At 43.1% G+C, this 69035-nt stretch overlaps 1 long non-coding RNA gene across 1 annotated transcript; it reads right to left on the bottom strand.

The window, feature by feature from the left end:
• Positions 1 to 19512: 19512 nt before the first annotated feature.
• LOC138750734 (uncharacterized) lies at positions 19513 to 62941 on the bottom strand. Its single transcript, XR_011349481.1, has 3 exons — positions 62849 to 62941; positions 26834 to 26975; positions 19513 to 19794 (listed from the first exon to the last, which is right to left on the bottom strand). It is a non-coding gene; the product is annotated as an uncharacterized lncRNA (long non-coding RNA).
• Between the last annotated feature and the right edge of the window lie 6094 nt (positions 62942 to 69035).

Here is a 69035-nt window from a genome sequence, read left to right as displayed (position 1 = left end):
ACACGTTTCTTGTAGACACAAGTGCTGAGGTCCGTTTGCTCCCACCCAACCTATTTTGAAATATAAACCACATCAATAACAATACCTGGCTCTTCAAACAGCAAATGGGATGATAATTCCCTGCTTTGGCACATGACGGGTCATGTTTGGGATAGGAGGTGTGACATTCCATTGGAATTGCGTATTGGCTTCCATTGCACAACCCATTATGGGTGCAAATTTTTTAAAGTCCCATGACTTGCTAGTAGACGTGAATTGGAGGAAATTGGTTCATGCTACCACTTTTCAAACATACCCACTAGTCTGCAGCAAAGGGAGAGTTTCCCATCTCGGGGTCCAGACCCTGCACAAAGATGCCTACGCTGTCCTGCTCAATGAATTTCCCGGTATTATCTCTCCGAATTTCAATACCTCCAAAACAGTACATCGAGGGCCATTGCCAACATCTCACATTCTTTAGCCGACATTGATGGCCATTGGAGATGAAATATCGTGCATTGTATCAAGGCACACGGCACTTCTGATTTGTTTTGGAGAGTCGGCATTTCACTGTGTTCACAGACCACCAGCCACTCGTTTTTGCCTTCAGCAAAATAACGGATCCATGGTCAGCAAGACAGCGGGTTAGTTTCTGGTGACGGTTCTGGGGGGGGGGGGGGATGTAGCAGTTGTCTTGTGGGCCGAGTGGGCAAGGTTCTTTGGCAGGTGCGTGAATTCATAAGACAGACAGCTGGGAACTCATTCATTTAATTGACTGACCACGCGTGGTGCTGTGTGCTGAGGAATGGCACATTGATCTATGGATTCTCCTGCTGAAAGGCGTGGGACACTCTCAGGGCTTAATTTAAACCTGTGGTCCTGTGGATTGGCAGCAAACTCATAATGATGTTCCACCTTGACCCATGGAGCCCGGGACATGCAGTAAATTAAAGAAGCCTGTAAAGTCTGAATAAAGCAGTCTTGTGTTGACTAGCCTGGTGTGTGTGTGTGTGTGTGTGTGTGTGTGTGTTGCTTTAGTAGCTCTATCGAAGTAGCCGCTAAATACATAAATATTTGGGGTGATTATCGCACTTACAGGATACTTTTCATCCATCTCACAGCCTGTGGGAAGAAGCTATTCCCCAGCCTGGCAGTCCTGATTTTGATGATGGACGTGGTTAAAGATGTTGTACACTGCACGGAAATGGTCTTTTTACTGTTCCTTGAGCCCTATTTGAACAACACTCCCAGTAAATGTCATCTACAGAAGGAAGGGACACCCCAGTGATCCTCACAACTCTTTGCATCATTCCTGACTGATGCTTTACAGCTACTAGACCATCCAAAGGTGTAGCCAGACAGGAGACTCAACTGCGCTCCTGTAAAATCTCAGGATGAGAGGCGTTGGCCTTGACCTCCTCAGCCTCCTTGGGAAGTGTAGGCCCTTCCTGACCAATAAGGAGGAGTGATTGTTTGGTGTAGTAATACGTGTGCTGTGTGGATAAGAATTTTATGTGATTGTATTGACTATTCTTGCTCTTTAACAATCTTTAGTGGATAGAAGTAGTCATTGTACTTTAGGATGTACAATCATGTACAGATTGTCTTTAAATAGCCATTTGGCCCAGATGTCTATTCAGTCCAAGAATACGTTCGATCACAGGCAGATTTTGAACAATAACCTCATTCATTCTGCAACAACTGCCACTTAATTTTGCCAGTTGTTCAAAGGTAAACTATATGGAGAAAACACCACTGTCAAGTCTTCTGCCTTCAAGGAGTAAATATATTGAAATGGGCAATAGATCAAGAGATGGAAACAGTGAAATCAGACAGAGGTGAGTGGCGACTTAAATTAGAAACATTTGTGTTCACAGATCCACAGAGCCCAGGTGTTTAGCAGAGTGTTCACCCAGTCTGTATTTGATCTTGCAGATATCGAGGTCAACTGAGTCATCCAAATGTAGGAAATTAGGATGGATGGGGTTCATGTGAAACTCTGCCTCAACTGGAAGGTCTGATTGTGGCCTTGGATGGAGGTGAGAGGAGATGTAGGGACAAGTTTGGCAATTTCTGTAGTTCCAATGGGGAGTGCATCAGGTGGTGGTGGGTGGAGAGGGTAGTGCCGTCGAGGGAGTCACAGAAAGACGTGCACCTGTGAAAAGAGGATATGAGTGGAGCAGGTTAGATGTTGCAGGTTAGAGGATGGTGCTGAAGTTGGAAGTGTTAAAAGATAATGTGTCAGATGTGGCAGCTGTTGGGTAGTAAGTGAGAAACCTGTGAGATTCTGTCCTTGTAGTGCCGAAGAGGAGGTGGGGTAAGGGCAGAAAGAGAATTGGAGATATAGGTGCAGGCTTTTTCAATGACAGTAAGGGGGAATCTGCATTTATTGAAGAAACAAGACATTTTGGGTGTCCTGGAGTAGAAGACCTCATCTTGGGACTGTTACAGGCCCAGAGGACCCCAAAACCTCGCAGCAATAGAAAATCACCAAGACAAATGGATACTTAAACAAATGAAATTTTTATTTTTTTTAAACAAAAAAACAATCAACCTTAAACTTATCACTATTAATGTAACTCCTAATTCTAAATGCAGGTGTATTTAAAGTGTATAAAGTGCTTTGACACTCCTACAAATTCACTGGTGTCTATCAATTCTTATGCTATGCACAGAATTCAACATTTATGACTTTTCACCAAGATCTGGTGCTTAAAAGTAAATGTTTACCCTCCAGGAAGGCCCTTGTTGGTTTCAGAGAGGGATTTCTTGTTCATTGGACACACAAAACGGATTCCCTCTGATCAGTCACTTTGGTGACTTGCCAAAGAAACTTTCACTATCAGGGTTTTCCAAATAATAACCTCTTCTGCAGGACACCATTGAGTTCCTTTTGTTTCAGTTGAAACACCATTTCTAGCCAGCCATTTCCTCTTGTATGTAGAACAAGGTTTTTCAACAGGCTGAACTGAGAACTCACAACCCGTCTTCAAAATCGGGTTTCAACAAGATGCCAGTTTGCATCTTTATCTTTTAGAAAAAAGCCTATTTGGTGACTCTTCTCTGCTTGCAAAAGCACATGACCTTCTTAGAACAGAAAACTTCTGAGTCCATTTATTTGTTGCTTTAAAAACAATAATCCATTTACACCTGCTTTTGAAATTATTTAGCAAAACAGTCTCCTTGTTTTGTTTTTGCAAAGGCTCTCGGCGCCTGAATGACTCACTCTCAGCAAAGCTCTTGCATTTTAAGTAAGAGATGTTTTGCGAATTGTTAGTGTTTGTTTGTGACCTACATGACTCCTACAATCCGTCCATCAAAAACGTATTTACATACAATATAAAATATATAATCTGTCACAGGACAGATGCAGCAGAGGAGTTGTGATAAAATCAATGGTGTCCTTGCAAAAAAAAACATGGGAAGAGGTATAATCCAGTTGGCTCTGGTGAGTGGAGTTTGTAATAGTTTGAAACTTGAACCTCTCTCTCTATTTTAGGAGACAATTTACTGTCATGTAATTAAAAAGTATCATATGATACAAAATTGATTTGATTTCCTGCTGTAAGACAGACAGATTCGCCATTGACAGAAGTTGCCTGAAATGCCTCTTGCGGTCAGAGAAGGAAGCAAAAAAAATTCATACTCTCCTGCTCCCCCCCTCCACCATCCTGAATCCTGGGCCAAGTCACTGATGGTCTGTGGATTGTCTTTCAATGCTCACAGACCAATCCAAGTCATTGGCAATGTGAGCTCCACTTTTGAACCTCTGACATGATTAGGAACCCATTAGGACCCACTCTTATCCCAGGTCTGATACCTGACACCCTTTTAGCCAATTTCCAACCAGTATTTAGCAATCCACAGCGTGGTGTAAGTTCCTTGACTTCTTTGTCCAGAAGCCCACAGCCTGCGTAGATTCCTTTCCTCAATTTACCAACAGCCTGTCACCTATGTGGGTCCTTCAGCTGCAGAACCCCTCACTGGTCTGCTTCCATGGTCACTGTATTGAATCCTCTGCTTCTCAGATGTTGATGTTTTCTTGTGCCCTGTGCTAGTCCTCTATTTCCACAGAGTTCGCGGTGGCGAGGAAATCTAACACACCTAATTAAAAATTTTACATCTTAGAGGAGAATCTCACATGTCTGGAGGGATGGAAAGGGCATTATTACAAATTGAAGCCTAATATTTGAATATTCATGTGCCAAATTTGCAAAAGGATAGAGTATATATTTCTCAAGCTATATGTAATTTTTTCTAAAGGAAGACAATTTTGAAATTTTGCATGTCATCTTGGCATCCCTAAAAATTTATCTGATTTCCGAGTAAGTTCAATACATTTCCACATCCCTGCTAATGCTAATTTAACAAATTTCAATTGATATATTACTAGTTTTAATTTGGGCCTTATTCCTTCAATATTTCCTAATAAAAATAGAGTTGGATTTTGCGGATAAACAACTCTGTAACTTGTTCCAAAAAATTTGTAATTCTCCCCAAAAAGATCTCACATTAGGACAAAGCTAAGTTGAATGCAATAAAGTTGCTACATCTTCACCACACTTCAAACATCGATCTGATAATTCTGATTTTATTCTATTCAATTTCTCTGGTGGAAGAAGTAACTGTAGAAGAAAAACGAGTTGTGAATTCCTTCCTCACTGCTGCAATGTGGAACTCTGGTCAATAGTTCCAGACTGCTGAGTTGAAGTGAATTAATACAACTCCCCTGGATCAAATGATCTCTGTTGCCAAATCAGCTTCCTGTCGAGCTTTTCAAATCCAACTGCCTGAGTCACCTGACTCCAGGTGCAGCTTTCAGATAAAATCCTTGCTGACATCTGCTACATGACTGATGTAAAAACAATTATGCTGAACTAATTGGTATCATACATTGAGAAACTTGTATGGATCTGCCAATATTTGCCAATCAATTACAATATTCAGATACATTTCCCACGTTTGTCTCGACTTATGAACTCCTCATTTAAAAGTTCCTACTTGTAATCAAGAGGACATCACAGAAGTAAACTTTTTAACAATTCCTCTTTATAAGGAATTTCTATTTCAGTACAACATGGTTGGTTCTAACTTATCCTTCAAATATGCTATTAGTTGGAAATAGCAAAAAGATTGCAATGAGTTATACGATATTTATTTCTCAGTTGCTCAAATAACATGAATTGACCCCTTTCATAACAATCTTCAACATTTATAATCCTCTTACGAAACCAGCTATCCAGAAATTGATGATCCTTTGAAAAAGAGACGAGGATTTCGAATCAAAGCCATTCTGGGTGATGTACATCCACTTCCACCAATTTCATCAATTATTTTATTCCATATATTAATCAAATGTTTCAACAATGGTGTATCTTTATTACCAACCATTAATTTCAATTCCCACTTGTATAAAAATTCTTCTGCTTTTCTCTCTCCTATTTTATACATTTTAAAGGCAATTTTTCCCCTTTCACAAAAAGAAGCAAGAAATCTCATTTGAGCTGCTCGATAACAATTTTTAAAATGAGGAAGCTGCAATCCTCTGAATGCAGAATTTGTTTTGTGTCACATGTAATATGGGATTCAATCAGAAATGGGTTCACGTGACGTAAACTCATGATGCAGACTGTTTTCTGAAAATGGAATACAAGAGGAGGGTTGTCTAGGTCTTTCGCAGGATATAGATTACAAGATATAGGGGAAAAGTAGGCATATTGAGTCTGTTCCACCATTCTTCCACTCACCCCCACTGCCCAGCTCTCTCCCCATTACCCGTGATTCCTTGACTAATCAACTACCTGTCAATCTCTGCTTTAAATACACCCAATGACCTCAGTTCCACAGGTTCACGACCCACTGACAAAATCAATTTTTCCACATCCGTTTTAAATTGACACCCTTTTATTCTGAAATTATGTCCCTTGTTCTAGAATCTCCTACCATGGGAAACATCTTTGCCATATGTACTCTGTCCAAGCCTTCCAGCATTTGAAATGCCTCTGAGGTCTCCCTTATCCTTCTGTACTCCAACTAGTACAGTCAAAGAGTCGACAATTGTTCCTCATACACTCACCACAGTATAGGCCAGAATTTATTGTACATCACTGTTAAACTTTTTCACTGCACTGATTCCGGTGTCAGCAGTATCTGTCAAAGTTAACTGTACATCACCTTCAGCATTCTTCCCACACTGAACCCAGTTTCACAGTATCTGCCACAGTTTATCGTACATCACTTTTAAACCTTCTCAGTACTGTAAACCTGGTGTCACAGTACCTGCCACAGTTCATTGAACCTGACTGTTAAACCTTCTCACTAATGTTGGACCTTCTCCAACACCAGCACATCTTTTCTCAAATACAGCACCCAAAACTCTAATTCTGATCGAACGGAAAGGGAATTCTCCTACGATACAGACACAACAGTGAAATGATATTATGTCTTGTTGATATTTACAAAAATTATTGAAGAGTCAATTAATAACTTTGAAAAGATGCCGGGACCCATTAATGGAATATTATTATAACCTAAAGAATGGGGGTTGTTCTGAAGCTTGGTGCTGTGTTACAAGACCAGAGGATCCCAAAACCCAGCAGCAATAAATATTCACCAAGACAAATGGTTACTTAAACAAAAGCTGATTTTAATTATCTTTAAACATGAAAACAGATAAGACTTTAACTTATCACTATTTTACTACTTTAACTTACTTTATCTAACTTACCCCCCTTCTAATTCAAAGTGCACGTGTGTGTAATGTGTGTGTAAGTTCAGAAAAGTTCTTTGGTTCACAGTCCAATCTCACTTCTAATTCCTCCAAGTCCACTGTTTGCAGGCCATTCTTATACTGTGCACAGAATTTAACATATATCAAGTTCACCAGATTTTGGTGCTCAAAAGGTGAATGATTACCACTCGGGAAGGTTTTTGTTGGTTTTCAGAGAGAGGTGTGTTGTTCAGGGAAGCATTAGTGTTTTTGTGACTCAACGTACCAGCATCTGAAGTCCGCTATCTCTTCAGAAAAGCTCTGAGAGCTTTAGCATGCAGCAGAGCTGAACCAGGACTTTGCAGGTATTTAAGGGAGTGTGTGGGCAGGGTTTGTTCTAGACCAACAATCTAACCAAATGACACTGCTTGAAATCAAGATTCAAACCATTTTGAGGAATACAACAGAAATTGTTCAACAAGAGCCTGGTGTTCCCTGAGGAGTTTTCTTTCAATAGTGGAAATGATTTTTTTTTAAAAGCCCATTAATCTTCCTGATAGAGATCTTTGTATTTAACTTTCAGGTTGCTCTCTGTTGTTAACTTGGAGACCTTTAATGGGGTGGCTGGGTGGAATCTTTGCTTTAACCAAGTAGTTCTCTTGCAATTTTCCAGCTGTAGGATGCGATGCAGTTGCTTGCAAGTTTAGCAAGTGGACTTATGATGTGAAACTGCAAATCACAGCACCATTTTTGTTTTTGAAAATGCAAATGTGAAAATTTTATCTTTGATCTCCTTGGTTTGCTTAAGTTTACAGAGGAGATGTTGGGTCAAGCTGAGAAGACAGAGGTTGGATGCCTATTTGGCGAAACGGCTGGGCATAGCAGAAAACACAAAACGAGGGACTGAAACAATAATGAAGCAGACTGAAGTGCCGTTGAACTAAACCCAAGTAAAAATTTAATTTTGTGCAGTGTACTTAAGAGACCAAACGATTTGGGCTTTTTGTGGTGACCTATTTAAATGAACAAAATCTGTCTAGAATAGAAGTTTATGCAATGTTTGGAAGTTGCCACAAAAAAATGGAGATATAAATTAGATGTTGTAATTAAGATAAATGAACAATACAATGAGCCTGGTGTCACAGTATCTGCCTCCCTCTACCATATATCACCGTTAAACCTTCTCCCCAATATGAACCTGATGTCACAGTATAGGCCAGAATTTATTGTACATCACTTTTTCACTGCACTGATTCCGGTGTCAGCAGTATCTGTCAAAGTTAACTGTACATCACCTTCAGCATTCTTCCCACACTGAACCCGGTTTCACAGTATCTGCCACAGTTTAATGTACCTCACTTTTAAACCTTCTCAGTTCTGTAAACCTGGTGTCACAGTACCTGCCACAGTTCATTGAACCTGACTGTTAAACCTTCTCACGAATCTGAATCCTGTCTCATAGTTTCTGTCTCTGTCTATCGGACATCAACGTTAAACTTTCTCCCCCCTGTGAACCTGGTGTAATAGTATTTGCCTCAGTCTACCGTCCATCATCTTTTAACCTTCTCCCCACTGTAAACCTGGTGTTACAGCATCTACCTCAGTCTCCCATACATCACCCTTAAATCTCCTCCCTACTGTGAACCTGGTGTAAATGTATCTGCAATAGTGTTATATGCATCACTTTTTAACATTCTTCCCACTGTGAACCTGGTTTCACAATTTCTGCCACAGTTTATCGTACATCACTTATAAACCTTCTCAGTACTGTAAACCCGGTGTCACAGTACCTGCCACAGTTCATTGAACCTGACTGTTAAACCTTCTCACTAATGTAAAACGGTGTCACATTATCCTTGTCACACCTCCATACATCACCGTTCAAGCTTCAACCCACTGTGAACCTGGTGTCCACAGTATCTACCACAGTTTATCGTACATCACTGACACAACTCCCCACTGTGAACACAGTGTCACAGTATATGCCTCAGTCTACCGAACATCACCATTAAACCTTCTCTCAACTAAGAAACTGGTGTCACCCGATCTGCCACAATTTATCCTACATCAATGTTAAACATTCTCCCCACTTTGAACACGGTGTCACAGTATCTGCCTCAGTCTCCCGTACAGGACACTTAAACCTTCTCCCCACTGTGAACCTGGAGTCACAATACCCGCCTCAATATACCTTACATCACCCATAGACTTTCCCTCCACTGCGAACCTGATGTAACAGTATCTGCCTCAGACTCCCATATATCACCATTAAACATACTCTCCACTGTGATCCTGTATATGCCAGAGTTTTTTTATACATCACTGTTAAACATTCTCACTGCCCTGAACCTGGTGTCACAGTTTCTGTCCCAGTCTACTGTACATCACCATTAAACGTTCTCCACACTGTGAACTCAGCGTCACAGAATCTGCCAGAGTTTATTGTACATCTCGTTAAAGATTCTCCCCACGGTGAACCTGGTGACACAGTATCTGACACAGTTTATCGTACATTAATGTTAAACATTTTCACTCCCGTGAACCCATTGTCTCAGTATCTATCTCAGTCCACCGTACATCCCTGATAAAAATTCTCCCCCCTGTGAAGCTGGTGTCAGAGTATCTGCGTACGTCTATCGTACGTCACCATGAAACATTCTCCCAACAGTGAAAACAGTGTCACTTTCTCTGCCACAGTTTATCATACAGAACTGTTAAATGTTCTCCCCACTGTCACAGCATTTGCCTCAGTTTCTCGTACATCACCAGTAAACTTTTCCCCCACTGTGAGGCCGGTTTTACTGTACCTACCACAGTTTATCGTACATCACCATTAAACCTTCTCCGTGCTGTACACCTAGAGTCATGGTATCTACCTCAATTTACTGTATATCATCATTAAATCTTCTCCCCACTGTGAACACAGTGTCACAGTATTTGCCTCAGTCTACCGTACATCACTGTTATACCTTATTTCCCATTGTGCACCTGGTGTCACAGTATCTATCTCAATTTACCATACATCACCATTAAACCTTCTCCCCAATGTGAACCATTTGTCAAAGTTTCTGCCAGTGTTTATCGTACATCACAGTTAAACCTTGCCCCACTGTGAACATGATCTCATAGTATCTGCCTCAGTCTACCGTACATCACTTTTAAAACTTATCCCTACTGTGCACCTGGAGTCATGGTATCTACCTCAATTTACCATACATCATCGTTAAACATTCTCCTCACTGTGAACACGGCGTCACAGTATCTGCCTCAGTCTATTGTATATCTCCCGTATATCTCAATTAACTCTTTTCCCATTGTGAACCTGGTTTCACGGCATCTGACAAAATTTATCGTACACTGTTAAACATTCTCAAAACTGTTAATCTGGCATCAAAGAATCTGCCTTACTCTATTGAACATCACTGACAAAACTTCTGCCCACTACAAACCCAGTGTCACCGTATCTGCATCAGTCTACAGTATATCACCATTAAAACTTCTCTCCACTGTTAACCTAGTGCCACAGCATCTGCTATATTGTTCATCAATGTTAAACCTCTCACTGCTGCTGGGAACCCGGTGTCACAGTATCTGCCTCAGTCTGCTGTACCTCACCGTTAAACCATCTCAGTACTGTGATCTGGTGTCTGATATCCTGCCTCAATCTACTGTTAAACATTCTCCCCACTGTGAACCTGGTGTCACATTATCCACCACAGTTTATTGTACATCACTGATAAACTTTCTCATTGCTGTGAACCTGGTGTTACATGATCTGCCACAGTTAATTGTACATCTCTGATGAACCTCCTCTCCAGTGTGAACCTGGTGTCACAGTATCTACCTCAGCCAACCATACATCACCATTAAACCTTCTCCCTACTGTGAACCCAGTGAAATAATATCTGCCTCAGTCTCTCGAAAATCACCATTAAAATTTCTCCCCACTTTTTACTCTGTGTCTCTGTATCTGCAACCTTTAAACCTCTTCCGCACTGTGAACCTGGTGTCACAATACTTGCCACAGTTAATTGAACCTGACTGTTAAACCTTCTCACTAATGTGAACCTGGTTTCACAGTATCCGTCTGAGTCTCCCGAACATCACACTTAAAACTTCTCCCCTCTGTGAATTCATTATAACAGTTTATGCCAGAGTTTATTATACATCACTGATAAACCTCCCCACTGTGAACTGGGTGTCATAACATCTGTCTCCATGCACTGTACATCACCAATAAAGCTTCCCCCCACTGTGAACCTCATGAAACATTTTCTGACACATTTTATCATCCAACACTGTTAAAACTCTCATTGCTATACAACCATATAAAGCACAGAACAGGCCAGTGTGGCCCTACTAGTCCATGCCGGAACAAATCCCCACCCTCCTAGTTCCACTGACCAGCACCTGGTCCATACCCTCCAATCCTCTCCCCTCCATGTCATCATCCAGTCTTTCCTTAAATGTAAATAACGTCCCTGCTTCAACCACCTCCGCTGAAGTTATGCTCAGGAACTATGAGAAATACAATAAATACGAGATTACGTGTGATACAACATAACTGGATACACAGGCTATACATTACACCTCAAAAGTTAAATAAATGGGATCCAACAGTATCTGACAGATGTTTTCGCTGTAAAAAGGAAATGGGAACAACAATTCATGCAATCTGGACATGTGAAAAAGTGAAAAATTTTTGGGAAGATCTAAACCAGATATTAAATAAAATCACAAAAAGCAATATACCAAAAAACCCACAGATCTTCCTCCTAAGTAATATAAAAAACAAGAATTTGGACTTGATTTGGATGGTGCACAAAAAAGATTTGTTAGGATAGCCCTAGCCGTAGCAAAAAAATGTATTATGTCAGCCTGGAAATTAGAAGATAACTTGAGAATACAACAATGGTATATAGAAATGAATAAATGTATTCCATTAGAAAAAATAACATATAATTTAAGAAATAATATTACAATATTTGAACAAATATGGGAGCCATACATGAAACATAATAGAGAAAACCTACTGGGGACATCTACCACCTAAAATGACAGAAGGAGAAGAAAATGAAAAGAACTGACTCAGTGGAATTTTTTGTTTGTTTTTGTTGAGTGACAACATTGTTTGGCGGGTTTGATGTATCTTGGATTCTGAGCTTTGAATGAATGGGAGGGCAAGTAGGGAGGGTGGGAAGGGAAGAGGGAGGGGGGGGAGAAAATGACACTGTATATATTTGAAAAGGAAAATGTATGTATCTTGATCAATGTTGTTTATAGTATGAAAAATAAATAAAAAAATTTTAAAACCACCTCCGCTGAAAGCTTATTCCACATCCCAACCACCCTTTGCGTAAAGAAATTTCCCCCTCATATTCCCCATATAATTTTCCCCATTCAACTCAAACCATGGACTCTGGTTTGAATATCCCCCACTCTTAATTGAAAAAGCCTAATCACGTTGACTCTGTCCCTTTTAAAATCTTGAAAACCTCCATCAAATCCCCCCTAAATCTTCAACACTCCAGAGAAAAAAGGCCCAGGCTGCTCAACCTTTCTCTGTAACTCAAACCCTGACATCCTGTCAACATTCTCGTGAACCTTCTCTGCACTCTCTCTATTTTGTTTAAATCCTTCCTATAATTTGGTGACCAAAACTGCACACAGTATTCCAAACTTGGCCTCACCAATGCTTTGTACAATTTCATCATAACATCCCAACTCTTGAATTCAATACTCCGATTTATGAAGGCCAACATTCCAAATGCATTCTTCACCACTCTATCTACCCGAGTATCAACTTTGAGGGTACTATTTACCATAACTCCCAAATCCCTTTGTTGCTCTGCTCTCCTCAATTGTCTACCATTCAATGTATATGACCTATTTAGATTTGCCTTTCCAAAATGCAACACTTCACACTTATCGGTATTAAATTCCATCACCCATTTCTCAGCTCACTCCTCTAGCTTTCCTATATCTCTTTTTAAGCTATGGTAATCTTCCTCACTGTCCACAATACCACCAATCTTTGTATCATCTGCAAACTTACTTATCCAATTCACCACCCCTTCTTGCAGATCGTTAATATGTATAACAAACAACAGTGGACCCAGGACCGATCCCTGAGGAACTCCACTAGTCACCGGCCCCCAATTTGACAAACAATTTTCTACCACTACTCTCTGACACCTCCCATCTAACCATTGCTGAATCCATTTCACTACCTCCTTATTTATACCTAATGCCTCTACCTTTTTACCTAACCTCCTATGGGAAACTTTGTCAAAAGCTTTACTAAAGTCTAAATAGACAACATCCACAGTCTTCCCTTCATCAATCTTTTTTGTAACCCCCCCCCTAGAAAAACACTTTAAGGTTTGTTAAGCATGATCTACCCCTGACAAAACCATGCTGATTACTCCCTATCAATCCATGTTCTTCCAAATATTTGTAAATGCCATCCCTCAGAACACTTACCATTAAATTACCCAACACAGACGTCAGACTCTCGGGTCTATAATTTCCAGGTTTACATTTGGACTCTTTCTTAAACAGCGGAACAACATGAGCCACCCACCCTCCAATCCTCTGGCATTACCCCCATGACCAGTGACATCCTAAATATCTCTGTTAATGGCCCCACTATCTGTACACTTGCCTCCCTGAGTGTCCTTGGGAATACTTTGTCTGGACCCAGAGATTTCTCCACCTTTATCTTTTTTAACACTGCCATCACTACCTCCTCGGTTATCCTTATATGATTCATGACCTCTCCACTATTTTTCTTTACTTCAACTGGTACAATATTTTTTTCCCTAGTGAATACTGAGGAAAAGAAATCATTTAAAATTTCCCCCTTCTCCTCTGACTTCTCACATAGCCTACCCTCCCTATCTAAAGGGGTCCAATTTTATCCCTCACTATTTTAATGTACCTATAGAAACCCTTTCGATTTATTTTTACTCTGCCTGCCAAAGCCTCTTTGTGTCTCTTTTCGGCCTTTCCTATTTCTTTCTTAAGATTTTTTCTACACTCCTTGTAGTCCTCTTTCAATTTCTCATCACCCTGTTGTTTATACCTCTTGTACACCTCCCTCTTTCTCCTAACCAAATTTCTAATATTCCTCTAAAACCAAGGGCTCCCTATGACTTCCAGCCTTTCCTTTGATCCTCACTGGGACACATCTACTCTGTACTCTCAACATTTCTTCTTTGAATATTCTCCATTTTTCATTTACATCCTTTCCTGAAAAAATCATGTCCCACTCAATACTCCCCAAATCCATTCTTATTCCTTCGAAATTTGCTTTTCTCCAATCCAGAACCTCAACTTTAGGCCCTTCTTTGCTCTTCCCTAAAACTACCCTAAAATTAATAGAGTTGTGATCACTAGACTCAATTTGTTCTCCAACATTAACCTCAGACACCTGACCTATCTCGTACTCTAACAGGAGATCCAGTATTACACCGTCCTGAGTCAGTTCCTCTACGTATTGATTAAGAAAACTATCTTGTACACATTTGACAAACTCTAGCCCTTCCAGCCCTCTTACTGTATGGGTATCCCAATCAATGTGAGGGAAGTTAAAATCTCCCATGATCACTACCTTATGTTTATTACACATATATGCTATCTCCTTACAAATTTGTTCCTCCAATCTTCTTGGCCCATTTGGTGGTCTATAATACACTCCTATTAGTGCCCTCATGCCTCCTCCACCCCTCAATTCCACCCAAACTGCCTCACTGGACGATCCCTCCAAACCATCCTGCTACCTCACGGCAGTAATGTCCTCCTTCACAAGCAGAGCAACTCCTCCCCCTTTTTTACCCCCTGTTCTATCACATCTAAAACATTTGTATTCTGGAATATTGAGTTGCCAGTCCTGTCCCTCCCGTAACCAGGTCTCACTATAAGCCCCCACATCATAATTCCAAGTGCCAATCCAGGCTCTAAGCTCATCTACCTGTCACTCTGCTTTTTGGATTGAAGGACATGCATTTCAGTATCTGTCTCAGCCCACTGGACAACAACATTAAACCTTCTCCCCAGTGTGAAACTGATGTCACAGTATCTGACACAGTTTATTGGACATCAGTATTGAACATTCTCACTACTGTGAAACAGGTATCACTGTATCTGCAACATTGAATCGTGTATCACTGTTAAACCTCCTTCCCACTGTGAACCTGGTGTCAAATTATCTGTCTCAGTCTACCGTACATCACCATTGATCTATCTCTCAACTCTGAATCCATTGTCACAGTGTTTGCCACATTATAACATACATCATCATGAAACCTTTTCCCCACTGTTGACCTGATGCCACACCATCTGCTGTAGTTTATTGTACATCTCTGTTAAACCTCCTAACTACTGCTGTGAACTCGGTCACACAGTATCTTCCTCATTCCTCCGTATATCACCGTTAAACTTTCTCCCCACTGTGAACCCAGTGTAGCAGTATCTTCCTCAGTCTGCTGTACAGTGCTGTTAAACATTATCACCTCCGTTAACTTTGTGTCTCAGTATTTGCCACAGTTTATCTTATATCACCGTAAAACTTATCCCCACTGGAAACCTGTTGTCAGATTTTCTGCCACAGTTTATCATACATCACTGATAAACCTTATCTCCACTGGAAACCTGTTGTCAGATTTTCTGCCACAGTTTATCATACATCACTGATAAACCTTCTCCCCACTGAGAACTCGGTGTAACTGTGTCTGCCTCAGTCTGCTGTACATCACCATTAAACCTTCTCCCAACTGATAACCTGGTGTCACAGTATCAGCCAGAGTTAATCGTACATCAATATTAAACCTCACTTCGGTGAACTCATTTTCATGGTATCTGCCAACATTTACCGGACATCACTGTTAAACCTTCTCACTACTGTGAACCCTGTGTCATAGTATCAGCCTCAATCTACTGAAAATCACTGTTAAACCTTCTCCCTAATGTGAACCCACTGTCACAGAATCTGCCTAATTCTACTGTACATTAACCTTCTACCTACTGTGAAACCGGTATCACTGTATCTGCAACATTGAATCATGTATCACCATTAAACCTCTTTCCCACTGTGAACCTGGTGTCACAGGATCTGCCCCAGTTTATCTTACATCACTGATAAACCTTCTCCCGACTGTGAACCCGGTGTCACAATATCTACCTCAGTCTACCATATATCACCGCTAAATCCTCTCCTTACCCAGTTTCACAGTATTTATCTCAGTCAACCATACATCAGCGTTAAACCTTCTCCCCACTGTTAAATCTGTGTCTCTGTATCTGCACCAATGTATCACGTGTCACCTTTACACCTCCTCCATACTGTGAACCCGGTGTTACAGTACCTGCCACAGTTCATTGAACCTCACTATTAAACCGTCTCACTAATGTGCACCTGGTTTCACAGTATCCATCACAGTCCACCGTACATCTCCGTTAAACCTTCTCACTACTGTGAACTTGTTGTCACAATATCTGCCATATCTACCGTACATTAAGTTAAACGTTCTCCCCAATGTGAACCATTTGTCACTGCGTCTGCCAAAGTTTATCGTACATCACAGTTAAACCTTTTCACTGCTGTGAACCCATTGTCTCAGTATCTATCTCATTATCATTAAACCTTCTCCCGACTGTGAACCTGGTTTCACAATATCTTACACAGTTTATCGTACATTAGTGTTAAACCTTCTCACTGCTGTTAACCCAGTGTCACAGTGTTTGTGACAGTTTTTCGTACATCTCCGTGAAACATTTTCCCCACGGTGAAGCTGAGGTCAGGTTACCTGCATCAGTCTGCCAGATACAGCACCGATTGCTCTCAGCCATAGGTGCTGTAGATGAGTTCGTGTGGCCAGAGGTGTCTGCTCAAGAAGGCCAGAGGCTGCCATTGCCCTTCAATGAATTGCTCCAGTGCGCCCCCTACTGCTGTGCTGGAAGCATCTACTGTGAGAGTGGTAGGTGTCTCTGGCCTGGCATGTACCAGAAGGGTGGTGTTGGGCAGTGAGTCCTTGGCCCTCTGGAACACTTCCTGGATGTCTCTGGATGCTCTGCTCCGTGGACCACCCCACAGTATCCCATCAAGCCTAGAGTCTCTGTGTCAGCAATTCTCTGCTGACCACTGGCTGATGGCTTTGTGGTCAAATATGTTTGTTTATGAAACCATTCCCAGGAAGGTGATGGGGCAAAGCCCTGCTGACTGGGACATTGTGCGGCACCAGGGCCAGACCAATCTTTCGCAACACCTCAGCCAGGTAGAACCTCAGCACATAGCGCCATTTGGTGCCCTTGCACTTTGGTTCCATGCACAGCCACACACAATGATGGCCATGCTTGTAACACCCTTGCCCCCATTGATTGACCACGTACATGGACCCCCACAAGAATAGGAAAACTGTTTTGAGAATTGCCAGGGTGGAGGTGTAGGGATGGGCCACACCTGCCCCACGTGCAGCAGTACTGAGAGTTCCTTGCACCTTGCAACTGATGATCAGGTTTTATCCGATTGACAGAGTTGGGCATCTTTGTGGTTCTCCCTGTCTCCTGGAGCTGGGGGTCTCTGTACTGCTCCACATCTCCTTGAGTTGGTGCTTTGTTCTCCACTAGCCCCACAAGACAACCAAGACCCTTGGATGGAGGGTAGAGGTGCAGAGAGATCAGTGAGAACACGGGTAGTTTCAACAGGGTGGGGTCCATGCAGGTACCTGATAACAGGAGGAAACCAAGGGGGAAGGAGAATGCAGGACATTCATTTGCAAGACATTGCGAGAGTGGATTCCTGGAACTCTTGAGGGGAGAAGGTCCTGATCGATCCATTGGTTGAGGTGGGCCAGGGTATAGATATGGCAGCTGTCTGGAATTGTCAGTGGGATACTGAGACTTGGGAGAGGAGGGAAAGGAGGGTGCAGTAGTGTTCTGACGAGAGAGTGCTGAGCGAGAGGTAACATGGGTGGAACCTCAAGGCAAGGGACCCCTGATTGTTTGCAGGGATGGGATTTGTAAATAGACTCAGATATCCAGCACAGAGCATCTTTGTCCCCCTGCCATCAGGAAGGAGATATGGAATAAAAGCAGGACAGCCAGGCAGCTTCTTCCCACAGGCCATGAGATTGACAAGGCAACATGAACTGGATGGGAGCAAAGAATGAAAACGGGGAGAGGAATATGAACTGATTACAACTCAGCCAGCAGGAGAGAGGGGCCGATGGGCCTTATTCTGTGTTGTCTATCTGGACCAGCCTTTTGCATTCTAGCTTTAAAAAACTCAACCATTTTTTAATTTAATAATAACGGTACAGAATGAATCAAGAGACAAGATGTCTGTCCAGCAGCGAACGTCTAAGGCACTTCCTGAAACGGAGGCTCTGAAACCACGGGAGGTTCTGGCCGGAATGAGGCCCGACTTCTGCTAGATGGAGGAGAAAATAAGCAGCGATAATGTGGGGGAAGGGGTGGGGAGGGGAGGGGGTAGGGTTGGCTTCCTCCGTTCACATCCTTTTTCCTCCACCCCGTTCCATGTCCTGCGTAAACTTGTACTTCTCACTTTGTTCATTTGAGATTGGTCACAGTGTTTGAGCTACCGAAAGAAAATAGACACCCACACACACCGAGAGCAGTTCAGTTTATACAAAGGTTCATTACAAATTCAAAAGCTGATTTCAAACTACAATATGCAAACCCTTCCCAATTATATTTATCAATGCCTGGACTGGTCCCAACTGCCGAAGCGAGGCAACGACTGCACACTTGTAGTAGGTTGTCGGGCACCGGTAGCAGCTTCTCCACGTCCCTCGACTGGGACGTTAGCTGGACTCCAGAAATTCTTCTTCTTGCTGACAGATGTTGCCACCTCTCAGAGAGTCTCAAACTTCAGCAGCGGGACCATGGCTTATATTACCCAAAAACTGCTTACCCAAGCACCAATTCCCAGCACAGTAAGAAAGATAAGCGAGGAAGCTAGCATATTAGGCTTCGTTTGAATAACATAATTTTCAGCTTATCAATTTGAATACAATGGTTATTTTGCATCAAGGCTAGGCCTCTGACAGTCTGTGACCAAAACAAGCAGGAAGATTAAATGTTCTTGGTACACAGATGCCCTTTTGTCAGATAACTGCATCTCTGACCCCTTGGTAGAATTTAGCTTATGTCTGCTGATTGTAAAAAACAAGCAGGTTCTCAGCCTTGCAGAAGCAAAGTCTGCAAAAGGATAAAACACGGTTTAAATCTTCCATTACATTCTCCTCCCCATTCCCCTCCCCCTTCCCATTCCCCTACTCTTAACCCTAACCCCTAACAAACCCTAACCTTAACACTACCGATACCCCCTATCACTACTCCACGTCCCCTAACTCTATCTCTACCCGTATGCCGTCCCCTAACCCCAACCCTAATCCAACCCACCTTCTCCTAACCCTAACCCTAACCCCACCTCTACCTCCTACTCCTACCCCCTTCCCCTAAACCCAACACAAACCCACATCCCCGAACTCTAAACCTCACCCTAAACCTAGACCTAATCTGAGCCCATGTCTCCTAACCCTAACCATAATGCTACCTCTATCCCAGCCCTCTCTAACTCTAACTCTACCCACCTTCCCCAACCCAAACCTAAACACTACCCCTATCCCCTACACCTATCCCCTACACCTATCCCCTACACCTATCCCCTTCCCCTAACCATACCCCTCACCCATACCCACACCCGCAACCCTACCCCTTACTCCTACCCTTACCCCCTTCCATTACCCCCTTTCTCCTACCCTCTTCTCCTACCCCTCCTTCCCCTAGGTTAAGGTTGGAAGGGGAAAGGGGAGGGTGAAAGGGAGGTGGAGGAGGGCTGGGGTTAGGGCATAGGTGTGAGGGAAGGGCAAGGTGAGCGGGAGGGGGTTGGGATTGAGGAGGGGTAGAGGAGAAGTGGGGGGAAGTGGGTGAAGGGACATGGGAGGTGCAGGGAATGGGGTTGGCAGGGCCAGGGGGAGAAGAAGGGGAGGGATTCAGGACATCATGATGTTGTCCGACCTCTGTTCAGATGGGATGCGAGGTTCTTCTGGACTCGTGTCTTGTCTCTGAGATCGCTCCTTCACCTGGGAAGAGAACTATGGGTGATAGAGATGCTGTCTGCGATGCCTGATCACGATGACTTTGGAGGGTCCCAACTCTTCCCCCATCACCCCCCTCCCTACCCCTGCATATTAGGGCCTTTCCCCTTCCTCTGCTTTACCTGAGGAAGTGTGTTTTGGAGAAAAGCACGATCTATCTCTGCAGAACTCAGAGCACCGTGTCTCCATCAGGCAACACCCTGGTTCACCACGACATGACAGCAAGATGCTGGACAAATCATGGATGGATTGGTCGAATCCCTTCAGCTAACCCATATGAACCTACCCCACAACGATATTACCCTTCCCTCCCTCACACCAGTACCTTCTGTTTTTCTTTTATACCTGTCCCCATATTAAAATCATTTTCATGCCTTTTATGGACCAGCCTCTGCTACTACCCCTGGCAATGCATTCCAGGCACCCACTACTTTCTGTGTGAATAAAATGTACCCCTCACATCTTGCCTAAAGTTCCCTCCTCTCACCTTATTTAGACGCCCTCTGGTATTCTCGCACACAATATTCCAAGTGTGGTCTGACTCGAATTTTATACATCTGCAACATTACCTCTCAGTTCTTGAACTCAATCCCCTGACTCCTGAAGGCCAGCACACAATACACCATCTTAAACTCCTTCTCAATTTTCACAGCAACATTGAGCGATTTATGTAGCAGGATCTAAATATTTCTCTGTCCTGCACACTGTTCATAATCCTGTCACTAACCAAGTTCTCTGCCCTCACGTTCTTGTAATCCGCATTCAATAAAGAAATTGGTCTATATGAAGCTACTTTTAATGGGTCTCCAATCTTCTTTGGAATAACTGTTATTCGTGCCCTTGAAAATGACTCTGGAAATTAACCTGTACCAGTTGCTTGTTTAAGTATATCTGGATTTACAGGATTGAACTCCATCCTGGAGTCACTTCTCTCCAAACTAGATGACCTATGACAACCTTCTACACTGTCTACAACATCTCTACCTCTGTGTCAGCCCCTGACGTACCTACCCTTCCACTCCCATCATCATTCATAAAAATCACAAAGAGCAGGGGTCCCAGAGCAGATCCATTTGGAGAGCCACTAGACATTGTTCCATCGACTACTACCCTCTGTTTTCTGCAGACAAGCCAATTCTGAATCCACACAGCCAAGGCTCCATGGATCCCATGCCTCCTGACATTCTGAATGAGGCCACTGTGACGACCTTGTCAAGCACCTTACTAAAATCCACATGCAGTGCATACAGACCTTGACCTTCATCTATTTCCTTTGACACCTCCTCGAAATACTCAATTTGACTCGTGAAGCAGGACCTGCTCCTCACAAAACTATCCATGAGTTTCCCCAGCATGTTTGTGCATTGCCCTCGGCCCCAGCATCAGCAGACTTCCTGGCCAGTCCCTCCCTTACCCCTTCCCAGAGCTTCCGCATCCATTACAACATTAAGCATTGCTGCCCAGTACTGCCCAGAACAGACCTTTGTAAACGTTCTCCACAACCAACTAACCCTTACCCGTACCACACCCATAACTATGGGTGGATTAAATATCCAATTAACTTCTTTCTGAAGTAATGTATCATGAATTTGATGTTGATTCCAATTTTGAATAACTTTTCATAATTCTCGATAAGCTCCTTTAAAGTTAGATCCATTATCAGAACATAATTCTTTTACTTGACCACGTCTAGGAATAAAACGCCAAAGAACATTAATAAAAGAGTCTGTATCAAGCAATGACGCTACTTCAATATGAATTGCTCTCATAGTCAAACATGTGAAAATAACTTCATATCATTTTTCAACACTTCGTCCTCACTTTACTTGCAAAGGACCAAAATAATCAACTTCCACGGATGTAAATGGGAATTCATCAGGTGAAACTCTGTCCTGTGGTAAATCTGCCATTTGTTGTTGTCCAGGTTTTCATTCTCTTTGTCAGTCACAAAGAAATGAAACCTCATGATTTCATTATTAATGTATTTAAGCACTGATGTTCTATCAGTCCAAAACACAGGATCTGCTAACTCCATCTGTAATTCACTTCTTAACATAGCGTCCATTTTGCTCGCCATAGTAGCAGTAGTCAATTCCATTCAAGGTCTGGTGACTGACTTTAATGGAGCCACTCTGGCTTTTCCCATTATAAATCCACCATGTCCTCGCACTTGGTTATTTCACAGGACTCAGTAACTGACAGGATCAAAACCATCTTCACTTACATCAGAAAAATGGTGTAACTGAGCAAATGTGGCCACTCCAAAGTCTGTTAACTTCAAAACTTCCAAGTATTTGAAGATGCTCAATCCAATTTCTCCAATCTTGTGCGATGGATTCTGGATTAGTTTCATCCCATCCAAATTTTCTTCTGCACAAAACTGGTATTTGGCCGGCCTGACCATTAGGCCGAATTCGGCCAGTCGGGAGTAGAGGGTGTGCAGTTGAGACTTGTGTTGTGCCCAGTCTCTGCTGGTGACAAGAATGTCATCCAGATAAATGAACGCGAAATTCAAATCACTGTGCACCGTATCCATGAGGTGCTGGAAGGTCTGGGTGGTGTTCTTGAGCCTGAAAGGCATGCATAAAAATTCGAACAAGACGAAGGGGTTGATGATAGCTGCTTTGGGGATATCCTCGGGGTGCAACAGGATTTGCACCAGATCGACCTTGGAGAATACTCTCATGCCATGCAGATTGGCCGTAAAGTCCTGAAAGTGAGGGATGGGGTAACGGTCAGGTACTGTCGTGTCATTAAGCCGTCGAAAATCTCTGCAGCGGCACTAGCCACTGGAGGCTTTTGGGACCAGGTGGAGTGGCGAGCCCAAGGACTGTCGGAGCGATGAATGATCCCCAGTTCCTGCAGATGTGAGAACTCCTCTTTCGCTCTCTGGAGCTTATCCAGCGGGTTTAACAGTAATGTACGATAAACTGAGCAGACACTGTGACAAAAGGTTCACAGTTAGGAGAATATTTAACGGTGATATACGGTAGACATTGGCAGATACTGTGACACCGAGTTCACAGTAGCGAGAAGGTTTAACAGTAATGCACGATAAGCTGTGGTAGATACTGTGATACCAGGTACACAGTTGGAAGAAGGTTTTACGGTGATGTAATCTTAACTGTGGCATATCAAGTGACACCAGGTTCACATTGGGGAGAAGTTTATGGTGATGTACAGAAGACTGATGCAGATATGGTGACACTACATTCACAATGAGGAGAAGGTATATCACTGATGTACAATAAACTGTGGAATATACTGTGATGTACAATAAATGGTGGCAAAAACAGTGAAAAATGGGTCAATGTGGGGAGAATTTTAATGGTGATGTACAGTCGACTTTGGCAGATACTGTGACACCGTGTTCACAGAACTGAGAAAGTTTAACAGAGATGTATGGAAGAATAAGGCAGATTCTGTGACTCCAGGTTTACAGTAGTGAGAAGGTTTAAAAATGATGTACAATAAATGTGGCAGATTCTGTGAAACCTGGTTCACAGTGGGGAGGAGGTTAATGGTGATGTACACTAAACTGTGGCAGATAGAGTAACACCAGGCTCACATTGAGGAGAAGGTTTACTGGTGATGTACGGTAAACTTTGGCAGATACAGTAAAACCAGTCTCACAATGGGGATAAAGTTTAATGGTGATGTGTGGTAAACTTAGGCTGATACTTTAACACTAGGTTAACAGGGGGAGAAGGTTTAACATTGATGAATGGTAGACTGAGGCAGAAACTGAGAGACAGCATTCACAGTAATGTGAAGGTTTAACAGTGATTTACTATAAACTGTGTCAGATACTGTGACAAGATGGCACAGAGGGTAGATGGGTGGTTCCACCCTTCCCCAGTTAGACTATTAAATGCTCGATTTTAAAAGTTGTAAAAGTGATTTAAAATACTGATAAAAAAAACTGAAATAGTGGAGGATTGAAATGGCTGCAAATGTGAAAAAATCGAAAACTCAGTTTCAGAAGAAATTACCTTACAAATGTGTTGAAGAATTGAGGCCGAGTTCAAGTTGAAGCAACGGAGTCATCGACTGGAGTCCCCAAGTCTCAGAGGACTCCTGCCCGGCTTCTGCAATCGCAAGATGGCACCAGCTCAGCGATGATTTTGGCAGTTTCGACTCGTGCGCTCATGAACACAGGCGTGAGTGTGGGCCAGCTGAGCGAGGACAGGCCCGTGATCCTGCAGCATTGCCTGGTGGTCCGGGGGAGTGCAATGTAGCATCAGAAGATGCACCTGCGCAGTCGGTGCCCTACTAAGCATGCAAAGTGTGTTGAGGGTCCACGAACCTTTGGAGACGATGTGGGCTGTGGGGGAGCCTGAGCGACAGTGAGCTGATGAGGTCGGCACGCTGTTGTCGGGTGACCAGACCCGCAACCATACTGGAAGAGGACTTACTGCTTTGGAGGAAGAAGAGAGCCGTCAGCCTCAAATGGAGGTGATGGATCCTGGACTGGATTCTGTGTTTCCTATTCTGGAAGGGATTGCTCAGCTCATGGAAGATATGTCAAATATATCAATGCAGATGACTCATCAGATGACTCAAGGATTTTCAGAAATGAAATCTAAAATGAACACTGTGTGTGAAGAAATAACTTTTATGAAGCAAAATATTAATGTAGTTAAGAGTGATGTTACGAGATGGACACGATCAGTGGATACTGTGCAAGATCATTTTAAAAAGATTGAGGAGGCTTTCTTGAATGCAAGAGTCAAATGGAGTGTAATAGAGAAAAAATGGAAATAGTGTAAGATCCTTTTGTAGATTGGGGGATTCAGAAGAAGGAATTATTGAAGAAGTTTGGCTCATTAGAAAACCAAAGTCGTAGAAATAATGTTAAGATAGTAGGTCTTCCGGAAGATATGCAAGGTTCGGATCTGGTGAAGGTTTTGAAGAAATGGATCCCAGAAGTGTAGGGCAGGTAATTCGTTCCAGATGAACTGGAATTAGATCGAGCGAACAGAGCGTTAAGGAAGAAACCGTTTCCAGGCCAATTACCACGAGCAGTTTTGATTCGCTGTTTTAAATATCAAGACAGAGAGATGATCCTCCGATTGGTGGTGCAGAAAACACGGCAAAATCAGGCTCCACTGATGGTTCAAAATAATAGGGTTTTTTTAATGCAGATCTGAGTCAAGAAATTATCAGAAGAGACCAAGAATTTAATTCAGCCTAAGAAGTATTGTGGCGAAAGGGATATAAATTTGCTTTTCGTCATGCGGCAGTATTGAAAGATTTTTATGGGAATTTTCAATCTCAGTTTTTTGAGAATGACCACGATGCTTTATTATTTGCTAATTCATTGCCAGATGGACGAGGAAATGGGCGATCGTCACCATTGTCACCGAAGGGAAGGGTCAATGGGAATGGAAATGGGAAGATTGGAAAATATGGAAAGAATGGGAAAAAAGTTGAATTGACGCAGTCTTCTCGATATTGAAGATCCGGAACAATCAGTGGGACTGGAATCACTGGGTTGAATGTTTTTGTTTCAGGACTTTGTGAAAGTCTGACTGGGGGTGGGTGACACTGAGTCCTTTAGTCACCTGCCACTTGTGCACTTCACCACACCCAGATTTTTAGGGGGCTACTACTTTTGAGTAGCTTGTTTTGGGATTGATTTTTCTCTTTTTTTTGGAATTTTAAAATAGGTGGGGATTAGAATACAGAGAGACTTAGAAGGGGAGTATTATTTTATAGTAGGATTCACATTTGTGAGAAGGTTTAACAGTGATATACCCATGAACTGCATCAGATACTGTGTCACAGGGTGCACAGTGGGGAGGAGGTTTATCAGTGATGTATGTTAGACTGAGTCCAATGCTGTGACACCAAGTTCATAGTAGTGAGAAGGTGTAACGGTGATGTCCGGTAGACTGAGGCAGATACTGTGACACCAGGTTCACATTGGGGAGAAGGTTTAACGGTGATATACTGTATATTGAGATATCTACCATGACACCAGGTTCACAGTGGGGAGAAGGTTTAACGGTGATGGACGGTAGACTGAGGCAGATTCTATTACACCAGGATCACGGGTGGGGGGGGGAGAAAGTTTTTCGTTGATGTACGATAGACTGAGGCAGAAACTTTGAGACAGGATTCAAATTCGTGCGAAGGTTTAATATTGATGTACGATTAACTGTGTCAGATACTTTGACATCAGGTTCATATTGGGGAGAAGGTTTAACGGTGATGTTCAGTCAAGGGAGGCAGATACTGAGACACCAGGCTCATTGTATTGTTCATTTATCTTAATTACAACATTTAATTTATATCTCCATTTTTTTGTGGCAACTTCCAAACATTCCATAAACTTCTATTCTAATCAGATTTTGTTCATTTCTTCTTCTTTGGCTTGGCTTCGCGGACGAAGATTTATGGAGGGGGTAAAAAGTCCACGTCAGCTGCAGGCTCGTTTGTGGCTGACAAGTCCGATGCGGGACAGGCAGACACGACTGCAGCGGTTGCAAGGGAAAATTGGTTGGTTGGGGTTGGGTGTTGGGTTTTTCCTCCTTTGCCTTTTGTCAGTGAGGTGGGCTCTGCGGTCTTCTTCAAAGGAGGTTGCTGCCCGCCAAACTGTGAGGCGCCAAGATGCACGGTTTGAGGCGTTATCAGCCCACTGGCGGTGGTCAATGTGGCAGGCACCAAGAGATTTCTTTAGGCAGTCCTTGTACCTTTTCTTTGGTGCACCTCTGTCACGGTGGCCAGTGGAGAGCTCGCCATATAACACGATCTTGGGAAGGCGATGGTCCTCCATTCTGGAGACGTGACCCATCCAGCGCAGCTGGATCTTCAGCAGCATGGACTCGATGCTGTCGACCTCTGCCATCTCGAGTACTTCGACATTAGGGATGTAAGCGCTCCAATGGATGTTGAGGATGGAGCGGAGACAACGCTGGTGGAAGCGTTCTAGGAGCCGTAGGTGGTGCCGGTAGAGGACCCATGATTAAAAACCCAAATCATTTGGTCTCTTAAGTATGCTGTACAAAATTAAATTCTTTACCTGGGTTTGGTTCAACAGCACTTCAGTCTGCTTCATTATTTTTTCAGACCCTCGTTTTGTGCTTTCTTCTTTCCCCAGTTGATTCTCCAAATGGGCATCCAACCTCTGTCTTCTCAGCTTGACCCAACGTCTCCTCTGTTAACTTAAGCAAACCAAGGAGACCAAAGTTAAAATTTTCACATTGGCATTTTCAAACACAAAAATGACGCTGTGATTTGCTGTTTCACATCATAATCCCACTTGCTAAACTTGCAAGCAACTGCACTGCATCCTACAGCTGGAAAATTGCAAGCGAACTGCTTGGTTAAAGCAAAGATTCCACCCAGTCACCTGATTAAAGGCCTCCAAGTTAACAACAGATAGCAACCTGAAAGTTAAATACAAAGATCTGCATCAGGAAGATTAATGGGGTTTTTAAATAAATCATTTCCACTATTGAAAGAAAACTCCTCAGGGAACACCAGGCTCTTGTTGAACAATTCCTGTTGTATTCCTCAAAATGATTTGAATCTTGATTTCAAGCAGAGTCATTTGGTGAGATTGTTGGTCCAGAACAAACCCTGCCCACACACTCCCTTAAATACCTGCAAAGTCCTGGTTCAGCTCTGCTCCACGCTAAAGCGATCAGAGCTTTTCCGAAGAGATAACAGACTTCAGATGCTGATACGTTGAGTCACAAACACCCTAATACTTCCCTGAACAACACACCTCTCTCTGAAAACCAACAAGAACCTTCCTGAACAGTAATTATTTACCTTTCGAGCACCAAACCTGTGAACATTATATTTGATAAATTCTGTGCACAGTAGAAGAATGGCCTGCAACCAGTGAACTTGGATTAATGAGAAGTGAGATTGGACTGTGAACCAAAGAACTTTTCTGAACTTACACACACGTGCACTTAGAATTAGATGGGGGGAAAGTTGGGTAAAGTCAGTTAAAGTAATAAAATAGTGATAAGTTAAAGTGTTATTCCATTTTCATCTTGAAAGATAATTAAAATCAGCTTTTGTTTAAGTCACCATTTGTCTTGGTGAATATCTATTGCTGCTGGGTTTTGGGATCCTCTGGACTCGTAACACAGCACCAAGCTTCAGAACAACCCTAATGCTTTAGGTTATGACAATGGTCCATAAATGGGTCCCAGCATCTGTTGAAAGTTATTAATTGACTCTTCTATAATTTTTGTAAATATTAACAAGACATAATATCATTTAACTGTTGTGTTTGTGTCGTTGGAGAATTCGCTTTCCATTCAATCAGAATTAGAGTTTTGGGTACCGTATTTGAGAAAAGATGTGCTGGAGTTGGAGAAGGTCAGAGATGATTTACTGGAATGATATCAGGAATGAAAGGGTGAGTATATGAGGAACAATTGTCGACTCTTCGACTGTACTAGTTGGAGTACAGAAGGATAAGAGGGTCCTCAGAGGCATTTCAAATGCTGGAAGGCTTGGGCAGATTACATATGGCAAAGATGTTTCCCATGGTAGGGGATTCTAGGACAGGAGAGCATAATTTCAGGATAAAAGGGTGTCAATTTAAAACAAATGTGGAAAAATTGATTTTGTCAGTGGTCGTGAAACCCATGTGAGATCATTGGGTGTATTTAAGGCAGAGATTGACAGGTATTTGATTAGTCAAGGAATCAAGGGTTATGGGGAGAAAGCTGGGGAGTGGGGGTGAGTGGAAGAATGGTGGAACAGACTCGACGGGCCTACTTCTGCTCCTATATCTTGTGATCTATATCCTGCTGGAGACCTAGACAACCCTCCTCTTGTATTCCCTTCTTAGAAAGCATTCTGCATTGTGGGTTTATGTCACGTGAACCCATTTCCAATTGAATCCCATGTTACAAGTAACCCAATGCAAATTCTGCATTGAGAGGACTGCAGCTTATTCATTTTAAAAATTGTTATGGAGCAGCTCAAATGAGATTTCTTGCTTCTTTTTTTGAAAGGGTTAAAATAGAATCAAATAAAATAGGAGAGGGAAAAGCAGAAGAATTTATATACAAGTGGGAATCGAAATTAATGGTTGGTGATAAAGATACACAATTGTTGAAACATTTGATTAATATATGGAATAAAATAAATGATGAAATTGGTGTAAGTGGATGTACATCACCCAGAATGGCTTTGATTCAAAATCCTCATATCTTTTTTAAAGGATCATCAATTTCTGGATAGCGGGTTTCGTAAGGGGATTATAAATGTTGAAGATTGTTATGAAAGGGGACAATTAATGTCATTTGAGCAACTGAGAAATAAATATCGTATAACTCATCACAATCTTTTTTGCTCTTTCCAACTAAGAGCATATTTGAAGGATAAGTTAGGACCAACCATGTTGTACTGAAATAGAAATTCCTTATAAGAGGAATTGTTAAAAATAAATTATTTGATGATATCCTCTTTATTACAAGTAGGAACTTTTAAATGAGGAGTTCATAAGTTGAGACAAAGGTGGGAAATGGATCTGAATAATTTAATTGATTGGCAAATATGGGGAGATCCATAAATTAATTCAGTATAATTGTTTTTACATCAGTCATGTAGCAGATGTCAGCAAGGATTTTATCTGAAAGCTGCACCTGGAGTCAGGTGACTCAGGCTGTTGGATTTGAAAAGCTCCTCAGGAAGCTGATTTGGCAAAAGAGATCACATGATCCAGGGGAGTTGTATTAATTCACTTCAACTCAGCAGTCTGGAACTATTGACCAGAGTTCCACACTGCAGCAGTGAGGAAGGAATTCACAACTAGTTTTTCTTCTACAGTGACTTCTTACACCAATGAAATTAATTAGAATAAAATCAGAATTATCAGATCAATGTTTTAGGTGTGGTGAAGATGTCGCAACTTTCTTGCATTCAACTTAGCTTTGTCCTAATGTGAGATCTTTTTGGGGAGAATTACAAATTTTTTGGAACAAGTTACAGGAGATGTTTTCCAGCAGAATCTGACCTTATCTTTATTACAAAATATTGAAGGAACAAGGCCCAAATTAAATCTATTAATATATCAATGGAAATTTGTTAAATTAACATTAGCAGTGATGAGGACATGTATTGCACTTACTTGGAAATCAGATATATATATATTTTTAGGGATGGCAAGATGACATGCAAAAATTCAAACTTGTATTCCTTTGGAAAAAATTACATATAGCTTGAGAAATATGCTTTTGCAAATTTGGCACCTGAATATTCAAATATCAGGCTTCAATTTGTAATAATTCCCTTTCCATCCCTCTAGACATGTGAGATTCTCCTCTTAGTTACATTTTTTAAATTTAGATTTGTTAGATTTCCTCACCACCGTGAACTCTGGGGAAGCGGACGACTAATGCAGAGCACCAGAAAACATAAAGACCACACCCCACCAACATCTCAGAAGCAGAGGATTCAATCCACGGGTCAGTGTCCAAGGAAGCAGACCAGTGAGGGGTTTTGCAGCTGAAGAACCCACATAGGTGGCAGGCTGTTGGTGACTTGAGGAGAGGAACCCACGCAGGCTGCGGGCTTCTGGACAAAGCAGTCAAGGAACTCACAACAGGCTGTAGATTGCTAGAGACTGGGTCAAAACTGGCTAAAAGGGTGTCAGGTATCAGACCTGGGATACGAGTGAGTGCTAAATGGTTCCTAATTATGTCAGATGTTCAAAACTGGAGCTCACATTGCCAATGACTTGGATTGGTCTGTGAGCATTGAAAGACAATCCACAGACCCTCAGTGACTTGGCCCAGGGTTTGGGGTGGTGGGGGTGGTGGGTAGCACTCAGTCTTTCTCTGACCGTAAGAGGCATTTCAGTCAATTTCTGCCAGACGTGAGTCTGTCTGTCTGACAGCAGGAAAAAAGCAATTTTGTGTGATATGACACTTTTTAATTACATGACAGTAAATTGTCTCCTGAAATAGAGAGAGAGGTTCAAGTTTCAAACTATTACAAACTACACTCACCAGAGCCAACTGGATTATACCTCTTCCCACTTTTTTTTTTGCAAGGACACCATTGATTTTATCACAGCTCTTCTGCTGCTTCTGTCCTGTGACAGATTATATATTTTACATTGTATATAGAGATGTTTTTGAAAGAGATGGATTGGAGGAGTCGTTTAGGTCACAAACAAACACATACACTTCACAAAACAGATCTTATTTAAAACGCAAGAGCTTTGCTGAGAGTGAGTCATTCAGGCGCCGATAGCCTTTGCAAAGATAAAACAAGGAGGCTGTTTTGCTAAAGAATTTCAAAAGCAGGTGTAAATAGATTATTGTTTTTAAAGCAACAGATGAATGGACTCAGTAATTTGGGTCTGGTGCAGTATCTGGCTGGTTCCAGTTTGCTGTTCTAAGAAGGTCATGTGGTTTTGCAAGCAGAGAGGAGAGACCAAATAGGCTTTTTCTAAAAAGAGAGAGAGAGAGAGAGAGAGAGAGAGAGAGAGAGAGAGAGAGAGAGAGAGATGGCAAGCTGGCATCTTGTTTTGAAGACTGGTTGTGAGTTCTCAGTTCAGCCTGTTGAAAAACTTTGTTGTCCATACAAGAGGAAATGGCTGGCTAGAAATGATGTTTCACCTGAAATAAGGGAAACAAAAGGAAATCAATTGTGACCTGCAGAAGAGGTTATCATTTGGAAAACCCTGATGGGTCAAGTTTCTTTGGCAAGACACCAAAGTGGCTGATCAGAGGGAATCACTTTATGTGTGTCCAATGTGCATGAAATCCCTCTCTGAAACCAACAAAAACCTTCCTGGAGGGTACACATTTACTTCTTAGCACCAGAGCTTGGTGAAAATTCATAAATGTTGAATTCTGTGCACAGTATAAGAATTGATAGATGCCGGTGAACTTGGAGTTGTGTCAAAGAACTTTATGCACATTAAATACACCTGCACTTAAAATTAGAAGGCGGTAATGGAAGGCTGTTAAATTAATAGTGATAAGTTAAAGTTTGATCCTGTTTGTTTTTCTGTTTAAAGAAAATTAAAACCAATGTTTGTTTTAGAATGAATGGTGTTATTGTTCAAAATCTGCCTGTGATCGAAAGTATTCTTGGACTGAATAGACATCTGGGCCAAATGGCTATTTAAGGACAATCTGTACATGATTGTACATCCTAAAGTACAATGACTACTTCTATCCACTAAAGATTGTTAAAGAGCAAGAATAGACAATACAATCACATAAAATTCCCATCCATACAGCACACGTATTAATACACAAAACAATCACACCTCCTCATTGGTCATGAAGTGCCTACACTTCCCAAGGAGGCTGAGGAGGTCAAGGCCAACGGCTCTCATCCTGAGATTTTACAGGAGCGCAGTTGAGTCTCCTGTCTGGTTGCACCATTGGATGATCTAGTTGCTGTTAAGCATCAGACAGGAATGATGCAGAGTTGTGAGGATCACTGGGCTCTCCCTTTTTCTGTAGATGACATTTACTGGGAGTGTTGTTCAAATTGCGCTCAAGGAATAGTGCAAAGACCATTTTGATCTAGTGAACAGCATCTTTAACCACGTACATCATCAAAAAGAGGTCTTACAGGCTGGGGAATAGCTTCTTCCCACAGGCTGTTAGATGGATGAAAAGTATCCTGTAAGTGTGATAATCCTCCCAAATATTAATATATGTAGCGGCTACTTCGATAGAGCTATGAAAAGCAACACACACACACACACACACACACACACACACACACACACACACACACACACACACACACACACACACACACACACACACACACACATACCAGGTTAGTCAACACAAGACTGCTTTATTCAGTCTTTACAGGCTTCTTCTATTTACAGCATGTCCCGGGCTCTATGGGTCAAGATGGGACATCATTATGAGTTAGCTGCAGATCCACGGGACCACAGGTTTAAAGTAAGCCCTTTGAGTGTCCCGCACCTTCCAGCAGGGGAAATCACAGATCAACGTGCCGTTCGAACGGCACACAGCACCACGTGCATGCGGTCAATTAAATGGATGAGTACCCAGCTGTCTGCCTTATGATTTCATGTGCCCACCAAAGAACCTTGCCCAGTCGGCCCGCTTCACAGCTGCTACACCCCCAGAACCGTCGCCAGAAAGAAAAACACCAGCTGCATGCAACTTAGGTGGACACCCTCATCTTTTGGGATGGGGGCACTGAATGGGTGAAGCGGATTCCACATGGGCAGGCTTATGTCTGTCCAAACTAAACAGCTGCGAATGTCCCCCAATGTCAAAAGTATACTCAAATCCATCCTTCTTCACCACGCAGAAAAGGCTCTCATACGGTCGTTGTAACAACACTCCTGTGTACTGTCTGTGCACAAAAACAAAATCAGCGTCCAGGAGTTGTGGGGCACATTCTGTTAAGGGGATCAAAGCCAGTGGGTAGGAAAAGCTTTGCTGATCGTGATACCATGTCGAAGCTGCCGAAGGATATTCAGATCAGAGTTGGTTGTGAAATGAATGTCCCATGAAACTGTTAGGACCAGACCATAAACCATCTCTGCGGACAACACAGACATATCTTACTTTTGAGCTGTGTGCACTCCAAAAGAACGCATGGCAACTCATCAACCTAATTGGGACCAGTGAGTCAGGCCTTAAAAGTGGACTTCAGTTGCCAGTGGGAACGTGGGTGAATTGTTTTCCGCGGACGGAATTAATGTGGGAAAACCAAATCTAGCCATCCAGTTGACGATGAATGCTCTGGCCCTTGTCTCAGTGTCACTGGATGGCAACGGGACGGCCTCTGGCCAGCACGTGAAATGTTCTACAACTGTTAGAATGTATCTCATGTTTTCAGATTCTGGCAATGGTCCAAGCAGGTCTACATGCACGTGTTCCAACTGTCTGCATTCCGTCGGGAAATGTTGAAGAGGTGCCTTAGTGTGGCACTGAATTTTGGCAGTCTGGCAGGAGGTACATGTGCAAACCCATTGCACAACGCATTTTCTCAGTCCATGCTATACATATTTATTTGACATGAGCTTGACAGATGTTCTGATGGATGGATGAGATAAGCTGTGTATCTGGTCAATAAGGTGTTTCCTCCAAGATGCAGGAAACATTGGTCTAATGTAGCCCAAAGACATGTCACAACGTAAGGTTGGCCACCCAGTTGTGCTGCCCTCTGCTGTATGTCCAGGTTAGTAATGGCCGTACTGTATGCCTGAACATCGGGGTCCATTGCCTGGACACTGGCTAATTCAGAAATATCAATGTCACCCTGAATATGATATATAGTCGGTCTGGACAGCATATTCGTGATGCCATTGTTTTTACCAGATGTTATCCAAGTAGATCGTAGGGAACTCTAAATCTCTGCCCAAACTGTCTATAACCCGCTGGCAGGTTTGAACACCATTCTTCAACTCAAGTGGCATCCTAAGACATTCAAAAAGACCAGAAGGGGTAATAATCACCGTTTTAGGAATGTCTTCCTTGTGGATGGGATCTAATGGTATCTCATGACAAGATCAACCTTGGAGAAAGCACAGAAATTGTGCAGATGGGAGGCAAAATCTTGCATATGAGGGACGTTAAGACAGTGGGTCTTAACCAGAGATATGGTCCGCTGGGCTTCATAAATCATAGCATAGACTAGAGTATAGCTGGAAAGTGATGCTGCAACTGTTTAAGGCATTGGTGAGGCCAGGTTTAGAGAATTGTTTTCAGTTCCGGTCTCCAAATATAGGAATGAAATAGATAAGGTGGAGAGGGTGCAGAAAGGATTTACAAAAATGTTACGTGGCTTACAACATCTCGAGTACAGATAAAGATTAAGGAGACAGTGACTTTATTCATTGGAACGTAGATGGATGAAGGAAGTTATGATAGAGGTAGTCAAAATTATGAAAGGAATAGATAGACTAGACGAGAGTAGACTCTTTCCCCTGAGGGCAGGGGAGGTTGGAACAAGAGGGCATGAGTTCAAGGTAAGGGTGCAAAACTTTAGGAGGAATGTTAGAGGATGTTTCTTCACTCAGAGAGTGGTGGCAGAATGGAATGATCTTCCAGAAGGGATCATTGCGGCAGGGTCCTTTCTGTCATTTAAGTGAAGGTTGGATGTGTACATGGATATGAGGGGGTTGGAGGGATATGGCCAGAGTGTTGAGGGGAAAAATAGTGGAGTTGTTCATGTGAACTGGCACAGACTCGAAGGGCCGACGTGGCCTGTTTCCGTGCTGTAAACTGTTCTATGGTTATATGTGCTGGGCTCCACGGGACAAGGTGGGACATCATTAAGAATTTGCTGCCGGCAGGTTTGAATTAAGCCCCGCGATTATCCCATGCTTTTCGGCAGGAGACTCCAAAATTCGAAAAGATGAATTAACTATTTCCATGAACCCTCCACTTTTACGTCTATTTTTCTAAATCCATTCCATAATCTAGACATCTTTACTTAACCCAACCCACATTTCTTCTCCCATTCAAATCACTCAGTAATACACCAAGGCAGTAAAATAAAAACTCAATGCTGGAAATACTCAGCGGGTCATCTACTGGAAAAATAATCGGATTTTTCTTTATATAAAAAAAATAATTCCTAGCTACAGGAAGGGTATTAGTTAGATTGAAAGAGTGCAGAGAAGATTTACTAAGAAGCTGCCAGATCTTCAGGAGTTGAGCTACAGGGAAAGGTTGAACAGGTTGGGACTTTATTCCTTGGAGTGTCGAAAAATGTGTAAGAGATTGCTTAAAGTGGAATATGAATGAGAAAAAAGGCTGAGAAAGACTGCAGTGGACCCAATTGTGAAGGAAATATTTTGCCTGAGAAAAATTGTCATTGGCCCATTTCCTCTGGAGATATGAAACCGCGCACAGAACAAGTCAATGACGTACAATTAAAAGAGTGGTTTTCAAACTTTTTCTTTCCAATTACATTCCACCTTAAGTAATCCCTTACTAACAGAGCACTTCTGGCACAGGGATTAAGTGGAATATGATCCGGGGGGTGGGGGTGTGGAGGAGGAGTTTGAAAATCACTGCTCGAGATGAAAATGTTTCTCCATTTCAGTTTTAAGCAGACATCCTTTTATTCTAAGGTTGTGCCCACTGGTCCTAAACTCTCCCACTACTGGCCAAATCCTCTCTATCCAGCCCTTTCACTATTCATCAGATTTCAATGAGGTCCTGCCTCATTATTCTAAACTCAGGCGAGTATAGGCCCAGAACCATCAAATGCTCCGCAAACATTATTCCGCTCATCCCCAGGATCATTCTTGTAAACCACCTCTGGCCCATCACATCCTCTATTAGAAATGGGGCCTAAAATTGCTCACAACACTTACGAGATCAGGACAACCAGAAGGTGGTCACGTGAGGGAATACAGCTGCAGGCCTGCCTAGAGTTTCTGGATTGGATGGTGTTCAAGGAGTCAGCTGAGGGGAGGTGGGGTGGGGGGTCGTGGAAAGATGGCATCAGAAAATGACGTGAGAAGACACCTCTCCCTGACTGAACTATTCAATACTCGAACTGTAGTGAATTTTTTGACTTTATCAATGTTTTGAACATTAATTTACTACTGTAGGATTCTGGAAATGAAGAAAGGAAAACAGCAGTGTTGGGCACTGACAGTTGCCCTAAAAATCAAAAAGACAAAGACTAAGGGGAGCGATAGGCTTTATTACATACAAGACTGCAGGCCCGCGTGCAAGCTAGGTAAGTGAAGGGATGGAAGAGGTGGCTCGACCTTTATGGCCTGGGTCACAGGGGAGGAGTCCAGGGAGGAGTCTCGGAGAGGATGTCATCAGGAGGGTGGGCCAGCCCATGCCTATACTGGTCAGTTCATACAATACCATTTCATTACCAGCAACTTAGAAAAAAACCTAGGTTTTCAACCTGTGAAAAGTGCAGAAGAAGCAAGGCCGACCTTCCAGAAGGAACCTCAGGAGCAGTTAGAGATAGATCCAAATCCTCAACGTGGAACCCAAGAGAAGCTGGAAGAAATGTCTGCATCCTCTGCGCCTCCAGAGACGCAAGATATCACCAAGATCTTTGGCCTGGGGGTGGGCCAGGAGAGTGAGCGTGGAATCCGACCCAAGCCTGGCTTGACTAAGGAGAGCAGGGGGGTGGGTGCTCGAATGTGAGCGCGAGTTCGCGGGAAGGCGACTGACTGTATGCAGCGGCCCATCTGAAGATGCTCCTCTGGTGCTACTGAGCTTCTCAGCATGGATGGATGTTCTCACATGCAGGAAATCTGCAGTAGGGCTGCCAGGTATGAGGTGGAGGAGGACAACTCAGAAATTCGAGAAGAAGAAGAGCAAGAATGACTATTTGCTGCAGTTGGACTCACTGAAGGAAGGCCTTAAGCTTTAAGAACATCTCCTTCTCCAATGAAAGCTGTTGTTTAACCACAGACACCTTCCCCAGTCTTCAAGGCCCCGCAACAGGGATGGAAGTCAACTTCATGTCTATAGAACTGATCCAACCAAATGAAAAGATTATGTCTTCTATGACCTTAAATTTTGAAACTTTAAATGATCAATTTGCTGCTATAAAGGAAATAATGGCTGGTATGTGTGAAGAAATTACATTTATTCAAGTTGATATTAATAAGAGTTTAACAGCAGTGGACACTGGACAAGATCAATTTAAGAAGATAGAAGACATTTTTATTGACTGTAAGGACCGTGTGGGCCATTATGCAGAGAGAATGGATCATATTGAGGATTTGTTTACAGGCTTGGATGTCCAGAAGAGAGATTTGTTAAAAAACATTGATTCGTTAGAAAATCAAAGTTGTCGTAATAATATTAAGATAGTTGGTCTGCCGGAAGATATTGATGGTTCAGATCCTGTAAAATTATTTCTGGAAATGGATTCCAGAGATGTTGGGAGTCGAGTCTTTTTAGATAGGGCTCATAGGGTGTGAAGGAGAAAACCTTTTCTGGGTCAAATGCCAAGAGCAGTTCTTTTAAGATGTTTGTGATATCAGGATAGAGAAATTATATTGCGGCTTGCAGTTCAGAAAGCTCGCCTTGATCAAAGCCCAATGATGGTTCAAGGCAATAGGGTTTTATTTTATGCTGATTTAAGTCAGGAGATTATTAAGTGACAGAAAGAGTTTAATCTGGTCAAAGCAGTGCTGTGGAAGAAAGGGTATAAGTTTACTTTTCGGTGTCCGACGATATTTAAGGTGAATTATGGGCCAGATCAGTCTCAATGTTTTGAGAGTCCTTATGGTGCATTATCTTTTGCAAATTCCTTCCCAGATTTGAAGGAATTGATGGAGAAAATGCCCGAGGTTAAAATTGGGAAGGGAACAGGGAAAAGAATTGGAATCAGAATTGGTGAGTGATGTTGAAGATGAAGCTCATGCTCAATGTGGGTGTTACCATTGGGATGACGGATGGGTTTTAATGTTCGGTTGGGGGGTGATGGTCGTCTCTGCTACTTCTAAAGCCAACTGCCACTTGTGGCATTAACTGCAGCTGGACCACAGAGGGGGGTCCGACTTTTGTACTTGTAGATTTTTACATTGTTTACAGGGGTTTCTTATTGTTTGAAAGGGGGGGGTGGGTTAGGATTTTTAAAATATGTAATTGCTCTGTGAAGTGCCAATCTCAAGAGGAAATTAAGTTATGGCTCACTTAAATTTTGTGACCTTCAATGTTAAAGGACTTAATAATCAGATGAAAAGGAAGTGAATATTGGCATATATAAAGAAAATGACGGTTGATGTTGCCTTTTTGCAAGAAACTCGTTTGTCTGAGAAAGAACATATGAAATTGATGAGAGATTGGGTAGGACATGTTTTTGCATCTTCATTTAATTCGAAAGCTAGAGGTGAGTTGCAACTTTGGTTCAGAAGAAGATACCGTTTCAGTTGGAATCATTCTCTGCCACATTGGGTAGAGAGCTGTTGGTGAATTGTAAAATTTTTGCTGAAGCATGGACTGATGAATGTTTATCCACCCATTGAAAATAATGAAGACGCGATTTCTGAAACTTTTTGGAATCTGGGTCAAGCTAATGAAAATATTTTGGTTGGTGGGGATTTTAATTGTGTGTTGGATACATTTCCAAAAACTGTACAAAGAACCAAAATAGCTAAATGGATGTAAGACTCAATGAAAGATTTGAATTTGGTGGAAATGTGGAGGGAGTTAATTCTGACAGAAAAAGTCTTTTATTTTTATTCACCTAGACATGATCCTTTTTTGAGAATCGACTTTTGCTTAATGTCAGCACAATTACAGGGTAGATTTATACATGCAGAGTATAAGAGTAGGAATTGTCTGATCATTCCTCATTGTTAAGTAGAAGTACACAATCCTTTTACCAAACATGAGCAAGTGGGGAGAGAGATGGGAGCGCGAGTCAGGCGGGCGAGGGGTGGGGGGAAAATGGCAGTGTGACTGAAAGGGAGTGGGGGTGGATACAGCAGCATAATTTGGGTGGGCTTAAATCTGGCTTTCCAAAATCCAGAAAAATCTGAAATACAGAACACAGTGACCCACCCCCCCCACAAAGGGTTCTGGATAAAGGATTGTGCACCTGCACATGTTCTGGTTTGCATAATGTAGAGACCCTTATCGGTGAAGGTTTAATGGGATGTTATTGAAGCAACCAAAGTTTGTAAGTTATATCAAAGACCATATTCAGACTTATTTGCCAATTAATACATATTCAGTCCAAAGTAAATTTGTTTTGTGGGATGCTTCAAACGCTTATTGAAGAGGTGTGATAATCAATTATACTGCAAGAATTAAGACACAGTATTTGGCGGAGAGCCAACATTTGGAGAAGGATATAACAATGTTGGAAAAGCAATTCCAATGAAATTTGACTGTGGATAAAAATAGTTTTTTGATTCAGTTCAAACTGTTATAATATAATGCAAACATATAAATATGAAAAATTAATACAATGATCCAAATAGCGTTACTATGAGTAAGGAGAAAGAGCGCATAAGGTTTTCGCTCAGCAATTAAAGACTGAACAGGCATCAAGGACAATAAATGCGATGAGATAATAAACCTCAGGAAATGAATGATGAATTTCACTCATTTTCCCAGAATTTATATTCTTTTGATGTAAGTCAGGATGAGGAACGTGTTGAGTCTTTTTTAGGTAGTTTGGAGTTATCGGTTTTGGACGATAAAGATAGGACAGAATTGGAAGTTCTTTTCAATGATTTTGAAATTGAAGAAGCGATATTGAATATCACCTGGAGAAGATGGGTTTACAGGAGGGTTTTATAAAGAATTTTATGAAGTCTTGTCTCCTGTTTTGATGGATGTTCTTAAACAATCTACAGAAGAGCAAAAGCATTTCCAGAATTCTTTTCTAGAGCTAGAATTAGTTATTGCAAAAAAGGAAGAGCCCCATTGAAAGTTGCCTCATATCGAACAATATCTTTATTAAATGTAGATTATAAGATAGTAGCTAATAGACTTGCAAAGTATTTATCACGTTTAATACATGTTGATCCAGCAGGTTTTATTAAGAATAGATTTTCTTCTGAAAATATTGTTCAACTGTGACTTTGATTAATGGATAAAGATATTGTTTGAATCAATCAATGACTAAGCAAGGTGGTCCTTTGTCACCATTGGTGATAGAACTGCTAGCCCAAGCAAAAAGGCAAAATGATAAAATTATTGGGATTAAAATAAATGAAGAGAATATAAGATTCATTTGTTTGCAGATGACGTAGTAATATATTTAACAAATCCTCAGTAATTGTTATGACATCTGCAAACCTGTTTGGTTCAATATGGAGAAATGTCTGGTTATCAGGTTAATCGGGATAAGAGGAACATATTACCAATTACAGAGGAAGATTATCCTGCTTGTAAACAGATTACACAGCTTAGATGGACGAAGAAAATTTAATATTTAGAGGTAATGGTTGATGCGGATTATCAACATTTGTGTAAGCTGAACTATGTTTCTCTATTGATAAAATTAAAGCTGATTTAATTAAATGGAAAAATCTTCCTTTGACATGAATGGCACGTGTGAATTGTGTTGAAGTGAACATTTTTCCTTGTATTCAATATCTTTTTCAATCAATTCCATGTTCGCTTCCAAAGATATTTTTTAAAGAGTTATGCAGCCATCAGAATATTTTTATAGAAAGGTACTTTGGCTAGAGTATTATTGCAAAAATTGACATGGAAATATGCATTAGGGACTACAATGGCCTCATTTTCAGAATTATTTGTTAAATTATTAATTAATTATCAGTTAAAATTTATGAATATGATGTTCAAAATTAATCAACCTCCTCGCCTGGATAAAGTGAAATTAGCACAGATTTCTCATTCTACTATACATCAATGTATATTTAGATGGACTCCTCATCTTTTGCATTATTATAATTTCCCACTATTATGACATTTATGTGATGTTTGGTATAAAAGAAATCTGGCAACAGAAACTGGAGATAAGGTTTCATTTCAAATTCCATGTCAAGTTCATATTCTTCTCGATGAATAATTTTAGTATTTAAAGATTTGCCAAATGAAAGGTATTCAAGTGTTAGCAGATTGTTTTGAAATGGGACAACTCTTTCTTTTGATAGGCTTGGGGAAAAAAATTGTGGTACTGTTAAATTCTTTGCTTGCATATTTTCAAGTACGTGCTCCAGTACTGAAGTATTTTGGGTGGGAATTGAAGATACCTAAGTTAACTAAATTTAAAAAAGTAATTGTAAATGGGGAAAAAAGGGATTTATTTCAGAAATGTATTCTTTGTTGCAAGAGAAAATGGGCAAACTGGATTTAGATAAATAAAATATTAAATGGGAGAAAGATTTATCCTTAGAATTATCCCAAGAAGAATGGACTACTATGTGTGAAGATAGTGTGACTACATTTGGTGAACTATAATTTTCTACTTCAGTTGTATTAAACACCAGAAAAGTTAAAAAAATATGGATTTACTCATTTGGATTTATGCTTCCTGAGATTTTACAGGAGCGCAGTTGAGTCTCCTGTCTGGCTAAGTCATTGGACGCTCCAGTAGCTGTAAAGCATCAGACAGGAATGATGCAGAATTGTGAGGATCACTGGGGTCTCACTTTCTTCTGCAGATGACATTTACTGGGAGTGTTGTTCAAATAGGGCTCAAGGAATTGTAAAAAGACCATTTCCATCCAGTGCACAGCATCTTTCACCACATCCATCATCAAAATCAGGACTGCCAGGCTGGGGAATAGCTTCTTCCCACAGGCTGTGAGATGGATGAAAAGTATCCTGTAAATGGGATAGTTACCCTAAATATTTATATATGTAGTCAACACAAGACTGCTTTATTCAGTCTTTGCAGGCTTCTTTTATTTACCGTGTGTCCCGGGCTCCATGGGAGAGATGGGACATCATTATGAGTTTGCTACTGATCCACGGAACCACAGGTTTAAATTAAGCCCTGTGAGTGTCTCGCACCTTCTGTCAGGAGAATCCACAGATCAACGTGTCGTTCCTTGACACGCAGCACCACGTGCGTGTGGTCCATTAAATAGACAGCTGTCTGTCTTATGCTTTCACGCGCCCACCAAAGAACCATCCCCACTCAGCCCGCTACACAGCTGCTACCCGACCCCCCCCCCCCCACCAGAACTGTCACCAGAAACTAAAGCCCCAGCTGCATCGACCTTAGGTGGACCCCCTCATCATCTGTGCTGGGGGAACTGAAAGGGTGAAGTGGGATCCACATGGGCAGGCTTGCATCTGTCCACACTAAACAGCTGTGAATGCCCCCCAATGTCCAAAGTATACACAACCCCATCCTTCTTCATCACGCGGAAAGGGCTCTCATACGGTCATTGTAATGGCGCTCCTGGGACCTGTCTGTGCACAAAAATATAATCAGTGTCCAGGAGTTTTGGGGGCACATTCTGTTTAGGGGAACCATGCAAGTGGGTAGGAAAAGATTTGCTGATCACAACACCATGTCGAAGCTGCTGAAGGACGTTCAGGTCAGAGTTGGTGTGAAATGAATGTCCCATGAAACTGTAAGGACCGTACCATAAACCATCTCTGCGGACAATGCAGACATCTTCCTTTGGAGCCGTGCACACTCCCAATAGAACCCATGGCAATTCATCGATTATATTGTGTCCGGTGAGTAGGGCCTTCAGTTGCCAATGGAAACGTTCCACAAGGCCGTTGGACTGTGGGTGAATTGTGGTGCGTGGTCTGATGCAATGTGGGTCGGGAAACCAAATCTAGCCATCCAATTAATGATGAATGCTATGGCCCTTGTCTCAGTGTCACTAGATGGAAACGAGATGGCCTCTGGCCAGCGTGTGAAACGTTCTACGACTGTTAGAATGTATCTCATGTTTTGAGATTTTGGCAATGGTCCGAGCAGATCCACATGCACATGTTCCAACCGCGTGTGTACCACCGGGAAAGGTTGAAGAAGTGCCTTAGTGTGCCGTTGAATTTTGGCAGTCTGGCATGAGGTACATGTGCAGACAAATTGCGCGACGCCTCGTGTACTGGTTTTCTGCCAGGGGATTAGCAACAAATTCTCTTCTACGACATGCTTTAGCAGCATCCAATGCACCTACTATGTACCAGAATTTCATGTCCTCTGCCATTATGACACAAGACAAAACTAAGTTTCATCCTTGGTTGATTGGTCTGGAAAGGAGGCAAGTGAAGTCCTAACATCGATTGGGAAACACAGTCAGTGAGAGGTCAGCATGGCTTAGAGTTTAGACAACGTGTTCAGGACTGCTTTTTGCAGCAGTATGTGGAGATGCCCACGAGATGGGGGGCAGTGTTTGATCTGTGGTTAGGGAATGAAATGGGGCAGGTGGCGGAGGTGAGCATTGGGAAGAACTTCAGATCCAGTGATCATGGGTTAATTAGATTTAGCTTAATTATGGAAAGGGATAGGTCATGTCTGAAGTCGAAGGTCTTCGAGTGGGGGAAGGCCAGATTTGAAGAAATGAGAAGAGATTTGCAGAGTTGTGTGGGCTGATCTTTTAGCCGGAAATGATGAAGAGGAAAATTGGAGGGTATTTAAAGGTGAGATTTTGAGAGTACAGGATCATTTTGTTCCATATCGGCTGAAATGTAAGAAGTTCAAGGGAGCTGTGGATTTCTAGAAAAATTATGAATGATTCGGGATAAGAGGGAGTCCCATGCTCAATATAAGAAACAAAAGATTGATGAGATTTATGATCCTTACTTATATTGAAGAAAGAACCTCAAGAGGGAAATTAGAAAGGGAAAAAGAAGGTATGAAGTATCCATAGCTAATAAGGTGAAAGTGAGTCCTTCGGGTTTTTACAGATACGAGAACAGTACAAAGAGGGTTAAGGATAGAGTACGTCCACTGGAAAATGGGAACGGTGGACTATGTGTAAGTGAGAAGCTGTATGAGATGGGGGAGATATTGAACAATTTTTTTTCTTTTCTGTATTCACGAGCAAAAGGGACACTGGACTATGTGAGATAAATGAGGTGAATGGCTTAGTTATGGAAAGGATAGGGATTAGTAAAGAGAGGAATTTGGAGCTTCTCGGGTCAATAGCGTTGGATGTCTCCTGGTCCTGATGGGATTTTCCCCAGGACATTAAGGGAGGTCAGGGAGCAAATAGCCGGGGCTCTGACAGTGATGTTTCAAACATCACTGGAGAAGGGTGTGGTGTCGCGGGATTGGAGGGTTGCAAATGTTGTTCCACTGTTTAAAAAAAGCAGAAGGTGCAGGCCAAATAATTATCGGCCAGTAAGTTTTACTTTGGTGGTGGTAAAAGTTATGGAGGGTATTCTCAGAGATAGTATGTACAAATATCTGGATAGGCAGGGAATGATCAGGGGCATCCAGAATGGGTTTATGAAGAGAAAATCATTTTAATGAATCTTGTTGAATGTTTTGAAGAGGTGACAAGGCAAGTGGCTGAAGGTAGGGCGGCTGACGATATCTATTTGAATTTTAGTAAGGCTTTTGATAAGGTTCCGCATGTAAAGTTAGTTAGGAAGGTTCAGTGACTAGGGATTAATAGATAGTGAGATGGTTCAGAGGTGGCTGTAAAACAGACAGCAGAGAGTCATGGTGGACAACTGTCTGTGAGGATAGAAGCCTGTGACGAGCGGTGTGACTCAGGGATTGGTGCTAGGTCCCCTGATGTTTATCATTTATTTTCATGATTTGAATGAGGGGGTGGTTAACTGGGTAATCAAATAGGCAGACGATACAAAAATAGGGGGACTGGTGGAATGTGAGGAAGGTTTTCTTGGATTACAGGATTTGGTTTGTTTGGAAAAGTGGACTGAAAGATGGCAGATGGAATTTAATGTTGACAAGTATGAGGTGCTGCATTCCAGAAAAAATAATCTTAATATGACATATGCAGTTCAGGGATGGGCATCGAGGAAGGCAGAGGAACAGAGGGATCCTGAGTTATGGTACAGATTTCCTTGAAGGTGGTTTCCCATGTAGACACGGTAGTTAAGAAGGCATGTGACATGCTGGCCTTCATAAATCATAGCATAGACTAGAGTATAGCTGTTTAAGGCATTGGTGAAGCCATGTGCAGAGAAGATTTACAAAAATGTTGCCTAGGGTACAGAGGAAGATGAAGGAGACAGCGACTTTATTCATTGGAATGTGGACAATTGAAGGGGGTTATGATAGAGGTATTTAAAATTATGAAGGGAATAGATAGGCAAGACATGAGTAGACTCTTGCCACTGAGGGCAGGGGAGGCTGGAACAAGAGGGCATGACTTAAGGGTAAGGGGGTAAAACTTCAGGAGAAATGTTAGAGGATGTTTCTTCACTCAGAGAGTGGTGGCAGAATGGAATGATCTTCCAGAAGAGATAGTTGTGGCAGGGTCCTTTCTGTCATTGAAGAGATTGTTGGATGTGTACATGGATATGAGGGGGTTGGAGGATATGGGCAGAGTGTGGGATGGGGCTGGGGAATGGTTAGGGAGTGGAGTGGTTCATGTGAAATGGCATGGACTCGAAAGGCTGATATGGCCTGTTTCCGTGCTGTAAATTGTCATATGGTTATATGTGCCGGGCTCCACGAGACAAGGTGGGACATAATGAAGTGTTTGCTACCGGCAGGTTTAAATTAAGCCCCGTGAGCATCCCACACTCTCCGGCAGGAGTCTCCACAGATCGACGTGCCATTCCTTGGCACACTGCACCAAGTGCAGTCCATTAAATGGTTGAGAACACAGCTGTCTGTCTTATGTTTTCGTGCGCCCACTGAACAACTCTTATTCTGCCTTGTCTCAGTGACGAGAATCCAGTCCAGAGACCTCCATTCCCCTCGTATCCCTGAACTTGTCCAAATTCTTCAATGCTAACATTGAGCTCATATTTCCTCATGCAGCTGGCAGCTTGTTCCATTCTCCCACCACCTTGTGTGGAGAAGTTCCCCCTCATGTTTCAACTAAACTTTTCCTCTTTCATCCTTGGCCCACGTATTAAGGACTTTTCCAAGAGGCGGAGTCTGAAGAAAACAACCTCTATCCTCAAGGACCCTCACCACCCAGGCCAGGCTTTCTTCACCCTGCTATCACCAGGGAAACAGGTCCAGGAGCCTGAAGACGAACACCCAATGGTACAAACACAGCTTCTCCCCCTCTTCCATCAGATTTCTGAATGGACAAGGAACCACAGTCACTCCCTCACTTACTCTTCATTTTGCACAAATAGATTTCTTTTTTAAAAATGTAATTTATAGCAATATTTGCACCTATATTGTTGCAACAAAATGACAAATTTTGTGACATGTTCATCACAATAAATTTTTAATTCTGAACACTGCGCGTACATCAGAAAACAATCATAGCTCAAAAAACAATTTGAAAAGATGAATTAACTATTTCCATGCTCCCTTCCCTTTTATGTCTATTTTTCTAAATCCACTCCATAATCATCTCCACTTAACCCAACCCACATTTCTTCTACTATTTAAAGCACTCAGTAATACACCAAGGCAGTAAAATAAAAATTCAATGCTGGAAATACTCGGCAAGCCATCTACTGGAAAAATAATCGGCTTTAAAACCTTCAGGTTGATAACCTTTCACTGGGATTCAAGAAGATGATCAAACAAACCTGATTCTCTTTTTGAGAAAAAGAAGAGGAGAGATAACAAACTGAATAAGTGGGATGAAAAGCCCAAGCAGCAGAATTGGCTGCTGGATGAGTGAAGTCGACTCGTTGATCAACACATCTGTCTGGATGGAGGGATAAAGGATAAACAAGACAAACATGATGCCGTCACTGTGAGGTTCAATACGACAGCTGAAGAGAATCTGAAATGAAGGAATGGAGAAAATACTTGTTTTTGGATCAATGTGACAAAATTTGACCTGACAAAAGAAAACAAAATTCCTTTGCTCTGCCAGAACTCTCTAGATCAAGGGACACAATAAAATAATCCAAAAGCCAACGATATGAAATTGAACAGCGAAGTTATAGAAATTGGTAGCAAGAGATAAAACACAGTTACATAATTCCATGAAAGTGGTGTCACAGGAAGACAGGGTTCTAAAGACAGCTTTTGTCATCTTGGCCTTCATTAATTAAAATGTTAAAAATAGGAGTTGGGAACTTATGGTGAGGTTGTATAAGATGTTGGTGAGGCCAAATTTGGAGTATTGTGTGCAGTTCTGGTCACCTAGCTACAGGAAGGGTATTAGTAAGATTGATAGAGTGCAGAGAAGATTTACTTGGACGCTGCCAGGTCTTCAGGAGTTGAGCTGCAGGGAAAGGTTGAACAGGTTGGGGCTTTATTCCTTGGAGAGTCGAAAACTGAGTAAGAGATTGCTTAAAGTGTTATATGAATGGGAAAAAAGGCTGAGAAAGACTGCAGTGGAGCCAATGGTGAAGGAAAGATTTTGCTTGAGATAAATTGTCATTGGCCCATTTCCTCTCGAGTTATGAAACCACGCACAGAACAAGTCAATGTCATACGATTAAAACAGTGGTTTTCAAACTTTTTTTCCCAATCACATAGCTCATTAAGTAATTCCTTACTAACAGAGCACTTCTGGCAAAGGGATTAAGTGGAATATGATCCAGGGGGGTGGGGGTGTGGAGGAGGAGTTTGAAAATCACTGCTCTAGATGAAAAGATTTCTCCATCTCCATTTTAAGCAGACATCCTTTTATTCTGAGGTTGTGCCCACTGATCCTAAACTCTCCCACTACTGGCAAAATCCTCTCTATCCAGCCCTTTCACTATTCATCAGATTTCAATGAGGTCCTGCCTCATCCTTATAAACTCGGGCGAGTACGGGCCCAGAGCCTTCAAATGCTCCTCAAACATTATTTCTCTCATCCCCAGGGTCATTCTTGTAAACCACCTCTGGACCATCACATCCTCTCTTAGAAATGGGGCCTAAAATTGCTCACAACCCTTACGAGAGCAGGACAACCAGAAGGTGGTCACGGGAGGGAAGACAGCTGTAGGTCTGCCTAGAGTCCATGGATTGGATGGTGTTCAAGGAGTCAGCTGAGGTGGGGGGGGGCGGGGGTCTCGTGGCAAGATGGCGTAGGAAAAAGAAGTTCGAAGACACCTCTCCCTGACTGAACTGTTCAATACTCGAACTGTTATGTCTTGTTTGACTTTATCAATGTTTTGAACAATAATTTTCTACTGTAGAATTCTGGAAATGAAGAAAGAAAAAAAACAGTGTTGGGCACGATCAGTTGCCCCAATTATCACAGAGACAAAGACTGAGGGGAACGATAGGCTTTATTACACACAAGACTGCAGGCCCGCGTCCAAGTGAGGGAAGTGAAGGCCTGGATCACAGGGGAGGAGTCCAGGGAGGATCCAGGAGAGCTTGTAATCGGTGGGGGGGGGGGGGGGGGTGGTGCCAGCCCGTGCCTGTACTGGTCAGTACATACAATACCATTTCATTACAAGTAACTTCGAAAAAACCTAGGTTGTCAACCTGTGAAAAGTGCAGAAGAAGCAAGGACGACCTTCCAGAAGGAACCTCAGGACAAGTTAGACATGGATCTGAATCCTCAACATGCAAGTCGGGAGCAGCTGGAAGAAATGTCTGCAACCTCTGCCATCCGGAGATGAAAGATGGTGCCAAGACTTTTGGCCAGGCCAGGAGGAGCGCAAGTAAGGAATTCGACATGAGCCGGGCTTGACTAAGGAGAGTGGGGGGTGAATGCCCGAATGCGAGCTCTAGATACCGGGAAGGGGACTGCCTGTTTGCAGCGGAGCATCTGGAGATGTTCTCACTTGCAGGAAATTCTGGATCCGATCTACAGTCCGGCTGCCAGGTATGATGTGGAAGAGAAGAGGTGGAGGAGGACAACTTAGAGGTTCAAGAAGAAGAAGAGCAAGAATTACTACTTGCTGCAGTTGGACTCAATGAAGGGAGGCCTAAGGCTTGAAGAACATCTCCTTCTCCAATGAAAGCTGTTGTTTCACCAGATACCTTCCCCAGACTTCAAGGCCCCTCTACAGAACTGATCCATCAAAATGAAAATATGATGTCTTCTGTGAACTAAGGTTTTGAAACTTTTAATGATCAATTTGCTGGTATGAAGGAAAAAAATGGCTGGTATGTGTGAAGAAATTACATCTATTGAAGTTGATATTAATAAGAGTTTAACAGCAGTGGACACTGGACAAGATCAATTTAAGAGGATAGAAGAAGTTTTTAATGACTGTAAGGACCGTGTGGACCATTATGCAGAGAGAATGGATCATATTGAGGATTTATTTACAGGCTGGGATGTCCAGAAGAGAGATTTGTTACAAAACATTGATTTGTTGGAAAATCAAAGTTGTCATAATAATATTAAGATAGTTGGTCTGCTGGAAGATATTGAAGATTCAGATCCTGTAAAATTATTTTTGGAAATGGATTCCAGAGATGTTGGGAGTTGAGTTTTTTTAGATCGGGCTTAGAGGGCATTAAGGAGAAAATCTTTTCCGGGTCAAATGCCAAGAGCGGTTCTTTTAAGATGTTTGCGATATCAGGATAGAGAAATGATTTTGCGGCTTGCGGTTCAGAAAGCTCGCCTTGATCAAAGCCCTATGATGGTTCAAGGCAATAGGGTTTTATTTTATGCTGATTTAAGTCAGGAGATTATTAAGTGACGGAAAGAGATTAATCTGGCCAAAGCAGTTCTGTGGAAGAAAGGGTATAAGTTTACTTTACTTTATAGGCCAGATCTGTCTCAATGTTTTGAGAGTCCTTATGGTGCATTAACTTTTGTGAATTCCTTCCCAGATTTGAAGGAATCAATGGGGAAAATATCAGAGGATAAAATTGGGATGGGTATGGGGAAAAGAAGTTGGAATCAGAATTGGTGAGTGATGTTGAAGATGAAGCTCAAGCTCAATGTGGGTGTTATCACTGGGATGACTGATGGGTTTTAATGTTCGGTGGTGGGGTGGTGGTTGACTCGACTACTTCTAAAGTCATCTGCCACTTGTGGTATTAGCTGCACCTGGTCCACAGAGGGGGATCCGACTCTTATACTCGTAGGTTTTTTTACAGGATTTTCTTCTTTGAAAAGAAGGGTTTGGGTTTTTTTATAGATAGATAATTGTAATTGCTGTGTTAAGTGTCAATCTCAGGAGGAAATTAAGTTTTGGCTCATTTCAATTTTGTGATCTTTAATGTTAAAGGACAATAATCCGATTGAAAGAAAGTGAATATTGGCATATATAAAGAAAATGACGGTTGATCTTGCTTTTTTGCAAGAAACTCATTTGTCTGAGAAAGAACATATGAAATTGAAAAGAGATTGGGTCGGACATGTTTTTCATCTCCATTTAATTCGAAAGCTCGAGGTGTTGCTACTTTGGTTCATAAGAAGATACCGTTTCAGTTGGAATCATTCTCTGCCAAATCATTTTCTTGAAGACAATCAAGATAACTAACCTGTTCATGGAGCACTATGCCTGGACACAGATTCACAAACTCACCTGGCAAGGTCAGCATACAGCCATTGACAAGCTCTACCACTAAACATCCATGATCTGCCTTAACAGCAGTAGGCAGTCGAAGGAGAACCATGGCCAAACGTTTGCTTCATGTAGATGCATCGGCAACTGCTTTCAATTGTCAATGAAAATGCTCAAAGAAGCTGTTGGCCCTGAAATGCTTAGCAATAATTCAGGTCGTGCCCAGAGGATCAATGAGAGTTCGGACCAATGCTGACTCGAACTGAAACCTTTGATCTGTTGTAATAGTGCCCAGAACATCTAAAGATGGAATCCAATGATCCACAAAAGCCCAAGCAATTGTCTCTGCAGAGATGCCGATGTTAGGAATTTCATCCTTCCACCTGGTCGTCCAGTCCTAACCCGTGAGCAGATAAGTACATTGTCGAGATGGCGGAAGTGGACCTTCCAAGCACAAGGTGCACGTGCTGGAAATGGGAATCCAAAACAACAAAATCCCCCAGGTTGAATTTCATGTGCCTGGAGACTTTAGGGCGTTGAACCAGCAAGCGAGTCCTTGCCCATAATCCAACATTCTGTTCAACATGAAACCAGATAAAATCTTCCTTAACCAGTTTGATTGATGCTCTTCGACCAGGAAGAGATAGATTGTGAAGAGAAAATCTCCTGCCTCATACCTGCCACACAAACGGCAGAGTCCTTCCTGTTGGGGGAAAAAAAATCACAGGCCAACTTTTCACCCGATTCATCCAGGGTCACATCTTGAAGATGGAGACCAGAGTTGATCTGGTTTCACCTGATGAAATCAGCATCAGTGTGCCGTGCATGAGCCATGGCACTAAAATCGATGGCAATTGTTGGATGTAATGTCGCGCCTGGATAGGGCACCAGCCACAGCATTCGCTTTTCCTCAGATATGCTGTGTGTCCGATGAAAATTGTAGGATGAACTCCAAGTGCCAAATCTCTCTGCGCAAATAGAGATGTGTGCTTCTACTTTCAGTATGCAGAAGAGGCTGGTGGTCTGTACAAATTGTGTAAGAATGACCTTCCAATAAAAAGCTGAAATACTGAATTGGAAATTTGGATTCATGAGAGAATTACAAATAAATTTGTTTCAAAATTGTATCTAATATTTCAAGAGGAAACTCCAAACCCAGACTTGAATAAATCAAAAGAAAGATGGGAATTGCATTTGGGAACTGAAATTGACCCTTTTTGCTTGTCTGACATTTGTTGAGACAGTAATTAATGTTTTTAATAGATTAGTTAATTACAAATTTATTCCTCAATTATATTTAATGCCATATCAATTAATTTATTGCAATTTTTTCAAATTTATGTCTTAGATGTGGCACAGAAATTGGTACGTTTATACATTCTTTCTGGTCATGTCTCAAGGTGACATCATTTTGGAAAGATGTGGGCAAGTTTTTGGAACAAATTATAATAATGTTTACCATCAACACCTGAGCATTTACTTTTGGGAAATGTATATGATTTGGAAGCCTAATTCAATTTCTCAAAGAAAAATTAATTATTTTTATAAGTTGCATTGACAGTGGCCAGGAGATGTATAGCAATTCCATGGAAATCTGAATCCCATCTTAAAATTGATTGTGGGGAGGAAATGCAAAATTGTATTCCCTTAGCAAAGGTGACGTATAATATTAACTGGGTATGATACATTATTCAAAATATGGAAACCATATATAGATATGGGTTTGGATATCTAATGTATTTACTTCTCCACCCCACCACCACTTTTCATTAATCTTAATGGTTGAACCTTATCATGTTGGTTTAATTCTAATATTTTATAAATATCCTGCCTTTCCTTTTGGGAGGGAATAGTTATCACAGGAGCTTTGAACCTAGATCTGTTTTTTTTTTCATTATACTTTTCTTCTCTTCTCACTTTTATGGACAGTACAACCATTTATTTGTTATTCTATTTTGATCAATGTATCATTTGGATACGATTCTGGTATTATATTGTACTGTATACAAAACTATAAATTTAAAAAAAAACTGAAATGTTTCACTGCGCGATAGATAGCTAAGAGTTCTTGCCCAAATGTACTATACTTTGCCTGAGCCGGTGACCGCTTGGCTGAAAAAAAACACCGGAGGTTCCAATTTCCCACAGACTCGTTGTTCGAACACTGCTCCCACAGCACTGACAGATGCATCTGTGGTAAGAGAGCAAGATCTTGGGCATTTGATGTACAACCTTAGTGACATTTGTCAGAACAGTGTTCACATCATGGAAAGCATAAATAGGATGGTCTCCCAAAGATAATGTCTTTTTGAAGCAGAGATCAGATCCTTTGAGTCGTTCAGCAAGAGGTGTAGTGGCATTCAGCAGGAAACAGCAATAAAAATTCCTCATACCTCAAAACCATCACAACTGGCCAAACGTAACAGAGGGAGGAAATTCTCAAATTTCACGCACTTTCCATTCATCAGGCAAAATACCATGTTGCATAACTCTAGCTCCCAAACATACAAGATCAGAAACACCAGAAACATTTTCCAGGGATTGATCACGGTACCACATTCCTCAAGCCTTAGAAACAATGAGATAAGGTGGCTCTTGTGCTCCACTTCATCCACACTTACAACCAGAATCTCCTCAATCAACACAAGCACCAAACAAACCCATGGACAGTGAGTTCGTGGTCCATGAACCACTGGAATTTCTGAGCTGCATTCCATAGACCGAATGGTTTTCTCAGAAACACAAACATGCCGAACGGGAGCATCTTTGTCTTTGTGACATCCAAAGACTCAAATGGAATCTAATAGTAAGCACGTTCTAGATCTATTTTGGCAAATGCAGATTTGCCATGGAGGTTTGCTGAGAAGTCTTGTAAATTTGGAATATTGTATCAGTCAGGCATGGTGGAATTGTTCAGGGGACGATCATCTCTGCAAGGCTGCCAATCTCTAGTTTGTTCAGAACCACATACAATCGTGAAGCCCAGCAGCTGTCAGATCTGTGGGCTAGGCACAATTCTTGCCATTCCAATTTTGAGATTTTAAGATAATCCGGGGTATTATAAGCCTGCGTCTCATAGACCCTGCCTTTATATGGTGGCTTATTGCATGTCTGCACACCATTATGATGGGGACACGAGGCGAGGAAAAGACTTGAGGAAGGCTTGGAAAGGGCAGGAGCCAGGTTGAAGGCTTGTCAGGCAGCAGATGGCATTGGAAGGACAATAAATGTAGCTCACTTGCATTCAAGAGCTGCAGTCCACACAACGGCATTTTGTCAAATACATCACTGAAAAATGTGACAAGAAATTCTCTCCCAAAGTGGAACTGGCCACATTTACAACAGAAAACCCACCCAAAACGATGTGAAGCTGAAATGAAATGCGAGTGACCTCTGGGCATATTTGAATAAGAGAATCATTTGTAGCTGAATGAACACATGACATATTAGCAAATCTATGTTCCTCAGGTGTTGGAGGGACAGGCACCGCTCCAGAGTCACAGATAGTTTTGGAGTTTTACACAGAGATGCCAAACTAATAACCTATTCTAACAACTGCCTGAATTGTTCCATTTTTCTCCGTTGCCTTCAATAATCTCTCCCAAATGAGAACAAGATCACAGACAAAGGAACAGAACCAGGCCACCAGGCCCATCGAATCTGCTCCGTAAACTGACACAAAACTATTTCTTGTTTTAATACTCAGTGATCTGGCTTCCACTACTGTATGTAGCAGCGGTTCCACAGATCCACGAATTTCTGGCGAAACAAGTTCTTCCTAATCTCTGTTTTAAAGGATAACCTCTAATTTTCTTGTCCTCGATTCACCCACCAAGGGAACCATCTTACCCGCATCCACCCTATCTAAACCTTTCAATGCACAAAATCCCTCCATGAGATTTCTTCTTTAACTTCCTCTACTCCAATGAATACAACCCAAGAGCTGTCGAACACTCCTTGTACGTTATCCTTTGCATTTTGGGAATCATCCTAGTCATTCTCCTCTGCACCCTCTCCAACAACATCACATCCTTTCTCAGATAGGGGGCCCAAAACTACACACACTACTCGAAATGAGGTCTCACCAGTGCCCCATAGAGCCTCATCAACACCTCTTTACTCTTGTACACTATTTCTCTTGAAATGAATGCCAACATAGCATTCGCTTTCTTCATGACCAATTTCACCTGGTCATTAACTTTTAGGTTTCCTTGCACAAGGACACCCAGGTCCCTTTGCACATCCAAGGTCTGAATTTTCATCCCATCCAAACAGTATGCTTCCTGTTTATTTTCACTGCCAAAATGTACAACAGTAAATTTCTTGGTGTTAAATCTTATCTGCCATCATTTTGCCCAGTTTCCTAATCTGTTTATATTCTTCTGCAACTTTACGGTTTCTACACTTCCTACTCTGTCCCCTATCTTGGTGACCTCCACAAATTTGGCCACAAAACCATTTAAACCACAATCCAAATCATTAATTTCTTTTTCCTTGGAATATATCTATCCTGCATTCCTTTTATCACTGCCACATGCCATTCCAGAATCGATCATTACTGAACATGAACATGTTTATTGTGATAAACATCTTCTAATAAATATTCTGGGTTTAAATTTTTTAAATCATGTTGTGGTTCCTTTTCATCACCTCTTTGGAAGCTGAATTCACAAAATTTTCCAAATATTTTTTCAGCAATAATTCTGTGGTACAGAGGATTACTCATCTTTCCTAAAGGTTAAAAGTTGCATTTTGATTTTGTTGTCTCAACTGAACATTGTACAAGGTGAAGGCTGATTAAAATGGATTCAGTAATGATGGCCTTCAAACTTTGCATTTTTGCTGTGGCTTGAATGACAAACTGGTGTTTCTCCAGGGAATTAACTCATGGAAACGTTCTAAATACATGAATTGGAGATAGACCTCTGTGAAAAGTATATTGCCCATCGGCAACAATCCTTGAAAAGAGATGAATCATCACCCAACAGAGCAGCCCAGGAATAGGCCATTTGGTGAACAATGTCTGTGGTGACCATGATGCTCATTGAAATTAATCCCATGTGTCAGCACATGGTCCATACACATCATCCATTCCCTCTTGTTCATGTGCCCAACTACATGCCTCTTAAATCGTGGTGATTTCACCACTATCCTGGCCATGTGGGCCAGACCCCCACCGCATTGTGCAAAACCCTGCCTTACTTGTCTCCTTTTCCCCTCTCATGTTCAATATAGGGATCGTAGTATTTTTACATCTCCCTCGGGGGCCGGGAAAAAAGAAATCTATCTTCTTCAGGACTACAATAATTGGATAAATTTCAACCAGGTCATCTCTCAGCCTCCAATGCTCCAAAGAAAAGTATCCAAATTTGTCCAACTTCTCCTCAGACCCAATGCTCTATCCCAAGCAAACCCCAGATGAATTCCTTTTGTCATGCAGCAACTTCTTCTTTCTTTGGCTTGGCTTCGCGGACGAAGATTTATGGAGGGGGTAAAAGTCCAGGTCAGCTGCAGGCTCGTTTGTGGCTGACAAATCCGATGCAGGACAACCAGACACGGTTGCAGCGGCTGAAGGGGAAAATTGGTTGGTTGGGGTTGGGTGTTGGGTTTTTCCTCCTTTGCCTTTTGTCAGTGAGGTGGGCTCTGCAGTCTTCTTCAAAGGAGGTTGCTGCCCGCCAAACTGTGAGGCGCCAAGATGCACGGTTTGAGGCGATATCAGCCCACTGGCGGTGGTCAATGTGGCAGGCACCAAGAGATTTCTTTAGGCAGTCCTTGTACCTTTTCTTTGGTGCATCTCTGTCACAGTGGCCAGTGGAGAGCTCGCCATATAACACGATCTTGGGAAGGCGATGGTCCTCCATTCTGGAGACGCGACCCATCCAGCGCAGCTGGATCTTCAGCAGCGTGGACTCGATGCTGTCGACCTCTGCCATCATGAGTACTTCGACGTTAGGGATGAAAGCGCTCCAATGGATGTTGAGGATTGTGCGGAGACAACGCTGGTGGAAGCGTTCTAGGAGCCGTAGGTGATGCCGGTAGAGGACCCATGATTCGGAGCCGAACAGGAGTGTGGGTATGACAACGGCTCTGTATACGCTTATCTTTGTGAGGTTTTTCAGTTGGTTGTTTTTCCAGACTCTTTTGTGTAGTCTTCCAAAGGCGCTATTTGCCTTGGCGAGTCTGTTGTCTATCTCATTGTCGATCCTTGCATCTGATGAAATGGTGCAGCCGAGATAGGTAAACTGGTTGACCGTTTTGAGTTTTGTGTGCCCGATGGGGATGTGGGGGGGCTGGTAGTCATGGTGGGGAGCTGGCTGATGGAGGACCTCAGTTTTCTTTAGGCTGACTTCCAGGCCAAACATTTTGGCAGTTTCCGCAAAGCAGGACGTCAAGCGCTGAAGAGCTGGCTCTGAATGGGCAACTAAAGCGGCATCGTCTGCAAAGAGTAGTTCACGGACAAGTTTCTCTTGTGACTTGGTGTGAGCTTGCAGGCGCCTCAGATTGAAGAGACTGCCATCCGTGCGGTACCGGATGTAAACAGCGTCTTCATTGTTGAGGTCTTTCATTGCTTGATTCAGCATCATGCTGAAGAAGATTGAAAAGAGGGTTGGTGCGAGAACACAGCCTTGCTTCACGCCATTGTTAATGGAGAAGGGTTCAGAGAGCTCATTGCTGTATCTGACCCGACCTTGTTGGTTTTCGTGCAGTTGGATAATCATGTTGAGGAACTTTGGGGGACATCCGTTGCGCTCTAGTATTTGCCAAAGCCCTTTCCTGCTCACGGTGTCGAAGGCTTTGGTGAGGTCAACAAAGGTGATGTAGAGTCCTTTGTTTTGTTCTCTGCACTTTTCTTGGAGCTGTCTGAGGGCAAAGACCATGTCAGTAGTTCCTCTGTTTGTGCGAAAGCCGCACTGTGATTCTGGGAGAATATTCTCGGCGACACTAGGTATTATTCTATTTAGTAGAATCCTAGCGAAGATTTTGCCTGCAATGGAGAGCAACGTGATTCCCCTGTAGTTTGAGCAGTCTGATTTCTCGCCTTTGTTTTTGTACAGGGTGATGATGGTGGCATCACGAAGATCCTGAGGCAGTTTTCCTTGGTCCCAACAAAGCTTGAAAAACTCATGCAGTTTGGCATGCAGAGTTTTGCCGCCAGCCTTCCAGACCTCTGGGGGGATTCCATCCATACCTGCTGCTTTGCCACTTTTCAGTTGTTCGATTGCCTTATATGTCTTATCCAGGGTGAGGACCTCTTCCAGCTCTAGCCTTAGGGGCTGTTGAGGGAGCTGGAGCAGGGCGGAATCTTGGACTGAGCGGTTGGCACTGAAAAGAGATTGGAAGTGTTCTGACCATCGGTTGAGGATGGAGATCTTGTCGCTGAGGAGGACTTTGCCGTCTGAGCTGCAGCAACTAGAATTGCAGAAAACATTCAAAATGTGGCGTAATCACATTTAATACTTAATGCCCTGCTCAATGAAGAATACTTTCTTTAACACCCTACACTTGTGTTGCCACTTTCAAGGAGCTCACGCTTGTACCCCAAGATCCCTCTTTGCAACAGTATGACAAGTCCTCTCGAAGAGCAAGGCACTTGTCCAGATTAAACTCCATCTGCCATTTCTCTGCCCACATTTAAAAGTTATCGGTTTGGAATGGAGAATACGAGGGGAAGTGGGCGAATCAGCAGGAGAGAGAGTGAAACCTGTGGAGGGGGGAGGTGGTGGACAGGTTACATGATTTTGGAAAATTCCATATGCATACTATCGAGTCACAAATGCAATAAGAGATGGTTCCTCTGGATTTGATCTAACCCTGACAATGGAGGAGGCAGAAGACAAAGGTCAGTGTGGGAATGGAATGGAACTTAAAACAGCTTGTGACCATGAGCCAAGATGGCCATTGTGATCAAATTGGAGGTGCTCAGCCAATCTGTCATTTACTCTGCATTGGGTTTCCTGCCACAGAGAGAACAGACATGGTTGGAGGAGGTGATTTTGAAACTTTACCCTGCATGAGAATCCCTCGATGGTGGTAAATGATGTAGATTGCAGGAGAAAATGACCGAGGAGGGGGAGGAATTAGGAGTCTGTAATTAGTTGAAAGATCCTACTGCAAGATTCATCAACAACGAGTAGTAAAGTAGCTTCAGTCTATTCTCCCTCTCAGAAAGATTTAGTTAATAAACAAAACAATCTTTCAGCACAGCCAGGGGCAAAAGGTCTCTTAATTTATTCTTACAATCAACAGACTTTGAAATTACCCACCGTAAATGCCTCAAAATTCAATTCACTTCTGGTGGAAGTATAAGAGCCAGTGGATTGCTTAATCAGATTAGCCTTATTCTGAGTTTCCATTTTGACTTTCACACCATCAAATGCAAGCCCCAGTTTTGTTCCCCAACTATTTTCTATCCTTACCCTCTTTGCAGCCTCATCTACCTGAAATTGGAACAAACAACAGCTAATTTTGCCATGTATAAATCAAAATAATTTACCCACAGTTTCACATCACTGTAGCCACTGAGGGATAACTTGTGCCCATCAGGAAACTGCACCACCCACTACAGGGTGCTATTTACCTTGGTGTTAATGACTCTTTTCCAGTGTTACTTTCAGACATAATGACATATTCAACATGCACAATATTTATTTTCTTACTGACCAGAACTATAAAGCATTGTGTAAAAAGGTAAAAAATTCAAGTCAACCAGGAGATACAAATTTCTGACTGCAATGTTGCTGTCCAAATTTGCTACATTATTGAAGTCTCACAGTGTTTACAACAGATATTCAAATCAAGCAATAACAGAAATAACAGAATATTACAGCCCAGTACAAGCCCTTTGGCCCACGATGTTTTGTTGATCTTGATATTATTAACAAAAAAAAACCCTGTAGCAGCTACTGCGGTAGATGCTACTAAATAAAGGAAAACACATACAAAGGTAGTCAACTCAAGAGTGGTTTATTGCAGACATACAGACCTTTTATTCCCTGCCTCTCAAAGAGAACATTAGTGAACACCTGGTCCAGAGGACCAGCAGGTTAAAGCTACCAGCCATTTGTTCCCCGTGCCTTTAGGCAGGGGCTTCATCTGATCCACTCACTGTAGTTTGGTGCCCAGCACTGTTAGCCTGTGACGTGTCAGGTAAGTCTGTGAACTGACGGTGGCATTGCGTCCGCTACAACCCTGTTTTTCTTTCACCCATGTAAACCTGTCTTAGAGTCTCTTAAATGCACCTTACGCGATATTGTAATGGATAAATATATTTGGAGAATTTGGTAATATTTGGGATTTTGGTAAGATTTAGAGTAGGTTACATACATACACAAACATACATTATAAAACATTTTATTTGAAAGACTGAAGAAATATTGAAGATCTCTGGAGAAAGTTATTCACATTCACAAGTTGGTGTTAGTCGAACTGATGTCATAAAATGAATGACCATTGTTTGGAAATGGAGCCAGGATGGCTACAAGTACTTTTCTGCAGGGTGCTTAGAGGAAAGTCACACGTGGGTTTTGTTTATCTAACAACAGCTTGAGCAGAAGAAAGAACTCCTGTTGTTTGGAATAAGAGGAATAGAACTATGTAGTAGCTTGCAAAAATAAGTTACCATCTGGAAAATCCTGATGGGGCAAGTTTCATCATCCAGATATTGAGATGACTAATGAAGGTACCTCAGTTGTGGAAATCCTGGAACAACAAATCTTTAAAAACCCTACAAGAACCTTCTGAGCGGGAAACATTTACCTTTTGAGCACCAAAACCTGGTGAAATTTAGAAACGTTCAATTCTGTGCACAGCAGAAGAATTGCCTGCATCCAGATAACTTGGAAGAAGGAGAAGTGAGATTGAACAATATCTGCTTGGATAATGACATTGGGAATGTTCAAAGTAGGAAATGGGTTCTACCAGCAGGAGTTTCTATTTGACAAAAAATATTGATAGGTGGCTGGCAACATACGTTTCTTAAAAATTAATACTCTACCCTCTCCCTCCCTAAACCACATTCAGCCCCATGACATCTTTCTACGTTGCATTACTGGGACCACCAAGGACCTGACCCATTTCCCATCTCTCCTTACAATGCCAATATGGCAGCTGCCATTAAGAACTGACACATCATATGCAAGATGAACATCATCATGACATCCTGCTTAAAAAGAAGGGTCAACAAACCTTCCTAATTTTGTCACTACATTTTTATTTCGATTCTCATGGGGCATGAGCAAAAAATGTCCCATCCATTGGCTCACCAAATTATGAGTAAAATCATGATCCCTGTTCAAGAAAACCCATAACCTTCAATGGTACACAGATAATCTAGGAAGAATTTTGTAATAAAGTTGAATGAAACATTGAAAGAATTTCCCGCTTATAAACACTGAGATTGTAGCATGCCAAGAGACCAGGTGAGCAAAAAGAGGCCAAATCTCTGCAACACTCGGATAGTCCAAGATGGCACGGACTCCCCTTCACTGCCAAGAAGGAGCCCGCACCTAGCACCATGTATGGGCTGAGGAGCCCTACACTTCCACGTAGAGGCAGACAGCTGGAGAGTGACGCCATGACACAATGATGTAAAGCTGGAAGTCAGGGAGTACGTCACCAGAAGTGGGTGGGCCAGCGAGCACACATGGGGAATTTAAAACAGTAAAGCCAGTCTTTGGTTTACTCTCACCTTGGGTGGATGTCTCTTTATTTGGTAGCGCTGCCACAGCGGATGCAACTTGCTGCAACCAAACAGGTCTGCATGATACACTAACCTAAATAGAAAACATGTCCAGAAATCCCAGAGATCATAAATTCAAAAGGATTGGTGAAATCTTTACCCTGTATTTTTAACACCAAAGTACCTATATTTTTAAGCTATTCGGACAGGTAACTGAGAAACATTACATTTTAAACACATGGTATGCCAGGATCAGAAGGATTGGAGCATTATTGTTCAAAAGACACAACTTTTAAAATAATATCATCTAACTTTATGAAGAATGTGATACTACAACAGGAACAACGGATGGAATCAGACACATTCTATGAACATTTGGAAGCAAAAAAAAATGGATTGGTTTTCCATCCCTTCCTAAGCGACCCAATGACCCCAAGTCCTTCCCGACTTGCGACCGCAATGGAACTCAAAAGTTCAGTCAGATACCACAATGGACGCAAGTCGGAGTTTTGCCCCCGTGCGAGGAACCCTGAAGTCTTAGAGCCTATTTTTAAAATCAAATGATTTTCAAAGGTGAACAGAGACACAGGACACGTAAAACCCAAAATGTGCGGATTGACTTTGTGATTCAGTTTCTCAGGGTCCATCGGCTGGGGGAAGCCATCTTAATTTCAGTGCGCATGCGCGACTTGTGGCTTTGCTGAGTGGCCCGTCAGTCGGCACGTGCGTATCAGCCGCACATGCGCAAACCCAACTCCAAGTCGCGAATCCACCGCGCATGCGCCAACCAGACTTCCAAAACTTCTTCTTGCCCCTCCCCCGCCCCTTCCCGCTGCCAGTTACCCCACGGCCTCCGGCCTCGCCCTGTCGGCGCCATCAGGCCTCGCACCGACGCCTCGGCTCCACCCAAACATCCCGCCGGTACCGGCCACTCCCGGGTGGGGCCCAGCTGGCTGCTCGTCGCCCGTTTTCCCTGGACCGCGCGGCTGAGGAAGGTTCCGGCGCCTCCGCCAACTTCCTCCCATTCGCGCCCGCGGCGACGCGACGGACCCCGAGCAGACGACGTCGCCGCCAACGTCCCGCCTCCTCACAGCAAGAGCCAATCAGCCCGCGAACCCACCCATCAATCCAACCCGACCCCAGCGTCTCCTCCAATAGCGGCCTCACCGAATCAACCCTTGACTCGCTCAAATACTTGTCCTGGTGAATGTCCATTGCTGCTGGGTTTTGGGGTCCTTTGGGATCATAACATGATAGTCTGACGACGTACATGGACTTCCTTCCCACTCCATCCATTTTGGACCCCCACATGAAGAGGGAAACTGCTCCAGCCAGGGCAGAGGTGTGTGAGATGGGCCTGGTGGGAGATGGGGGTTTGGAGATGGGCCTGGTAGGTGACAGGGGACAGTATTGGGGATGAACCCAGAGGATGGAGACCACCCCCGGAGCTCCGGTTCACCAATGGGTCACTCACCTTGGCCCACGGTCGTGCGTTGATCTGCGGGAATGTGAATTAGATGCAGTTGAGGTTCATCTCCCGGGTCTGCTCCCTGGTTGAGGTCCCCAACACCTGTTGGGACAGAAACCACTTTCACCACTGGCTCGGGGTGGAACAACAGGAGGGTGACAAGGGGAGGGGATGCAATGTATGCGTACCAGGTCAGGGACATGGGACGAGCCCAAGAACTGGAGTGGTGGTGAAGGCTGAAATCTTAGGGGCATTTAAAAGGCTCACCAAGTGTCACAATTTCCCAATAACCGATCGGCTGCTTAGACTTTAAGAAATGTCTTCAATGAAAATTAAATATCCTTGGAATTCTCTACCCTATTGAATGTGACTGTGCACCTGGCTGGAGGTATTTGGACATACTATATAAACCTTGCTAAGTGCCAGTGCAGGTTGGAAACGTTCGACTTCCTTGGGGGTCAAATCAACAGGCACGGAACTAAATCCTGCTTGAAAAGGTAGAGGATGTTCAGTGCTTCCCCAAACCCCGCATAATGAAGGGGCTGCAAGAATTCACTGGTACCATTAATTTTTATCACCGATTCATACCGGTAGTGGCCCAGATCATTCGGAGAAAGGTAAAGACATTACCTGGGACAATGAGGATTTGGAGGCGTTCCAGAAGGCCAAGGACGCACTGGCCAACACAACCCTTGTGGTACACGCCAGGCCAGAGACACCCACCACTCTCACAGTAGATGCTTCCAGCACAGCAGTAGGGGGTGCACTGGAGCAATTCATCGAAGGGGAATGGCAGCCTCTGTCCTTCTTTAGCAGACACCTCTGGCCACCTGAACTCAAATACAGTGCCTTTGACTGAGAGCAATTGGTGCTGTACCTGGCAGTCAGGCACTTAAAGTATTTTTGGAAGGTAAACAATTCAGTGTCTTCATGGACTAGAAGCCATTAACTTTTGCCTTCCATAAAGTGTTGGACCTGTGGTTGGCCAAGCAGCAGCGACTCCTCTCATATGAGTCTGAGTTCACTACAGACATTCAACACATCGTGGGTGACGCACTGCCCCACCCCCGCAATCAAGTCTGACCAGGCCCTGTCCCAGTGAATAGACTACTTAGCCCTCGGCAGGGGACAGCAGTACGACCCTGAGATCCTTGCAAGCAAGACAGCAGTGTCCAGGCTCAGGCTGGAGGATGTTAACATCGACCCTGGTAAGTAGACGCTCCTCTGAGACATTCCAATGGCAAACCCCACCTCATCCTGCCGACAGCATGGAGATGGCAGTTTTATGATGAGGTGCACAACCTGACGCACCCGGCCATCAGTACTGTCAAAATGGTGGTCAATAGGTTTGTCTTGCTGAGCCTTCAGAAACAGGTTGTCAGTGGGCCAAGGCCTGTACACTTTGCCAGATGACCAAAATGCAGACATACATGAAGGCACCACCCCAGACATTCGAGCCAGCACCACATAGGTTCAGCCACATCTACAATGACATTGTAGGGTCACTACCGGCCTCCCAAGGGATGAGTTACCTTCTCAGCATAATTACCTGCTCCATGAGGTTCCCCGAGGCCGTCCAGCTGGTTGACACAACCACTTGTGTCCTCCATTAAATTGGAAGCAGTAATAAATATAAAGGAAAGTTTGATAATAAATAGTCTCCCTTGCAGTTGGGGTACAATGTATTTCTTAAGATCAGAGGAATCCTGGAGCCAAGACAAAGTGATCCTGTGTTTCCCAAAGATTTGATTGAGTTGTTGGGGTAGTTGAAAGTGGAAGGGCCGAAAGGTCTCCTGCTCCTTCCACTGCCTTTGTTTTCTGTCTTGCGATGCAGATTGGGTTCACCTGTGTGTTCGCTCGATCGCTCGCTGATTGGTTGATTCAGTTTTGCGAGCCAATGGGCTGATTCGGTGAGACCGCTATTTGATTGGACGCTGAAGTCGGGGTGGATTGATGGGCGGATTCGCGGGCTGATTGGCTCGTGCTGTGGGGAGGCGGGACGTTTGCGGCGGCATCGTCTGCTCAGGGTCCGTCGCGTCCCCGCTGGCCCAACGGGAAAAGTTGGCGGCGGCGCCGGGATCCACAGCCGCATGGTCCAGGGAAAACGGGCTACCAGCAGCCCGCTGGGCCATACCCGGGAGCGGCCGGTACCGGCGGGGTGTTTGGGTGAAGCCGAGGCGTCGGTGCGAGGCCTAATGGCGTCGGCTGGGCGAGGCTGGAGGCCGCGGGGTTACTTGCAGCGGGAGGGGGCGCGGGAACGTGATTGGCAAGTCTAGTTGGCGCATGCGTGGTGAGTTCGCGCATATCTTGCAGATACGCATGTGCCGATTGAGGGCCACGAAGCGAACTGTTTGCGCAAGGGCCAACTGACGTCTGGCGCATGCGTACAGAAATTAAGATGGCTGACCCAGCCAATGGACCCTGAGTCACAAAGTCAATCCGTACATTTTGGGTCTTTTGTGCCCTGTGTCTCTGTTCTCGTTTGTCAAATCATTTGATTTTAAAAATAGGCTCTAAGACTTCAGGGGTCCTCACACGCGGTCAGAACCCCGACTTGCGACCATCGTGGGCACCCTCCCAGGACGCGACCATTGTGGTACTACGGTCGCAGGTCGGTGAGGACCTGTCGGGGTCATTGGGTCGCTTTGGAAGAGATGGAAAACCAATTCGTTTTTCTTTGCTTCCCAATGCTCATAGAATGTGTCTGATTCCATCCGTTTTTCCTGTTGTTGTATCACATTCTTCATAAAGTTAGATGTTATTTTTTAAAGTTGTGTCACTTGAACAATAATGCTCCAATCCTTCTGATCTTGACAAACCATGTGTCTAAAATGTAATTTTTCTCAGTTACTTGTCCAAATGCCTTGAAAAATATAGGGACTTTGGTGTTATTTTGGCCACATTTCGAGTGTTTTCTGCAATTCTAGTTGCTGCATGACAAAAGGAGTTTATCGGGGGTTGCTTGGGTTAGAGCATTGGCTCTGAGGAGAGGATAGTTTGGATAGTTTTCTCTGGAGCATTGGAAGCTGAGTGATGACCTGGTTGAAATTTATCCAATTATTGTAGTCCTGGAGAAGGTAGATTTCTTATTTCCACACCCCCCCCCACCCCCGTGGGAGATGTAAAAATACTTTGATGCCTATATTGAACATGAGAGGGGAAAAGGAGAGAAGTGAGGCAGGTTTTTGCACAGTGTGGTGGGGGTCTGGCCCACGCTGCCAGGATAGTGGTGAAATCGCCACGATTTAAGAGGCATTTGGTTGGGCACATGAACAAGAGGGAATGGGTGATGTGTAAAGAAATTCCTCCTCATCTCGGTCCTAAATGGTTTGCCTATTATCCTCAAACCATGGCCCCGGGTTCTGGATTTTCCCATCCTTGGAAACATCCCATCTGCATCCATTCTGTTCAGTCCTGCCAGAATTTTATATGTCTCTATGAGATCCACTCTCAATCTTCTAAACTCCAGGGAGTACAATCCCAATTTGCACAATCTTTCCTCATAAGTCATTCCTGCCATTCCAGGTATCAGCCTGGTGAATCGCCTCTGCACTCCCTCCATTGCAAGAATGGAGGGATATGAAGGAGGACGGGTCCAGTTTTTATTTTGCTTGGAATTGATAGGTCAGCACAACATCGAGGTCCAAAGGGCATAACTGTTCGACATTAACCTGCTGGTCTTTTAGCACATGGAGATGTGGGTGAGGGAACGCTGCCCACCGGCCTATTCCAGGTTGCTGAGAGATGCACTGAGGCTTTGTGCAGCCAACACGAGGGCACTGTCGGGAAGGACTCTAATCCTCCGGGTCTTGAGGGGCGGAGACTAAGGGGAACCCCTTCAACCACAGAGTGCAGGGAGTAACCACAAGGTGTCAAAGTGGTGGAATGATGCTAAAGAGAGAACGTGTGCAGTGAAGGGAGTATAGGCATGCAACACGAGGATGAGAAAAGACATGGAACAGTTGTCCTCTTGGTCAATAATTTTAGAATAAAATTAATTTTGGGGTGAAAAAGAGAAAAGCCCGAACTCAGTCAACTTTGTTTCATGAGATACATTCTCCAATCCAGGAAAGCTCCTCTGTACCCGTTCAAATTTAACCCGAGGAAACTGTGTTCATGGTGGAAACCTCTGCAAACACACAACCGGACCTACGCACAGAGAGACAAATGATACACGTGCAGTCCCTCCCAAAAAAGAAATAAATTCTGTTTAATCAATAGCAGAGTCATGGAGTCTTTGAGCCGGTCATCCATCATTCTCCATCCCCACTGCTCGCAGGAAAAATCTGTTTCTGGGCCTGGTGCTACTGGCTCCGATATTCCTCGACCTCTTTCCTGACGAGAAGAGCTGCCAGATGCTGTGGGCAGGTGGAAGGGATCCTCGACGACGTTGACAATGAACCCGGTTTATCCCATTGATATTTGGGGTGGGTGGGTTGGGGGGGAGAGAGTCCCCATGATCCTATCTGCCACCCACAAAAAAATATTTTAAAAAAATATTTATAAACTTAAAACCACAACAAATTCACACAATTAATAATAATGCTCTTCTAATGTGTGGCATCTATAAAAGAAAGAATAAAGAAACCACCCCCCACCCCCTTCCCCAATATCCTACCCCCTCCCCCTTCTCTCCTCAACAGAAGTGTCTGTTACTTTAAAGTAAATTGAATAAACGGATGCCTTCAGGTGAAAGGGAGTGTCAGGGTTTCATGTAAATTTCCACACCCACCCTTGGTAAATATGGGCTCCATTTTATTCTGACATATCAAGTTGGAGTGGCCTGTTAACCGAGACACGAGCCACTACACTAGAGAGCTGACAAACACACTGACAGCGCAGACCCCGTTGGGGCCAATGCCCTTCATCCCAGGGGATAACCCACATGGTGGGAAACAATGAGCAACGGGAGGATCGCCTTCCAACCCGAGGCTGGAGTTGCCTGTTCAAGCAACTTATCTTCCATTTCCACTTCTTGGGTGCATGTCATTCTTTCCAGAGTTTGCGGGAGCGCGCCTACTAGAGTGGTGACCTCAGCAGGACCCAGCCCTTCAGTTGGACGTGAAGATCACGGTCAAGGCGGCTCTTCAGATGGTTTGGTTGAAGCTGTCAACATTCTGGATGTCGCAGCCACACGTGGGTTTCAGAAAACAGGCCGAGGACCAGTTCACCTCCAAGAGATCACCGCTGATGACACCCATTACTCCTCCATGATGATCTTGCTCATCAGGACATGGCAGCAAGGCTCATCGACTTCCGACATCAGCCTCCCGAGCAAGGCAAATAGGATGCCCTCAAGGAGCTCTTAACCCGCACCTTCAGGCCACACCTTCATCCTCCACCTCATTCTGTTCCTGCTCTCACTGTCGCATGGTCCAGACAGTCATCCCAACATGACTCCCTTTGTGCATTTCTTTTCAGCTCTCACCAAACGCCCTGGACCCACTTTTCAGGAACCCTTCCCTCTTCCTATCTATTTCATTGCTATCTCCATGTACCACAACCTCTGGCCCACTTTAGGATGTCTTGGACACCAGCAGCAACACCCTAGACACTGGCACCAGGGAGGCACCACCTGGAAAAGGTCCAGAGTCCTAGTCCAACAGTCCTTTTCCTGAGAATCCAGGCAGCAGAGAAATATCAATGGTTGCTCAAAGCAAAATCCTCATTGCGGTGCCCACCAACAAGTTGAGGCACAAAGTTTTGTGGGTGTTTTGGGTTACTGGTGCCAACATATTCCCCATCTCACCCTGCCCCTCCATCTGTGGCCCAGAAAAAACAACTCTACGTTTCATTGATGACCTGAACAACAAACGGCTTAATGGCAAAACACGGTTGAACACCACTGCCACTGACCACAAGCACCCCCCAACCCCTCAAGACTGGAAGACCCTTTGAATGACGTCTCTGCCATGAAGACAATGGCCTAGTGGAGACTCGAGCAAAAGAGGCAAGGTCGCCGAGTCCCACATAGCTTCTGGTTCAATTGCTTTCTGGAAGCTGCCTCCCACGACTCCCCATTTGAGTGTCAGATGCTCGCCTGCTCACCACAGAGAACCAGATGGCAGCAGAGACAGTCACACTCCAGGCACACCTCACCATCATATGATGGGTTAAATCTGCGAATGCCACTCACAGCAGACTGAAGAAGTGGTACAAGGCAGACCGCACAGAGGCCGGGGCAAAGGGCTGA

Source organism: Narcine bancroftii, unplaced genomic scaffold (assembly GCF_036971445.1).
Source record: "Narcine bancroftii isolate sNarBan1 unplaced genomic scaffold, sNarBan1.hap1 Scaffold_245, whole genome shotgun sequence".
In the NCBI taxonomy this organism is placed as follows: domain Eukaryota; kingdom Metazoa; phylum Chordata; class Chondrichthyes; order Torpediniformes; family Narcinidae; genus Narcine; species Narcine bancroftii.
Note: the sequence above shows the minus strand (reverse complement) of the source record. Positions and strands in the feature narration are given on the sequence as shown.